The sequence below is a fragment of the Ylistrum balloti genome, unplaced genomic scaffold (assembly GCF_031769215.1).
Source record: "Ylistrum balloti isolate Yb309-2 unplaced genomic scaffold, AGI_CSIRO_Ybal_v1 Utg369756, whole genome shotgun sequence".
NCBI classification, from domain to species: domain Eukaryota; kingdom Metazoa; phylum Mollusca; class Bivalvia; order Pectinida; family Pectinidae; genus Ylistrum; species Ylistrum balloti.
In genome coordinates, this window is record NW_026781957.1 from 12,465 (window position 1) to 84,553 (window position 72,089).

The following is a 72,089-nucleotide window of genomic DNA, read 5'->3' on the forward strand; positions in this document are numbered from 1 at the left end:
ATTAATTCTGTTCACCTTAGTTAGCAGACTTCAAGAATCTGTTCAAAATTAATCCTGTTCATGTAAGTTAGCAGACTTCAAGAATCTGTTCAAAATTAATCCTGTTCACGTTAGTTAGCAGACTTCAAGAATCTGTTCAAAATTAATCCTGTTCATGTAAGTTAGCAGACTTCAATAATCTGTTCAAAATTAATCCTGTTCTTAGTTAGCAGACTTCAAGAATCTTTTCAAAATTAATCCTGTTCATGTAAGTTAGCAGACTTCAAGAATCTGTTCAAAATTAATCCTGTTCAGCATGCTTCAAGAATCTGTCAAGAATCTGTTCAAAAGCAGTAAGCAGACTTCAAGAATCTGTTCAAAATTAATCCTGTTCTGCTTCAAGAATCTGTTCAAAATTAAGTTAGCAGACTTCAAGAATCTGTTCAAAATTAATCCTGTTCATGTTAGTTAGCACTTCAAGAATCTGTTCAAAATTAATCTGTTCTGTTCAGAATCTGTTCAAAATTAATCCTGTTCACGTTAGTTAGCAGACTTCAAGAATCTGTTCAAAATTAATTCTGTTCACCTTAGTTAGCAGACTTCAAGAATCTGTTCAAAATTAATTCTGTTCATGTAAGTAAGCAGACTTCAAGAATCTGTTCAAAATTAATTCTGTTCATGTAAGTTAGCAGACTTCAAGAATCTGTTCAAAATTAATCCTGTTCATGTTAGTAAGCATGCTTCAAGAATCTGTTCAAAATCAATCCTGTTCATGTTAGCAGACTTCAATAATCTGTTCAAAATTAATTCTGTTCACGTTAGTAAGCATGCTTCAAGAATCTGTTCAAAATTAATTCTGTTCATGTTAGTTAGCAGACTTCAAGAATCTGTTCAAATTTAATTCTGTTCATGTTAGTTAGCAGGCTTCAAGAATCTGTTCGAAGTTGATCATGTTCATATTGGTTAGCAGGCTTCAAGAGTCTGCTTGAAGCTGATCTTGTTCTGATTTAGCCGCCTTCAAGAGTCTGCTCGAAGGTCATCATGTAGTAACAAAGATCGAAGAGATTGTCCGACATAAATATTCTTACATTCTCATGATACATCTATACATTTGTCCACGGTTGAATGATGCTTTATCTCATTCTCATGAATTTGAATACATTTGACACTATTCTAGGACATGCAATTTACTTCCTCTGGTTTTGCCTTGATTCCAATGTTATCTGAACAAGTTTTTTTTTAATTTTTTCATGTCGTTATTTGGTCAGTCTATGACTAACTATTTCATTTAAATCAATCATTCCATTAAAAGATTCAGTTTGTCCAAAATATTATCTATGTATATCGATGTACAGATAGACATATTCATGCTTCACAATATTTAGTCTATGTTAATGCATTTAATTGAACAAATATTTTACTGCGAAACAAAATGAGATGTATTATACCGATTTACATTAGCGAAACACTATTTCCCAAGAAAAGAACATGGTACACGTGAAATTGCTGTAGATATGTGTGATTGTAAGTGATACTGTTGTTTATCCAGGAGTGAACGTTTCGTTATGGTAACATGAACATCGGATAGGTAATGAATGTAAATGTTAACATTCCACACTACAATGTATATCTGTAAGTAAATAAAATATATCTATATGCTACAACTAATTTAGTGCGACTTTGTTTGTTGTTTTTTTTTTTTTTTTTTTTTGTAATCGTAGAATACATTCTTAAACTTTATTTTGACAGGAACTCAAATGTTTTCTAAAATGCTTAAAAAGAATCGTAAAACATAGCCCATTCATTGACTAAGTGGCCCAGAACCATCTATTTTGTCTGTAGCATTGACTATGTGGCCCAGAACCATCTATTTTGTCTGTAGCATTGACTAAGTGGCCCAGAACCATCTATTTTGTTTGTAGCAAGCTGGGATGAACGATTTCAAAGTTTCTTCAAATTACCTCGACCGACTTCCAAGGTCACAGACGCAATGTGTCAAACACCTGAATAAACGGGAAGAAAGAAGACATTTTTTATCGGCTTCAGGTGATAAAAATAATGTATGGGAAGCACACCAAACTTACCATGATTACAAACTGCAGGTAATTGATACAAGCTGGGACACACGGAGTGACGTCATGAGATCACTTGTGAATGAAGCGTGAAAATCAGATGTATGTGTAAATTAAAACAAGGATGGGCTTTTCATTCAACTAGATTAGACCAAATATGGTTAATCTTCATTTAACGAACCATTGGTACAGTACCATGTTGTCATGGTTAAGTGTCAGAAACGCTTGGTTCGGATTGAACTCTGTTCTTAATTCATCACTATGTAATTTGTAATCTTTTAGAATTCGATATATAAATGGCGTTTTTGAAGATGCCCGAAGTATGTCTAGTATCGATATTGAAAACAGCTTTATTATATATACCGTATTGCTTTATTTGTAATCGATTCCATGAAAGATAAAAATGTAAAAGTAATCACAGACAAAGTGCATGTATATGAATGAAAATTGTATATAGAAAAAAGAAGTCTTTATCGTCAAAGTTCAATGAGAAGTCATGGCACGATTTAAACATAAAAGCTTCTCATAAGACACGTTGCGCAATTTGTTGTCTAGAAAACCTATTCATGTCCAGGAGGAGACATCATCGGTTGATCCATAGACGAGCCAAACACTTCAGTGTAAAGCGTCCTCGCTTCTCGGTTTACAAGGTTGGTATCACTGAAATTATCTTTTCAAACAATAGGACCAGGCAAGATTTTGTCACATCGCTGATGTATGGTCAGACACGTTTAATGTTAACCTTGAAAGCACTGTGTCGTTTCTAACCTTCTCTTATAAAACAACGGAAGTGTTACTGACTTTCATAGAATTTTTTTTTTGGAAACAATGACTGAAGGGTCTTTTTCTTACCTTCATCTCTAGCAAGTAAGTGCTTGACTAGGGTCTTTGTTCGTTTGAAACGTTTACTTTATCTGTATCGGATACAGACAGCGATAGAACTATATTGTAAGTCACGCTGATTAAGGTCTTGTTTTCGTTCCAAATGTTGACTAGGACACAGATTTCGATAGATTGAAGTCCATGATTATGGTCTTCCGTTTGTTCAAAACGTTGACTTGATATTGATTTAACCGACATGTGAATAATGACCAACATAATGTGCTGGCATCATCGCAGTTAAAACGCAACCACGAATGATGATTATAGGAACCAATGCTACACTCCGGGGTAGGGAGGTGGTGAATCGTCTGTGAAATCTTTATTTTGTGTAAGCAAATATTGGACATTTGCATCATTGACAACTTCTTGTCCGGAATCTTGGCGCTCCGTACCCGATGTTGCAATACACTCTTCGTACGAAGGTGGTGGCGCCCTCATGTGGTCAGGTGACACAGGTGGTGCTGCTTCAGTAGAAAGTAATCGATAGTTAATTGCAACTTAAAAGAATACAAATTACGGGACATTTCATCTCTTACGTTTCTTCTGTTTTACGATCCTACTTTGCTACTCTTTCAAATGAAAAATTTACTTTCGTTTGATTTTGGATTTTACTACATATATGTACGTGTATTTCGTATATAGTATTCACGAATGACTCACATCGCGTGTTTTGTGACTCGAAATACACTGAGTAATGTAAATGTTTCAGAACTCACATATGTGGATATTTACCTTGATTGGTACCAGTCTGTGTGTATGAAGTCCCTCTCTGATTTCGGTTACGATTTGTTCGTCGGTGACTCCCGTTTGTAACAGTTGGCATCCTTTGGTCATTGTTCATAGTCGATAGTGCAGACGGTGAAGGTCGTCGACCATGACTACAACGGTCCCGCCTGGGAGCGCGGGAATCTGGACTAGTTGTTCGGTCTGAACGAACATGTCTGACTTTGTACCGATATTTGTAGTATCCCAGAGAAAGTAAACCGATCACGGAAACTGCAATTAGCAAGGTAACTGTAATCCAATTTCCGGTTGACATGATACGGTCGTCAGGAGGATACGCTGTGGGAGATGATTAAATGGAACTCAGTTAGAACAATGAACGTAGACAAACAGTATCATAAAACACAGGAACCGAACAAAAGGTTAGGGCCGGGGCTATTTCACGAGCACGTAGCGCGAGAGAAGTAAACTCCGCCCTTAGAGTGTTGTTATTGACATGTAGAGAGCCGACCGGGTTTCGATTCCCGGAACGGACGTGAAAAGGTAAGGGGGTCACCTGGCCGACCACGTGGGTTTTCCCCGGGTGCTCCGGTTTCCTCCCACAATAAGGCCCCTCGCGCGCTTACATCCGGGCCAACAAGAGTGTTAGTATAAGCACGGACTTATATACATATATGTGTATATAAGTCCGTGGTATAAGTTGTTTCGCAATTGTTGTAAAATATATAAGTTTATATTTATATTATATTATATATGTAGCGAGGACTATGATGTAACTGACTTGTCGCATAAAGTCACGTGACAATCATACGAGAAAAGTCGATCATCATCAAAAAACTTCACAACATGTCGGACTTCGTCTTAAACTCAAGTCAGATTTGGCATACAATGACTTTAACGACCTTTATGACCTTGACTAACAATTGATCATGACCCGGACTGGTCACAGGACAACTGTAGTTCGCGCTAACACGAGACAGTGTGCTGCACAGTTGTCGGAAGTGTGCAAAATACAGGACACTCCGAAAATAAAGAAGACAAAATTGAGAGCGCTAAAAGTGGAAATTATAGTTTTAATATTAAGCCTGCTAATGTGAATATTAACCTGCCTACATATTAATATGCCTACAGAAAATGGCATGGTTCCATTTGCTGATATTTCTAATAAGGCCAAAAAAGTGTTTCACCTGTAACCAGTTCGGGACAATATCGACTGTTCGGCAATTGTCACGTGACACATCATATGACAGGTAAGTTATATCATAGGCCTCGCGATATGTCAGTTATCTTACGAGAGGGGCTGGACTACTTCTCGAGCGCGTCACGTGTGGTTAAGTTCTGCCTCGTAACTGATACACTGCTCAGTTCCTATAAATATAACTAATACTTCCCATTACATACAAGGACAACATTATTTGCAAATAAAAAATCCAATACATCCATGATAAGAGACGGAAACGTATTTCTGTACCATTTACAAACTTCCGGACCGTCACTTACATGGTATTAAAACACTATACATGCGTGTAACTCGAAAACACTATCACAAAGACAGCGGCCATCTTATAAACTGATATCATGAGTATAAATACAACCAGGGTGACAGATATTTCAAGAAATACATTATTTCATAGTAAAAACCAAGATGACCACCTGTCAGTCATTTTGGTTTTCTTCTGATCAGTCTCAGAATCAAAAGGGCGACAACTAGGGAAGGGAGGGGGACTACATATTCAATTTAGAAAGATTCATCACATACTTTTGAGGAAATGGTGATAACAAGCTTCCATACTCAAAATTCGAGCTATTTTAGCTATTTTATTTTCTTCGACCGTCCCAATAACAAAACGGCTCCAACAAGGTCTAAGCGAAGCCTACAAATTTAACGTGAAAAAAATCCGTCTGGTATTTCTCAAGAAATAGCGATAACAATGCAATTATTTAATAAGAGGTGACAGACGGACCACGGACCCAAGGCGACTTAAACAGCCCAACATTTGATAATGGAAGCAATCTGTCTTCTTTACTGGACGAGCTTCCTGGAAATCATAATCATCAAAGTGATTTAAGGTGAAGTGCAAAGCGTTAACGTAACATAGATCCATATGGCGCTGAAATGACGTCATATTGAGTAAATGAGAGGCCAAAGCGTTTAATGTTAACATTACCGTCGTTGATAGCCGTACCATTTCTAGCTGTCACTTCTATCCGGATTCTTGTGGAGGGGTCACAATACAAATAATCCGAGCTCCCTATATTTACGTACACGGTTGTTTGCTTGAAGCATATTGCGGACGTTGCAGGAGGTTGCGGTTTGTAATAACGCTTAAAATACAAAAAATGATGATTATTATTCATTTTCATTATAAACATTAATTTTATTTCCTTAAACGGAGCAACATCATCAGCATTATGATAAAGATCATTTTCTTTTTATTCTAGCATTGAATATACAAAAATGTACATGCATTTTACTAGGCAGTTGTTTATGTAAGGGATTTTCGTTGCAGATACTGAAAGAAAACGTTAAACACTTACTATTTCCTTGTAACTGCCTTGTACGTTTAGGCCAATGCTGCAATTGTGAAATGTAAATTGCAGAAATTTGAAACACACGAGCACGTTATCCACATTTTCATCCGGGACAGGATCGGCGGTAAATGCCATGTAACAAAGCTGTGAGGTTTGGAAGCCATTATTTCCCGGAGCAATGTCGATAAGAAAAGGTTTCTGGTGTCGAGATGTAGGATGGAATCGGTTTGTGCAGGGTTCGGAAACTGGAAATAGACAAACATAAACTACATCATTAATATTGTATAGCATGTTTAATAATACTGACAAATAGAGGTAAAGTTTTGTACGGGTAAGACTTAAATCAAGAGTACGGGTTCTGACAATCTGCGAACCTAAAGGTATACAATTATCGTACATATCTGTTACAACTTAAAAACTATTATTTCTAGTCTAGGTTATCAATTTGAGCCGATAACCTCGCACCATAGACGTTCCCTGTTTATTTTTTAGGTTAGATTGTCATTTGCGATGATAACCTTTCGGGCAGGGATTCGCAAGTTACAGGTTTAATGTATTTCGTTAGAAAACATAAGAGAGATTTTCTGAGTCCTGTAACAATACTGGTTCTGACCATGTGTGAATTAGGCACGGTTAGCAGTTCTACTTCTGACGCTCAGCTTATGTCTTATCTACTACAAGACTTGTCCATATATTCTGTAACAAACAAACAAACAAACAATAATTGAATTTATCATAATATTTGTGTGTCCCGTAAAGCACGTTACACAGATTGCAGAGCAAAACATTTATAAACCGACGGATGGACACACATTACTCTGACGCCAGAGCAAGAGAACATTTAAATACGGACGGGTAGACACGAATCACACTGACGCTAGAGCGAGAGAATATTTGTATACGGACGGATGGACACACATTACACCGACGCTAGAGCGAGAGAACATTTAAATACGGACGGGTAGACACGGATTACACCGACGCTAGAGCGAGAGAATATTTATATACGGACGGATGGACACACATTACACCGACGCTAGAGCGAGAGAACATTTATATACGGACGGATAGACACGGATTACACCGACGCTAGAGCGAGAGAACATTTATATACGGACGGATGGACACACATTACACGAACGCTAGAGCGAGAGAACCTTTATATACGGACGGATATACACGGATTACACCGACGCTAGAGCGAGAGAACATTTATATACGGACGGATAGACACGGATTACACCGACGCTAGAGCGAGAGAACATTTATATACGGACGGATGGACACACATTACACGAACGCTAGAGCGAGAGAACCTTTATATACGGACGGATATACACGGATTACACCGACGCTAGAGCGAGAGAACATTTATATACGGACGGATGGACACACATTACACGGACGCTAGAGCGAGAGAACATTTATATACGGACGGATGGACACGCATTACACGAACGCTAGAGCGAGAGAACCTTTATATATGGACTAGAAGACAAAACAACGCTTGTTACAAAGGTTATATATATGTAAAAACACTTACAAATCCGAGAATAAATGTCCTCGTCCCTCTGTACAGCTGTATAGGCTGGTAGAACTATGAGGACGATTATACCCAGCCGTAATTGTATCTTCCGCATCCGGCACACTTACTCTGTTGTCATGGACGAAGATTGGACGGTTTCTTAGTCATCATCTGTTTCCACCCGGGTTGTCTCGTCACCAGACAGACGGACGGTTCACGACACACATATTGTTTGTGTACAAGCAGTCATACTATTTAAAATTCCATTTTCAGAATAAAATCATGTCTAGGATTCTGTGTCAATATCGATTTTCCCCGACTGTATATGTGTGACGATTCCAAAAAACCCTGTGATCCAGCTCACAATTGTTTGATTCTACGCCCACTGCTTGTTCATTTTGTTCCAATAAACTGTTGCTCATCCAAACTACACCCTGGCACAATTGTGTCACAATGAAACAATAACTTCAAGTGACGATTGGGTTTGTACCCTCACATGAATCATGCACATGTGATAGACGCAGAGGCTGTACAATACACACGTCCCTGCACGTGTATGTGTTTGTATAGTACAAAACGATATGAACGCAAGTAGATCACGAACACATCACGCATTTTTTTTTTTTTTTTAAACAGATCTACTCGTTTGTATACATGCCGCCTTCTTGAAAAGTGACGAGATACAAGTGTAGATATGTGATCCTGTTACTTCACAAGTATATATCTACTTCCCCTTTTGTTGTGTTTATATACGAATCGGTTGGGGGAAGGGAGGCAACTCGAATTGATTGGTATTAAATTACTGTTTGGTTGAGGTTAAAACTCTTCATATATAGAAGGGGGAGAAAAAGTGATGAAGAATAAAATTTTGGAAAGGAGATCACGCATCGTTTGATAATTTCCCTCTCACATGCAGATAACGCTAACACTTTTCACCTGGTCAGCCATTTTTGTATGGGTGGTTTTCTTTGGGGATATTTCAATGAGAAAATATCTTTAAAGAAAAAAAAGAGACATCTTACTTTGATTTGCTTCTATTTTATTTGGACATTCCTGAAAGTGTTCAAGACTCCATAGGAGCTATCGGACACTTTGTGTATCAAAAGTTACTATATCATGGATATTGATGGTGCCCTGGTGTTAATTCAAGAGGAGGATGCCAATATAGCAACAGCTAAGGACCGATAGTAACAGCTCAGGACCGATAGCAAATGCTCCAGACCGATAGCAACAGCTCCAGACCGATAGTAACAGCTGTAGACCGATAGTAACAGCTCCGGACCGATAGCAACAGCTCAGGACCGATAGAAACAGCTCCGGACCAATAGCAACCGCTCTGGAGCAATAGCAACAGTTCTGGACCGTTAGCAACAGCTCCGGACCGATAGAATCAGATCTAGACCGATAGAAACAGCTCCGGACCGATAGCAACAACTCTGGAGCGATAGCAACAGTTCTAGACCGATACCAACAGCTCTGAACCGATAGCAACAAATCTAGACCGATAGGAACAACACTGGATCGATAGCAACAGCTCTGGACCGATAACAAAAGTTCTAGACCGATAACAATAGCTCTAGACCGATAGAAACAGCTCCGGACCGATAACAACAGCTCTGGAGCAATAGCAACAAATCTAGACCGATATCAACAGCTCTGGACCGATCGCAACAAATCAAGACCGATTGCAAAAACTCTGGACACATAGCAACAGTTCTAGACCGATAGCAACAGCTCTGGACTAATAGCAACAGCTCTGGACCGATCGCAACAGCTCCGGGCCGATAGCAACAACTCCGGACCGATAGCAACAAATCTAGACCGATATCAACAGCTCTGGACCGATCGCAACAAATCAAGACCGATTGCAAAAACTCTGGACACATAGCAACAGTTCTAGACCGATAGCAACAGCTCTGGACTGATAGCAACAGCTCTGGACCGATAGCAACAGCTCTGGACCCATAGCAACAGTTTTAGACCGATAGCAACAGCTCTGGACCCATAGCAACAGTTCTAGACCGATAGCAACAGCTCTGGACCGATAGCAACAGCTCTGGAAAGATAGCAACAGCTCTAGACCGATAGCAATAGTTCTAGATCGTTAGCAACAGCTCTGGACCGATAGCAACAGCTCTGGAAAGATAGCAACAGCTCTAGACCGATAGCAACAGCTCTGGACCCATAGCAACAGTTCTAGACCGATAGCAACAGCTCTAGACCGATAGCAACAGTTCTAGACCGATAGCAACAGCTCTGGACCGATAGCAACAGCTCTGGAAAGATAGCAACAGCTCTAGACCGATAGCAATAGTTCTAGATCGTTAGCAACAGTTCTGGAAAGATAGCAACAGCTCTGGACCCATAGCAACAGTTCTAGACCGATAGCAACAGCTCTGGACCGATAGCAACAGCTCCAGACCGATAACAATAGTTCTAGATCGTTAGCAACAGCTCTGGACCGATAGCAACAGCTCTGGAAAGATAGCAACAGCTCTAGACCGATAGCAATAGTTCTAGATCGTTAGCAACAGCTCTGGACCGATAGCAACAGCTCTGGAAAGATAGCAACAGCTCTAGACCGATAGCAATAGTTCTAGACCGATCGCAACAGCTCTGGACCGATAGCAAAAGCTCTAGACCAGGCAAACATTTATCCATTGTTAGTCAAAAATCAGTCCGTGGAAATCAATAAAAGAATGTCAGTTAAAGATTTCATACAGCTGAGAGACCTAAGGGCAAATCGAACACGGCCCTAACGCCAAGATGCCCTCAGTATATGTACCATCACTTGAAAATTCCAAGTTGTAAAAGACCAGTCCCATATAAGTAACTTATTCTTTTTGAGGATGGGCAAACAATTTAGTGCATGTGCAAGGCGTACTAAACTTCAAAGAGGTGGGCTTTTTATGTTTTGTTCTAATAATGATTTCTTAAATCTTTATTAAAATAATCATGGACGATGTCGATGCATTTTTTCCTATATTCATTGTCAATGACTCGTTATTTTGACGCATTTTTTTTCAATAGAATAATTTTCTTCATACTGAATTATTCCTCAGATAAAAGAACAACAGCAGAGTCAAAAAGGCTGGATTTATATTTGATTTTAACTGCTCAACTGCATAAACAACCTAAAAATTAAAATTTTGACAAAAGTATGGAAATTCTATATTTTATAATTTTGTGATGTGAACTTAAGACAGTTTTTTACGTTAAAAAGAGGAGCTAAATACAATTTTTGCCCCAAAATACTCTCCTTTTAAAAAACAACCTGAAATCGCCCTGGCCTACAAATCAAGAAAGTTGATCATCGCATTGGACAGTAACTTATCTAATATCTTTCACCTTTTTATGATTATTTTTACATTTTTTGTTGAAAACTGTCGTAGACTAGTTAGCAAAGAAAATAAAATAAAATTACAGATGTTATCTATCAAACCAGGTCCCACTTGTATAAAATATCTCAATTTAAGATTTCCTCAAGCCCAGATATTTCTCAGCTAATATCTCCTTGAAAATATCTTGTATGAAAATTCCTCAAGGAATTTCAGGACATCCTAGCCGATGACTTCCTCCTGTTCCTTGAGAAAATTTTATACAAGCCGTTTTTGAGGAGATATCAGCTGAGGAAAATCTCGACTTGAGGGAATCTCAAAGTCAAAGCCCTGTTCATTAAGCGGTTAGAACGATTCGTTCAAACATGCATCTATGTACTGAAAGCATATGGCTTAACTGATGATGGTGACTATTTCAAATACAGATTTTGCATTTTATTGTAATTGTCCATTATATTCGATAACAAACCATTAGGCATGTTCAAATTTCATGAACCCGGGTTTAACACATAATCAAATGGGATTTAACGTGAGGCTACGTATACTGTACCCAAAAAGGAACGCTACCCAATATTTTATCTTGCAATACGGAGGGCCACAACGTTGTCCGACGGAAATAGGCCTACATTAAAAGTTAACTGCAGTTTGCTCTTGGTGTGGGTATAACTAACATATTTAAATGAAGATGTGATTTTGTGTCCGAGTATCTCTCACGGTGTAAAGTTACACCAGAGACATCTCTGCTTACGCTTTCATTGAATATGGTGTTAAGTAATCACTCCTTACGGTGGTAGGTAACACTTTTAAGTGAAAATTTGGTGTAACGTCGCTCCACACGGTGTAAGGTGACACTTTTAGGTGAGATTCTGGTGTAAAATCACTCTCTTACGGTGTAAAGTAACACTATTAGGTGAGAATCTGGTGTAAAGTCACTCTCTTACGGTGTAAAGTAACACTATTAGGTGAGATTCTGGTGTAAAGTCACCCCTTACGGTGTAAAATAACACTTTTAGGTGAGATTCTGGTGTAAAGTCACCCCTTACGGTGTAAAGTAACACTTTTAGGTGAGAATCTGGTGTAAAGTCACTCTCTTACGGTGTAAGGTGACACTTTTAGGCGAGATTCTGGTGTAAAGTCACTCTCTTACGGTGTAAAGTAACACTATTAGGTGAGATTCTGGTGTAAAGTCACCCCTTACGGTGTAAAATAACACTTTTAGGTGAGATTCTGGTGTAAAGTCACCCCTTACGGTGTAAAGTAACACTTTTAGGTGAGATTCTGGTGTAAAGTCACCCCTTACGGTGTAAAATAACACTTTTAGGTGGGAATCTGGTGTAAAGTCACCCCTTACGATGTAAAGTAACACTTTTAGGTGAGAATCTGGTGTAAAGTCACTCTCTTACGGTGTAAGGTGACACTTTTAGGCGAGATTCTGGTGTAAAGTCACTCTCTTACGGTGTAAAGTAACACTATTAGGTGAGAATATGGTGTAAAGTCACTCTCTTACGGTGTAAAATAACACTTTTAGGTGAGAATCTGGTGTAAAGTCACTCTCTTACGGTGTAAAGTAACACTATTAGGTGAGAATCTGGTGTAAAGTCACTCTCTTACGGTGTAAAATAACACTATTAGGTGAGAAACTGGTGTAAAGTCACCCCTTACGGTGTAAATTAACACTTTTAGGTGAGAATCTGGTGTAAAGTCACTCTCTTATGGTGTGAAGTAACACTTTTAGGTGAGAATCTGGTGTAAAGTCACCCCTTACGGTGTGAAGTAACACTTTTAGGTGAGAATCTGGTGTAAAGTCACTCTCTTACGGTGTAAGGTAACACTTTTACACCGATTTAGGACTGAAGTAACACCAAATGTCGGTACATTATACACTTTTCTTTGTTGTGATTAACTTTACATCAGAAATGGTGTAACCATAAATTTTACACCAAAATAGGAGTGAAAAACGTTAAAAACACCATATATTGATGACCGTAACACTAAAAGTTTACAGTGTTCACAAGTAGGTTGTCCTGACTTTACATGTAAATAACTCGATGCTACCCAAATTAGAACACTTTTTGATGAATATTGTAAAAAAATTCTACTGAGTGTTTGAATATGTTGGTTATTTGTCAGCAGCGCACGTTACTTTAAACAGCACGCAGCAAGGAATGCCTTGTCCATCAATGCATTTTACCAGGAGCACATTATACATCAATGCCGTTTATAGAAATAACCGATATAATCTCAAGTATTTTCTCTTCGTTTTTTAGAATACAATCTCTTTAATTAAAACATCCGTATTGTCGGATGGCATCCTTCCCATTTTATTCAGTTTTTAAATAGAGACGATAAGCAATAAGACACAGGTAGATAAAAATGCTACATATTAAAAGCTACTTACTAACACTTCAGTTTAGAATAGCAAGGATCCAATGTCAAGTCACGTTAAAACAAACCAGCCTTAAAGTACTTTTAAGTGGTTAATTTTCATCGACTTTGTTAGCATAACTTTTTTTCTGGATTGCTGATCCAGGAGCGTGCATTGCGATTTGTTGAGAGTGGTTTTATCTGATCTTTTATCCATCTTTTAAAAACAACAAATACTACTCTTTTACATGCCAAGAGGCTTAAAGATATGGGCTGTGAAGTTTTTAAAATGCAAGCTGTCCACTAAGTACATACAAGACAAAGTGATTATTTTTAATCTGCTGATGATTTCAGGAGAGACTACAGTCATCATTACATGCGTGAAATCTGCAGGGTGTGGTCAGAAATCATTCTCTTGTGAGGCTGCCCGGGTGTAGAACAGCCTCCCAAATGAATAGCAGAGACGTGAACATTTTCCAGAATTCCGGAGGCTGATCCTGGGATGGCTCCATATGTAACTTTTACCAAAACTAATGTCTGACTGAATTAGTTTTCATGTGATTATAATTTAGTAATTTTATTGAGCTATATTTATGTTGTGTTATAAACACATTTCTATCTTGATGCCCTGCCTGATACATTATGCATGTTCTGTTATTTCACTATTCCTTCTGTGATATTGTTCTTTGTGTTATATTTTTTATATCTGTCATAATAATAACTCTTCTGAGCTAATGTTACATGTTTTATTGTATCCGAAAGAAAATAAAATTTATTGTATCTTGATTGCTGAAATCGTAAGAAAGGTACATAAGGGAGTGGCTTATATTTACAAAAACACAAATGAGATGTTCTAGATTTTAATACATTATATAAATGATCATTCTATTTCATCACTACAGATATCTGTAGGGGTTTCAGTATTAATCAGTTTACAGGTCAGCCTTGCTGACGCGGATGTTGCTGAAGAGGTTGCCGAAGGACTCCCAGAGAGGGTCACACACACATTTGATAAGGGTGGAGTAGATTCCACGGGTCGACATCATACACACGTGGTACGCCTTTACGCATGGCGTCACACACCAAATCGTACCAAAGCTGAGGAAGGCGAACTTCAGTCCACACAGGACGGAGATCGGGATACCACATAGTGTTGTGAGGATGAGGTAGCACAGATCCTTGCTGAAGTTGAAGGAGCGGGCCGACTTGTCCCACACTCCGTCCAGAGATAGAAGACTGGGCGGTTCGCCTATCAGATCATCGAAATCGATCTGGATGTAGATAAATAATTATAACCTGTCAATCATTTAGATTATAGATAGGATACACATTTACATATCAAACGATTCATTTATCCCATATATAGCTTATCAATTATTTAGATACAGTATGTCATCCAAAAGTAAAAATGGTGTTGTTCCGAGTACACTTTTTGACATGCATGCAGTGTTGTAAATGTCGTGTACAAGAATCATTCTTAAAAGTGCAAATTATGAAATGTCACAAGAGTTCAGATGTACAGTTGATCTCAGTTTGAGAGAGAACCAGTGGAAGTCCATGTTGTCAGATAGTGGCAGACTACCAATGTAATTGTGAAACGAGAAAACTAACACTTACCAAGGTATGAGGGTTCAATTTCTTGGGATCCCGAGGAAAGATATCGTCCAGCTCCTGGGCCGCCATTGGAACCTACAAAAGTGTTTTAGATGTATGTGATATGTCGTAGAGTATGCATCGCCCAACGTCTCCCTATGTTTTTTTGTTGTTATATATAACATATATTTGTCTCGGCACTTATACATTTTTTAATAAACGTTGAGCTACACTTGTAGAAGAAATGCTGATGTTCCTTAAAGAGACAAGTGAATGCCAGTTCGCATTATAGACAATGTTGTAAACGGGCAGAACACACTACACAGAACGCGTAATACAAATACAAACAACAGCACACACGACGCCGAATACGGCGACAAATACAAACAACTTTAACAGAAAACACTACACAGAACGCCTAATACAAATACAAACAACGGCACACAAAACGCCGAATACTGACGACAAATACAAACAACTTTAACAGAACACACTACACATAAAGCGTAATACAAATACAAACAACAGCACACACGACATCGAATGCTGACGACAAATACAAACAACTTTAACTGATACACTACACATAAATAACGCTTAATACAAATACAAACAACGGCACAAAAAAAACGCCGAATACTGACGACAAATACAAACAACTTTAACAGAACACACTACACAGAACGCATAATACAAATACAAACAACGGCACACACAACACCGAATACTGACGACAAATACAAACAACTTTAACAGAAACCACTACACAGAACGCGTAATACAAATACAAACAACGGCACACAAAACGCCGAATACTGACGACAAATACAAACAACTTAAACAGAACACACTACACAGAACGCATAATACAAATACAAACAACGGCACACACAACACCGAATACTGACGACAAATACAAACAACTTTAACAGAAACCACTACACAGAACGCGTAATACAAATACAAACAACGGCACACAAAACGCCGAATACTGACGACAAATACAAACAACTTAAACAGAACACACTACACAGAACGCATAATACAAATACAAACAACGGCACACACAACGCCGGATACTGACGACAAATACAAACAACTTTAACAGATACACTACATATAACGCTTAATACAAATACAAACAACGGCACATAGTACTGACGACAAACAAAAACGACTTGAACTCAACACAGAATACTAAATACACAAAACGGCATGAGAATGAAATCCAAGCAAAAGATTCGGATTAATATTGACCTAAAGACTTGTTTCAGGACGGTTTTTGTCGTCCCAAATATAGTTTTGAATAAATATACACATATGATATACATATGTATAATAAATTAACAACAGTACACACATAACACCAAACGTAACAAATGGTCTTACAATGCACAGTGAAATGCAAAACTGTAAAAACAAGCCAAACACAACGTATCACTCATAGAGACATGCTTACAGCAAACACGTAACTAGGGACATGAACAAATCAAAACTTCAATCAAACTCTCTTCCACAATTATTATTTCTATACAAATCATATTTTTATGGAATACTTTTCGAGATAACGGAAGCAATTCTCGATAAAAAAAAAAAAAACCCGATGTACAAAAGAAAAATATATCAGAATAATTGCTGAAAATGTTATCGGTAAAAGTCATAGTTACTCTCTATAAAAAGACTAGATGAAATAAAGGAGGAAACATGGAAATGAATTCTTATATTCACTGACTGGACAGTTCGCTCACGTCTATAGCGTTTTTCGAAGACTTGCGTGATGTCAATTTAACACTTACCACACACGAGCAGTTCACCTGACAAGGCAGTTGCGAGCGGCTGCTTTCGAACTGACACCCGGCCTAAACAATACGCGATGACGTCATAATATTAACGTCAGTATTGATGACGTCGCTAGTAATTAACATGTTACGCGCCAAATTTTATACCAGATAAACGAATCTAGTAAGAATACGTCTTAATATGATTTAAAGGTTTATACAGCTGACTTTAATGAATTCATTTCAGGACAGAAGCAAAGAAAAATTACTTAATAATATGCAAATATCTGAAATAAGAAAAGTGGACTTATGTATTATCAAAATTATCAAAATTTTACTTAATGATTTGATATACACTTTTTTTGTATGTAGAATTAAAACGGTTGGTGAACATTTTCGCTAAGTTGAAAAAAAAAACAGAAACCGGCTTATATTCGAACATCATTGCTCAAATATTGAATTTTTCAAATATACGAAGATCTACCTATTGCAGGTCAAAGGTTGCGATATCATTTAGTACATGTATGTCACATGCTAATGTGACGTGTGTCGGGCAACAGACTTCTGATCAGTTACGTGTGTGTAATGATGTCTGGATTATCGTGCTACCTCGTGCTATTTCTTGTGCTAACAGTTGCTCATTCCAACGGTAATGTATACATTCAATATTTGTTCTCCTTTTCCGTTCACTTTAAGTATCATAATATCGTTATCAAAACTATATACAGTTTATACCTAATCAGAGCCCAGATGTTTCATTCCCAGCATTGTTGACCAGGTTAAAAACCCAACAAGTTTTCTTCGAACTACTCTTCTCCTGACAATAACAATTTCACTACAATTCAGAGAAGGACTCCTTTTTGGCAACCACCAAAATGCCATATCCTGTTAAAAACGCTTAAATAAAGAATATATCCGTTTTATGTTTGGTGAAAATGTCTTTCATTTGCATATTTTGAAATATATTGTATGGGTTGGGCATATTCACAATAGTTACAGCAGTGTGCGACTTAATTTTACACAAGCGCCCTTCATTTCTCTCTCTCTCTCTCTTCAGAGAGTTGAGGACATCCAAGTCTCACCTGAAAATACGATGGAAACCATAAACATTCGAAATCTGAGAAAAGAAACACTTGAAGCAAGTATACAATAATGATAATGTATTTTGTTTTCAGTATCGGTGTCTGCGGATTGCCCAGATGGTTGGATAAAAAACCAACAATGTTATTTATTCAGTCACGACAAACTGTCCTGGACCGGTGCTATTGTGAGTCAAAGCATCAAAATCAATGTGCACCATGCGGACATGTTTAAATGGAATATGTTTATTATATTATCATTATTATTAACTTTAATTTTCGAGGGGAGGTGGTTCGAGATATGAAATATACTTTGGATTGTAAATTTCTTTCTTGTTTTCCCTTCGTGTCGTGTCATGCCTTTTACTTGAACGACTTTGAAATAACCGAAGTGTATATACATGCTAAACCAAGATTCTGAATTAATTGATTATTTCTGTAACCACTCTTTACAGGTGATGTGTAAATTACTTGGAGGATATCTGGCCGAAGTACAGACCGAAGCAGAGAAAACATTCCTCGATACCACAGTCCATCAGATGAACGGTAGACGTTTAGTTCCATTGCAATGTTAAATGTTGTCATAATGCAGTTTCTCCTAGGTTTAAAAATGACAATGAGATTACTTTTTACCTGTGCTATACGGGAGTCTCGATAGCTTGGTATCGTTTCCTGCCCGTGGCGGTTGGTGTTTCTAACTTGAAGCTGTCGGGGATAGAGGGTAGAAGGTAGGGGCTAGAGGTAGAGGGGAGAACGTTATAAATATGGACGGTGACTTTAGTCAACAGGCGATAAATAATAAAGTTGATAAATTTTCTAAAGAACTTACTAATCTTATGGGTCCTTTATTTCGTCTTGTTAAAAATAGTAATCCAATTTGGAGAACTCGGATAAGGTCTTCATCCTTCCTATACATGAAGTCCGAATTTTATTGGCTACAACGAAGTTATCTACAATATAAAAAAAAAACTTCAATTGGCAATATTAGCCAGAAAATGTAAAATGTTGATTGTGTTTAGACACTCCCCCTCCTTGATTTACACTTTTAGAAACCCCTCTGTCCACATGAAATAACGAAGATGAATAATCATTGTTCTGATATTCTACAGACGAAGGACTCAAAATTCATGATTAGGTGTGTTCTACATGCAAGTCATATCCAACATTGGATTGTAACGATGCATTTCTTGGAAAAGTGAGAAAAGCGAGTTTTAAAAGTGGAATATGAAAATTTGTTCTGACTGGCCAATCTTTGTCGAGCACTCTGGATTAACCATACAGAATTCAACCTCAATTATGGGGCTTAAAATACCCCAGCTATCACTGCGGTCCGTGCGCGATAAGAAAAATACAAACTTGTCCTATTCGGCACGACACAAAGTCCGTTTCCTATCTGGTCTCGTCTTTACACTCTTCGATTTGTACACCCCTGTGGAGAACCCTGGGCGATTGGACACGATGTAATTGCTCTAACCAGAACGCGACGCCGCTTCCATGTGTTGTTCAGTGAAGTCACCACCGGCTACTACAAGAGACCCCACCTCAAACTGACCCTGGTTGTTCGCAGGACGATCAAGCATAAAACCAGCTTGCTTGACACAGGATTTTATATACATGTCTGCTATGATAGTTTCTACAAAATGAACTTGGGTCAAAATATCAATAACAAGCCCCATTGACTGTTTGGTTTCCACGACATTCAATGATTTGGCTCTGCTAACTAGCCAGACTTTTAGATATAGTCTAACTTATGTTTCTACTGCCAGATAGGAAAGACAAATGACCCAATAAAAAGGAACTCACAGCTCACTTTTCCCTTACGTTTATATCAGATTGAAATGGTCGAATATTGAAAACAATTCATAGCCGCCATCTTTGTTCTGAGTTTGATATAAAAAAATAAGAAAGTGTCATAACTATGCAAACATGTCAAATATACAACAAATTGAGAAATCAGTGACCATAAACTGATAAAATCATTTGTAGTACTATTTTCAATAGGCTGATACGATCCAAATTCTACTGTTTTCTGCTCTGATTTGATAAAGAATTGATGTCAGAACTCACGGTTACTTCTATAGGTACTCTATGTACTTGAATGAATTTATGTATATGGTAAAGAGGAGGTAATGAGTGTATGTATATGGTAATGAATTTATGTATATGGTAATGAGGAGGTAATGAGTTTATGTATATGGTAATGAGTTAATGTATATGGTCATGAGGAGGTAATGAATTTATGTATATGGTAATGAGTTTATGTATATGGTAATGAGTTTATGTATATGGTAATGAGGAGGTAATGAGTTTATGTATATGTTAATGAGTTTATGTATATGGTAATGAGGAGGTTATAAGTTTATGTATATGGTAATGAGTTTATGTATATGATAATGAGGAGGTGATGAGCTTATGTATATGGTAATGAGGAGGTAATGTATCAAGCTTACAAATGACACCTCATCAAAAATTGCACTTACTTTGGAAGTCATGCGTCACTTTATGTTCGAATTGGTAAGTTATAATAATATATTAGTGTTCGTAATCTTTCGAATGTCTGACCCGTTCGGTTTATATATCGTAATACATCTGGTCTCCCAGAGTTATCTCCCTTCGTTTCACTCTTAGTTCGGATAGTTTAAGCTCGACAACAGACGATAGCGACCGATAATGTTCATAATATTCATGGTGTAATTAAAATGCCTCGTTTCTATGTGAACTTTTTTCCTTTAAACAATATTGTTTTTAAACGTCATGTAGCCATATATTAATCATTTTCTCATTTACAGAGCTGATAAAATACTGGCTTATGGAAATCATTTTCTGCTTTATACTTTTTTTATAATTATTATTCAGGACATGCGAAAACATTAACTCTCATTAATTATGTTTTAGACGATTACTGGATTGGGGCCCATGATTCAGTTCAGGAAGGTTTGTTTGTTTGGGCGACTTCACGAGAACAAATGTCAGTACAACATTTCTCTAAATCGCCCGACAACTACCATAACAACGAGGGATGTGTCGAGATTTGGAGCAGCGGAAACTGGAATGACCAGAATTGTATGACCGAACTGCATTATATCTGTGAACGCTCGTAAGTACCTTGTATGCTCCACTGAAATTTTCGGAACGCCCGACTTTTTGTAGACGCCTTACAAAACATACAGGTATATATACATATTCAATTTTTTCAATGGTTAACACTCGAATTCGATGCTTTTCACAATGGGGCTAAAGTTTGTCTTGTCACCCATTATTTCATAATGGTGATATGCATTTTCTAATAACTGAAAAGAAGGTTAAACTACAGAACGTGCCGTTTACTGGTTAATTGTATGATGAAGTCGTGATAATGCTCGAATGGAGTTTTGAGAGAAACGAGGACATCACAGTGTACCAACAGACAGCCTCAGACTACAATACTGATAGTAATTCCAAAGCCCTTGTAAAGATGTGACATGATTTACATGTATACTGTTCTTCCCTATAATGGACATAAATCTAACTCACAAAATGACAAAACTGACGACTGTGTTGTTTAATTTCAGAGCATCAGGCGAGGAGTTGATTGGCTGATTAGAGAGAACTGACCAGTGGTATCATCATTATTGTCGATAAAAGAAACTTGTTTGCCAGCTGGAGTTAGTATATGCAATAAAGTGTTACTAAAATGTGAATAGTTACACAGAGCTCGGTTTTTTTTAACACATACGCAGGCAACAATTTTGGTATATTAGATATTATTTATAAAAACAAAACAATTTAGGGAATCATAGCCCCCCTCCCACCCCACCCCCACCCCCACAACCGACACGCACACTGCTGAACCCCTAGCCCAGAGCATAAACCTTCATTGTCTAGTAGAGAGAAGGTGATAGGGCCAAGACGAACTTTGATGTTGGTGAGAGCTCAAAATATAGGTCAGCAACCTAATGTTTAAATACATGACCCACCACCTCACTATGATAAACTCAAATCTAAATTACCAAGTTCCAGCGACAAGTAGTAACTTGTAGGAGTTACAACCAAAATGCTTTCTTTGATGTAGGTCAAATATAAAATAAAATAGGTCAAAGTGACCTAACTTTAAAACAGGACACACTGCCACTCAATGGTGAACCGACACCCTCAGTTTGGAGATCCAGGGACTAAAAGTGTAGGAGAGGAAATAAAACCCTGACAGGCTTTTCTCTGATGTAGGTCAAAGTCGGGCATAAATAGTTGTACAGTAAAAGTTGACAGAGAACAGACGATGGACACCGCTGTACTCCCATAGGTCATTTGGTCCTTTGGGCCAGGTGAGCTAAAAAATATCGTTCAAGGATTCCTATGTACAGACTTTGATCAATACTTGTGGATATTTACATGTGATATTTACGTCTCTAGATGAAGCTCGGTAACCTCCATGATTATATATTTTAATATTCATGGGGATTATGCTTGTGCTGGGTATACACTTTAGCAGAGATGTAGATGTGATATATATACGTCTCTGACTTTAGTCAGTACTTATACCGGTTTTTTACAGTGTGATGTTTGCCTTCATCCCTAATGTTTTACAAATATGGTTTAATGGTGAATAGACATATAAAACATCTGGATGTAATGTTACATATGTATGTATTCGTAAAAAATAATAAAAACATCAATGCAATCATTTGTTAGAGCTATTTTATTGCTGTTCATGTTGTGAATGAGGCCCATGTGGCTCCACCTACTCCTTCCTATAAAATATGGCTGTTCTAATGAACTTGCCATTATTCAACTGATATATGTTTTTATGAAAATATTTTGTTATCAAATGAAAATATATCAATTTTTTTTGTGCCTGCATCAAAGTACCCCCAGGTAGAGCCACTGTGAAACGTTTCATCTTCCAGTTCCCTATGCTCCAGACTAAACATTGTATAACAGGGAAGTTGGCAACATTACCTAGACTTTCCTTCTTATAGCTGCAGTGTATTAAAGTATTGATCATAGCAAACTGGTACTAATCATATACATGCATACATACTTCATAAGAATATAATTTTTACAAGACATGTCTGTATATTGCACTTCCAATTAAAATTGCAATTAACATACATAATTATACAGAAATTTTTAACAAACATTAATCATTTAAATGATGCATAATATTTACAATATTCATAGCAAAAATAATAACAAGGTGAGATTTTGATTGACTTTTCTCCCTGCTCCAATTTTAGCACTCTATAAGTTTTAGATATCATAAAAGCTTAGACCTCACCCTCAAAATTGTTCCCTCATCATAAAAGCTTAGACCTCACCCTCAAAATTGTTCTCTCATCATAAAAGCTTAGACCTCACCCTCAAATTTGTTCTCTCGTCATAAAAGCTTAGACCTCACCCTCAAATTTCTTCTCTCGTCATAAAAGCTTAGATCTCACCCTCAAATTTGTTCTCTCATCATATAAGCTTAGACCTCACCCTCAAATTTGTTCTCTCGTCATAAAAGCTTAGATCTCACCCTCAAAATTGTTCTCTCATCATATAAGCTTAGACCTCATCCTCAAATTTGTTCGCTCATCATAAAAGCTTAGACCTCATCATAAAAGCTTAGACCTCACCCTCAAAATTGTTCTCTCATCATAAAAGCTTAGACCTCACCCTCAAATTTGTTCACTCATCATAAAAGCTTAGACCTCACCCTCAAATTTGTTCACTCATCATATAAGCTTAGACCTCACCCTCAAAATTGTTCTCTCATCATATAAGCTTAGACCTCACCCTCAAATTTGTTCTCTCATCATAAAAGCTTAGACCTCACCCTCAAAATTGTTCACTCATCATAAAAGCTTGACCTCACCCTCAAATTTGTTCGCTCATCATAAAAGCTTAGACCTCACCCTCAAAATTGTTCTCTCATCATAAAAGCTTAGATCTCACCCTCAAAATTGTTCTCTCATCATATAAGCTTAGACCTCATCCTCAAATTTGTTCGCTCATCATAAAAGCTTAGACCTCACCCTCAAAATTGTTCTCTCCTCATAAAAGCTTAGACCTCACCCTCAAATTTGTTCACTCATCATAAAAGCTTAGACCTCACCCTCAAATTTGTTCACTCATCATATAAGCTTAGACCTCACCCTCAAAATTGTTCTCTCATCATATAAGCTTAGACCTCACCCTCAAATTTGTTCTCTCATCATAAAAGCTTAGACCTCACCCTCAAATTTGTTCTCTCATCATAAAAGCTTAGACCTCACCCTCAAATTTGTTCACTCATCATAAAAGCTTAGACCTCACCCTCAAATTTGTTCACTCATCATATAAGCTTAGACCTCACCCTCAAATTTGTTCTCTCATCATACAAGCTTAGACCTCACCCTTAAAATTGTTCACCCATCATATAAGCTTAGACCTCACCCTTAAAATTGTTCCCTAATCATATAAGCTTAGACCTCATCCTCAAATTTGTTCGCTCATCATAAAAGCTTAGACCTCACCCTCAAAATTGTTCTCTCATCATAAAAGCTTAGACCTCACCCTCAAATTTGTTCACTCATCATAAAAGCTTAGACCTCACCCTCAAATTTGTTCACTCATCATATAAGCTTAGACCTCACCCTCAAAATTGTTCTCTCATCATAAAAACGTAGACCTCACCCTCAAATTTGTTCTCTCATCATATAAGCTTAGACCTCACCCTCAAATTTGTTCTCTAATCATAAAAGCTTAGACCTCACCCTCAAAATTGTTCACCCATCATATAAGCTTAGACCTCACCCTCAAAATTGTTCCCTAATCATATAAGCTTAGACCTCACCCTCAAATTTGTTCTCTCATCATAAAAGCTTAGACCTCACCCTCAAAATTGTTCACTCATCATATAAGCTTAGACCTCACCCTTAAAATTGTTCCCTAATCATATAAGCTTAGACCTCATCCTCAAATTCGTTCGCTCATCATAAAAGCTTAGACCTCACCCTCAAAATTGTTCTCTCATCATAAAAACGTAGACCTCACCCTCAAATTTGTTCTCTCATCATAAAAGCTTAGACCTCACCCTCAAATTTTTTCTCTCATCATATAAGCTTAGACCTCACCCTCAAATTTGTTCTCTCATCATATAAGCTTACCATGAAGACTTTGTCTTCCTACCCTGTGAGGTCCCTGTTTACTATTGCATAGCTTTCATTGACCATTACAAAAACAATAATAAATTATGAGTTTCAGATCCATAAATATACAAACCATTAAAAGACACCACAATGTAGTACAATAGGTATAAAAATAAAGTTCACATTTAACAAGAATATCGTGGGACAGAACAACATACACTTGTCCCACGTCAAAGACAAATTCAGAATTTATTATGTCAAAATGAGTATAAATATAGAAATGGTAGTAACTCGTCAAAATGTCAAGAGGGAAAATAGCATTATATGTTCTGATGATAAATCAAAGCATACCGAGTTTTAAAGTGATGGCTAGAAAACTGAAAGAAAGGAACATTACTCTGAAAACATGAGACCACATAGAAAACCTACTATATATTAAATCCCATTGCTTCTTGCATCACAATATCAAAGTTCAATGAAAATAACAGGAAATTAATAAAGGTTTTACTATTTCTAAATAATACAAATATTTGCCGAAAAGAAGGGCTATAACTCTGCAAAAAATAACCATAATATTCTGTAACAATGACTTGTTCAAACTATGTAAGTATGGAATATCAGTAGCAAGTTTAATTCAACTCAGTGTGTAAATAAAGGTAAGAGAACACTAAAAAGAAAAAGTTAATGGACACACTGACAAATGAACGGAGAGATAGACAACACATACCACAATACAACCCTCGGTGGATTGGCATATAAAAATTGCCTAGGCTTACATGCATGTAAATCTAACAACAGTATCTCCCTACTTAAGACTACATCCCATTAGTGTTCAGCAGATGTTGGTCTAAATGATCAGATAGAATATATAAGTCCCGAGAACAACCCAGTGGCTGGCATAGTCGAGGTTGGCCCACTTCTCTAGTGTGTGTTTCATTGTGTAACCCTGAATAAAAGAATGTTATACACATAAGTACTGTTAAGTCATCATAATGGCGTTAAATGAAGGTTTGCTATACAAACAATACAAAACAAATATAACATTTTAATGTCAATGTTTCCTAAACAATGTAAAAAGGTATGTGCTATCATACTCAAAACCTACTTTTTATTCATCATCAAAACCAACCTGATAGTCTATATAAAAGGTATTAAAGAGAAGGAAACCATGGGTAGACAAACCAAAAGATGACACAAACCCGAGGCAGACAAACCAACAGCAGACACAAACCCGAGGCAGACAAACCAACAGTAGACACAAACCCGAGGCAGACAAACCAACAGCAGACACAAACCCGAGGCAGACAAACCAACAGTAGACACAAACCCGAGGCAGACAAACCAACATTAGACACAAACCCGAGGCAGACAAACCAACAGTAGACACAAACCAGAGGCACACAAACCAACAGTAGACACAAACCCGAGGCAGACAAACCAACAGCAGACACAAACCCGAGGCAGACAAACCAACATTAGATACAAACAAGAGGCACACAAACCAACAGTAGACACAAACCCGAGGCAGACAAACCAACAGCAGACACAAACCCGAGGCAGACAAACCAACATTAGATACAAACCAGAGGCAGACAAACCAACAGTAGATACAAACAAGAGGCAGACAAACCAACAGTAGACACAAACCCGAGGCAGACAAACCAACAGTAGACACAAACCCGAGGCAGACAAACCAACATTAGATACAAACCAGAGGCAGACAAACCAACAGTAGATACAAACAAGAGGCACACAAACCAACAGTAGATACAAACCCGAGGCAGACAAACCAACATTAGATACAAACCAGAGGTAGACAAACCAACAGTAGACACAAACCCGAGGCAGACAAACCAACATTAGATACAAACCCGAGGCAGACAAACCAACATTAGATACAAACCAGAGGCAGACAAACCAACATTAGATACAAACCAGAGGCAGACAAACCAACAGTAGACACAAACCCGAGGCAGACAAACCAACAGTAGATACAAACAAGAGGCAGATAAACCAACAGTAGACACAAACCAGAGGCAGATAAACCAACAGTAGATACAAACCAGAAACAGACAAACCAACAGTAGATACAAACCAGAGGCAGACAAACCAACAGTAGATACAAACCAGAGGCAGACAAACCAACAGTAGACACAAACCAGAGGCAGATAAACCAACAGTAGACACAAACCAGAAACAGACAAACCAACATTAGATACAAACCAGAGGCAGACAAACCAACAGTAGATACAAACCAGAGGCAGACAAACCAACAGTAGATACAAACAAGAGGCACACAAACCAACAGTAGATACAAACCCGAGGCAGACAAACCAACATTAGATACAAACCAGAGGTAGAAAAACCAACAGTAGACACAAACCCGAGGCAGACAAACCAACATTAGATACAAACCCGAGGCAGACAAACCAACATTAGATACAAACCAGAGGCAGACAAACCAACATTAGATACAAACCAGAGGCAGACAAACCAACAGTAGACACAAACCCGAGGCAGACAAACCAACAGTAGATACAAACAAGAGGCACACAAACCAACAGTAGATACAAACCAGAGGCAGACAAACCAACAGTAGACACAAACCAGAGGCAGATAAACCAACAGTAGACACAAACCAGAGGCAGATAAACCAACAGTAGATACAAACCAGAAACAGACAAACCAACAGTAGATACAAACCAGAGGCAGACAAACCAACAGTAGATACAAACCAGAGGCAGACAAACCAACAGTAGACACAAACCAGAGGCAGATAAACCAACAGTAGACACAAACCAGAAACAGACAAACCAACAGTAGATACAAACAAGAGGCACACAAACCAACAGTAGATACAAACCAGAGGCAGACAAACCAACAGTAGACACAAACCAGAGGCAGATAAACCAACAGTAGACACAAACCAGAAACAGACAAACCAACAGTAGACACAAACCAGAGGCAGACAAACCAACAGTAGACACAAACCAGAGGAAGACAAACCAACAGTAGACACAAACCAACAGTAGACACAAACCAGAGGCAGACAAACCAACAGCAGACACAAACCAAAGGCAGACAAACCAACATTAGACACAAACCAGAGACAGACAAACCAACAGTAGACACAAACCAGAGGCAGACAAACCAACAGTAGACACAAACCAATAGTAGACACAAACCAGAGGCAGCAAACCAACAGTAGACACATACCAACAGTAGACACATACCAACAGTAGACACAAACCAACAGTAGACACAAACTTAAGGCAAACAGACCAACAGTAGACACATACCAACAGTAGACACAAACCAGAGGCAAACAGACCAACAGTAGACCAGTAGACACATACCAACAGTAGACACAAACCAGAGGCAAACAGACCAACAGTAGACACATACCAACAGTAGACACCAACCAGAGACAGACAAACCAACAGTAGACACAAACCAACAGTAGACACAAACCAGAGACAGACAAACCAACAGTAGACACAAACCAGAGGCAGACAAACCAACAGTAGACACAAAACAGAGGCAGATAAACCACCAGTAGACACAAACCAGAGACAGACAAACCAACAGTAGACACAAACCAGAGGCAGACAAACCAACAGTAGACACAAACCAACAGTAGACACAAAACAGAGACAAAGAAACTAACAGTAGACACAAACCAACAGTAGACACAAACCAGAGACAGACAAACCAACAGTAGACACAAACCAGAGGCAAACAAACCAACAGTAGACACAAACCAGAGACAGACAAACCAACAGTAGACACAAACCAACAGTAGAAACAAACCAGAGGCAGACAAACCAGCTGTAGACACAAACCAGAGGCAGACAAATCAACATAAGACACATACCAGAGGCTGACAAACCAAGTGTAGACACAAACCAGAGACAGACAAACCAACAGTAGACACAAATCAGAGACAGACAAACCAACATTAGACACAAACCAACAGTAGACACAAACTAGAGGCAGACAAACAATTAGCAGACACAAACCAGAGACAGACAAACAAACAGTAGACACAAGACACAAACCAACAGTAGACACAAACTAGAGGCAGACAAACAAATAGCAGACACAAACCAGAGATAGATAATTCAAAAGCAGAAAAACCAAGGGTAAACAAACTAAGGGTAGACAAACCAAGGGTAGAGAAACTAAGGGTAGACAAACCAAGGGTAGACAAATCAAGGGTAGACAAACTAAGGGTAGACAAACTAAAGGTAGACAAACCAAGGGTAGACAAACTAAGGGTAGACAAATCAAGGGTAGACAAACTAAGGGTAGACAAATCAAGGGTAGGGTAGACAAACTAATGGTAGACAAACTAAAAGTAGACAAACTAAAGGTAGACAAACTAAGGGTAGACAAATCAAGGGTAGACAAACCAAGGGTAGACAAACTAAGGGTAGACAAATCAAGGGTAGGGTAAACAAACTAATGGTAGACAAACTAAGGGTAGACAAATCAAGGGTAGACAAACCAAGGGTAGACAAACTAAAGGTAAACAAACTAAGGGTAGACAAACTAAGGGTAGACAAACTAAAGGTAAACAAACTAAAGGTAAACAAACTAAGGGTAGACAAATCAAGGGTAGACAAACCAAGGGTAGACAAATCAAGGGTAGACAAACTAAGGGTAGACAAACTAAAGGTAAACAAACTAAAGGTAAACAAACTAAGGGTAGACAAATCAAGGGTAGACAAACCAAGGGTAGACAAACCAAGGGTAGACAAATCAAGGGTAGGGTAGACAAACTAAAGGTAGACAAACCAAGGGTAGACAAACTAAGGGTAGACAAATCAAGGGTAGGGTAGACAAACTAAGGGTAGACAAATCAAGGGTAGACAAACCAAGGGTAGACAAATCAAGGGTAGACAAACTAAGGGTAGACAAATCAAGGGTAGGGTAGACAAACTAAAGGTAGACAAATTAAGGGTAGACAAATCAAGGGTAGACAAATCAAGGGTAGACAAACCAAGGGTAGACAAATCAAGGGTAGACAAATCAAGGGTAGACAAATCAAGGGTAGACAAGTCAGAGATTGATAAAATATTGCCCTCTCTGCTATTAAGGAGTCACTCACCTTGTCTTGTTCTCTACTGCTGTCAAACATGAGACCAAGGTATGCCAGATGAAATAGAGCCAACAATCCAAAACACACATTTGTCAGGAGTACTAAGGGATGATACTGTAGAGGAAGAAATCAGTGATTACAAATAAAATAGCATGTATATTTACCATCAGCTCTAAATCCTTGATTATCCACTGTGATAAAATGATTTTGTTATTTATCCGACTTAAGAATATTCGTTATTCCAAGCACGATACTGTGATTATAGTCATATCAACATACTAAAATCTGGGATACTTTTGACACCATTCAATATGGCCAATACAGTGAATATTATAAGTTTATAGTTTAAATTATGTTTTTTTTACTCCCTCCCCCTCCCCACTTCAAATATTTGGGAAAATTTAACATGCACAAAAATGATAAGTTGTAAGCATGGATGATGCTGTGTACAGTCCACTGTATAACATCTGATAGTATAGATACCAGAAACTTCCATTTGAAACCTTTTTAAGCCAAGCATTGGCAACAAGAATTACATGTATATTGTACACATAAATAGTATGTAAGGCATATGTATTAGAATGAACTAACATACCAACAAATAAATAACAACTTACCGACTTATAATCATGACCACAGTCATCAGGGCACCTCTTGGCTTGGATACAGGCACTGAATATTCTGGACAACTTATTCCTAAAAACTGTCAATTCAAAATACATCAAGAAAAGAGAATTTCTCAGAGTGACTTTAAAATACTTCAAACAAAACTAGCAGAAATGATGCATGGACTTCAGCTGAACTGAATTTTCAAGAAGTACTTAAGACAATTGTAGCTTGTAAAAAGTAACATAAACATATAAGAATACAAGTAATTGAGCCAACGCCGTACGTTCTGGTTGGGTGGTTTGTAGGGTCCTTCACGCCTCAGCTGGATACCACATGGTATGTAGTGATTGGGCAATAGAGGAAATCAGGTAAATAGTACCAACCACAACAGTCTGTGGAGTGGATTTTTTTAGATTTATTAGGTATTTGTCGACTGGTTTTGCCCCTCTGAAAAATCAAGACCAATAATGGAGCAGGCCATAGACCAGCTGAAGGAGGACCTCGCCCTCGGCAAAACCGGTCGACGAATACCTAAATAATCTCAAAACCATCTACTCCACAGACTTGTGATTGATACTATTTACCTAAGTAACATAAACCATTTTTTGTTACTCTATCAGGTGTTGTTTTAGGAAAACAACGGACAATTTCACAACACTGCAAGATCGTTCTTAATGTAACATTTGAAAATAAAGCAAGTTCATGAATTAGAATTCTTGAATCTAGAATTAGATGACTTGTATTGTAATAATTTGTACAACAGCACAATTTAAGTTGAAAAATTTTCTGTGAAAGTATGCTAATCCCAAAATAATTTCCAATTAACACAATGTTGCAGACAGCCTGAGAACTGATTTCACTTATAGAGAGGCATATACCAGAAAGAATTGTCCAAATCAAAACGTATCTAATAACAAGAGTGCCGTGGACACAATATACACTGCCACAAAATATCAAGATCAAGAAAAACCGTAAAAATCGCCACTTCTGGCTCATCTACCCATTGTAGTAGTGACATTGAGCAAGTTTTATGAAAATCTGATCATTAGTTTAGGAGGAGTTGCGTCCACAAGGCTCCACTATGAGCAAGTTACAGGTACAAAGTTGAAAATGGCATAAATCTTACAAAAATCAACGAACCAAAAAATCGCCCCTTCATGCACATCTACCCATTGTAGTAGTGACATTGGGCAAGTTTCATGAAAATCTGATGATTAGTTTAGGAGGAGTTGCATTCACAAGAAATGGACGTACGTACGGACGGACGGACAGACGGAGAAGATAACGCCAATATGCGACTGCCTCCGGCGGCGTATAAAAACACGACATATAAATGTATATACAAGTATCATGGTATTTTTACATTAAATTTGCTGGATTCATTTTCGATTATTAGTTGCTCTACATAAACTCACCAAATTCAACATACGAATAAAATCCTAACGAAAAAAGAACGGCAGCTAGCTGGAAATTTAAACCCTGAAAAAAGGAACAAAGCTCAAGTAGCACGTTTGGCCTGTTAATATGATCTCTGAAGAAATTAATTATCATTGATCAATTAAAAGAAAATGAAAATAGAATTTGACTGCAGACAAAACATCAATAATTATAGTGAATAGTAACAGACAGCATTACATTACAACTTAATTAATAAAAAGTAGTATACAAGAAACATCATTTTCAAATTGTAAAATAAAAGAATAGATAAGATTTTAGTAAAAAGGGAGTGTGTTGGTTTAATCTGTCCACACTTACATGTAGTAAAGAGCTAGCAGCATATGTCAGAATAACTGCCACAAATGTTCCAAATATCCGGGACGGTTTAAACACATCTGAAAATACATTAGCTTGGCTTTAGAAAAAATCACCTCTGCAAGTAATTTTGAAGAAAGTTCATGTGAGAATGTTATCACATTGATCTCAATAACATGAGATTTCAGACAATGTATCTATAGGTAACACAAAATAGGACAACTTGTTTGTTAACTGGGTTTACCCACTAAGCAATAACAAGGGGTATATTGAGGATGGGTCCACATGTAGAACATTGTAGCTGGAACATGTGACTAGCTCACTGAACAACATACAGGAGGCCCACCACATTTTATTGAAAGCTATCTGCGTAAATTATCTTGCCCTAGACACAATCATGTTAGTAATGGACAATCTGTGTTCTTACTGTCCTGAAAAACACAAACCATCCCTAGTAGGGTAGTTTGGAACATTTTCTTCAGGTTGGTAATGTCAATAGAATAAGAAGGTCATATAACACAACCAGTAGAAAACTGAAGTGTGACGTTTCCATGACTACACAGTCACCTTCATCTTATAACACAACCAGTAGAAGATTAGAGTGTGACGTTTCCAAGACTACATGGTCACCTTCATCCTATAACACAACCAGTAGAAGATTAGAGTGTGACGTTTCCACGACTACACGGTCACCTTCATCTTATAACACAACCAGTAGAAGATTAGAGTGTGACGGTTCAATGACTATACGGTCACCTTCATCTTATAACACAACCAGTAGAAGATTAGAGTGTGACGTTTCCACGACTACACAGTCACCTTCATCTTATAACACAACCAGTAGAAGAGTAGAGTGTGACATTTCGATGACTACATGGTCACCTTCATCTTATAACACAACCAGTAGAAGATTAGAGTGTGACGTTTTGATGACTACACAGTCGCCTTCATCTTACAACACAACCAGTAGAAGATTAGAGTGTGACGGTTCAATGACTACACGGTCACCTTCATCTTATAACACAACCAGTAGAAGATTAGAGTGTGACGTTTCCCTGACTACACAGTCACCTTCATCTTATAACACAACCAGTGGAAGATTAGAATGTGACGTTTCGATGACTACATGGTCACCTTCATCTTATAAAACAACCAGTAGAAGATTAGAGTGTGACGTTTCCACGACTACACAGTCACCTTCATCTTATAACACAACCAGTGGAAGATTAGAATGTGTTGTTTCGATGACTACATGGTCACCTTCATCTTATAACACAACCAGTAGAAGATTAGAGTGTGATATTTCGATGACTACATAGTCACCTTCATCTTATAACACAACCAGTAGAAGATTAGAGTGTGACGTTTCGATGACTACACGGTCACCTTCATCTTATAACACAACCAGTAGAAGATTAGAGTGTGACGTTTCCACGACTACACGGTCGCCTTCATCTTATAAAACAACCAGTAGAAGATTAGAGTGTGACGTTTCGACGACTACACGGTCACCTTCATCTTATAACACAACCAGTAGAAGCTTAGAGTGTGACGTTTCCACAACTACACAGTCACCTTCATCTTATAACACAACCAGTAGAAGATTAGAGTGTGACAATTTGATGACCACATGGTCACCTTTATCAGACAAATGACTAGTGTTGAGCATACTAGCACTGATGCACATAGTGTTTCAGACGGTATGGAATCAACTGTTTTTTTTTTTTAACTAAGGTGAAAAATAGTGTGACGAGATGGTGAACAGATTTTAGACTAAGTAATACACCAGGTGGTAACAATGTAACAAACAGTTAACAATAAATTTAATGCAAACAAAAAGACAAAGAGACAAAACATCATAAAAGAGAACAAAACGAAAGGACAATTTGTCATTGGAGTTAGAGACCATTCAGAGGAAATACCATGGTCATGGCATCGCAGCAGACATGAAACCTCACAAGACACTCCGACATATCCTAGTCTGTCCTAAGGATAAAACACCCAAAGAAAACATTCTGACATCATCCTTTGGGGAAACAGGCAGGAAGTTTTGGGTCTGGCTCAATGAACATTAGAAAGACACAGAATCCCAAGAAGGCAGAAAATTCACTAGATCAGAATGAAAACATTCACAGTCCCTGATAAAAACTGCAATTACAGATCATTCCTCAAAGCAAAATCGTTACGCTGACTGAAAAAATTCCGAAACAGTCAACAGGAAAAACAATCATTTCAGACAGCTGGTTAAGGAAGCCATCTGGATATGACGAAGCTGGCCATTATTTAATAGAGACAAAGGGGGCCAGAGTGTTTCTACTGGTTGTGTTATCAGAACTTCTAATTCCATCCCTAGTTAAACCATACATATTTGATATTTGCCAGAGGTTGAAATGTTTTACTCACTGAGGAACTGAAGCCCCCATTTTGGCAGCTAAACAACTTGATATTTAGGGTTCAGTAAAACCTGTATCATACCTACAGTATGAACCTTGCTAGTAACCTTGGGAATGACATAACACTGACTTGAGATGGACATTTGGGGTTATTCAAGTGAAAACTCGAGATAATAAATGACTTTGACCATACCTGAGATAGATCTTAAGGGGGGGTAACTCAGAAATTAATGACCATAAATATTTTAGATGGACTTTTTATTTAAACAAGAGACCCCAGAGAGATCTTGACACCCATCATTGTGCGATCTTTATTTGCTCTTTGAAAGTTGAATCTTTTCCCTTTCTTTTCCCTGTTTTTTCTCTTAATGATAAGAAATTTGAATATTCCTTTGCAGAAATAACAATGATAATCTTTACCTGCCAAGAAAGCCTAAAAGCCATTTTGTCTTTTCTGATCAATCCCAAATTGAAACAGACACAAGCAGAAACCACAGGGAACCTGTGTTTGAAATTTGAGAGAAATCCATTCAGGACTTCTTAAGGAAAAGGAATAACAATCTTTACTCGGTGAAATACAAGATGGCTGCCTGTCCAACTTTTTGTTTTTCTGATCAGTCCAAACTAAAAAATACTCAAAACTAGGGACCAAGAGGAATCTATACATAAAATTTGAGAAATATCTAAGAGGTATTTCTCAAGAAGCAATGATTACTTATCAAAATCAAAATCCAAAATGGCTACCAGTTGGCCATTTTCTTTTTCTGGTCAGAACCAAAACCTAACAGGTACATCTAGGGATCCATAGAAACATATACCAGAAATTTGATACAAAAATCTATGATCTAGTTCTCAAGAAATAGCGATAACACACCTTCAAAGTAAAAATCAAAGATGGCCACCAGTCAGTCATTTTGTTTTTCTGATTAGTCCCAAAATCAAATGGGCACAATAAAGACAAAGGAAAACCTGTATATGAAAAAGATCTATTGAGTACTTCTCAAGAAATAGCAATAACAAACTTTACTTTGTAAAATACAAGATGGGCGCCTGTTGGCCATTTTATTTGTCAGATCAGTCCCAAAGTCAAGTGGGCATAACTACGGACCAAGGTGAACCTATATATGGAATTTGATAAAGATTCATCCAGTACTTCTCAAGAAATAGCAATGACGAAAACTGTTTACGGAAGGCAGATCATGGATGTAAGACAATTTGAATGGCCCACCCTCTGATGATTGGTGGCTAAAAAGTCTACTAATGACTCATTTCTTACCTAAAATCAATATTCTTTTGATTCCCAGCCTTAAGACCCAGAGTTCATAGTTTATAACTCTGGGCTATCAGACAATACTTACATGTTTTGAGCCAGTAGTGCATTGGAAGATTCCAGTAAGTGACCACTTCCACCAAGGATCTCGGTACCTCTATGTGTTGGGGTTTGGTCACTGACCTACAACATAACGGTACATAATGATAGTTCTGTGTACATGTATAACAAAGAGTTCTGTGTACATGTATAACTGTGTACATGTATAACAAAGAGTTCTGTGTACATGTATAACAAAGAGTTCTGTGTACATGTATAACTGTGTACATGTATAACAAAGAGTTCTGTGTACATGTATAACTATGTACATGTATAACAAAGAGTTCTGTGTACATGTATAACTGTGTACATGTATAACAAAGAGTTCTGTGTACATGTATAACTGTGTACATGTATAACTGTGTACATATATAACAAAGAGTTCTGTGTACATGTATAACAAAGAGTTCTGTGTACATGTATAACAAAGAGTTGTGTGTACATGTATAACTGTGTACATGTATAACAAAGAGTTCTGTGTACATGTATAACTGTGTACATGTATAACAAAGAGTTCTGTGTACATGTATAACAAAGAGTTCTGTGTACATGTATAACAAAGAGTTCTGTGTACATGTATAACTGTGTACATGTATAACAAAGAGTTCTGTGTACATGTATAACTATGTACATGTATAACAAAGAGTTCTGTGTACATGTATAACTGTGTACATGTATAACAAAGAGTTCTGTGTACATGTATAACTGTGTACATGTATAACAAAGAGTTCTGTGTACATGTATAACAAAGAGTTCTGTGTACATGTATAACTGTGTACATGTATAACTGTGTACATGTATAACAAAGAGTTCTGTGTACATGTATAACTGTGTATGTATAACAAAGAGTTCTGTGTACATGTATAACTGTGTACATGTATAACAAAGAGTTCTGTGTACATGTATAACTGTGTACATGTATAACAAAGAGTTCTGTGTACATGTATAACTGTGTACATGTATAACAAAGAGTTCTGTGTACATGTATAACTGTGTACATGTATAACAAAGAGTTCTGTGTACATGTATAACTGTGTACATGTATAACAAAGAGTTCTGTGTACATGTATAACTGTGTACATGTATAACAAAGAGTTCTGTGTACATGTATAACAAAGAGTTCTGTGTACATGTATAACTGTGTACATGTATAACTGTGTACATGTATAACAAAGAGTTCTGTGTACATGTATAACTGTGTACATGTATAACAAAGAGTTCTGTGTACATGTATAACAAAGAGTTCTGTGTACATGTATAACTGTGTACATGTATAACAAAGAGTTCTGTGTACATGTATAACAAAGAGTTCTGTGTACATGTATAACTGTGTACATGTATAACAAAGAGTTCTGTGTACATGTATAACTGTGTACATGTATAACAAAGAGTTCTGTGTACATGTATAACTGTGTACATGTATAACAAAGAGTTCTGTGTACATGTATAACAAAGAGTTCTGTGTACATGTATAACTGTGTACATGTATAACAAAGAGTTCTGTGTACATGTATAACAAAGAGTTCTGTGTACATGTATAACTGTGTACATATATAACAAAGAGTTCTGTGTACATGTATAACAAAGAGTTCTGTGTACATGTATAACTGTGTACATGTATAACTGTGTACATGTATAACAAAGAGTTCTGTGTACATGTATAACTGTGTACATGTATAACAAAGAGTTCTGTGTACATGTATAACTGTGTACATGTATAACAAAGAGTTCTGTGTACATGTATAACTGTGTACATGTATAACAAAGAGTTCTGTGTACATGTATAACTGTGTACATGTATAACAAAGAGTTCTGTGTACATGTATAACTGTGTACATGTATAACAAAGAGTTCTGTGTACATGTATAACTGTGTACATGTATAACAAAGAGTTCTGTGTACATGTATAACTGTGTACATGTATAACAAAGAGTTCTGTGTACATGTATAACTGTGTACATGTATAACAAAGAGTTCTGTGTACATGTATAACTATGTACATGTATAACAAAGAGTTCTGTGTACATGTATAACAAAGAGTTCTGTGTACATGTATAACTGTGTGTACTGTGTACATGTATAACAAAGAGTTCTGTGTACATGTATAACAAAGAGTTCTGTGTACATGTATAACAAAGAGTTCTGTGTACATGTATAACTGTGTACATGTATAACAAAGAGTTCTGTGTACATGTATAACAAAGAGTTCTGTGTACATGTATAACTGTGTACATGTATAACAAAGAGTTCTGTGTACATGTATAACTGTGTACATGTATAACAAAGAGTTCTGTGTACATGTATAACTGTGTACATGTATAACAAAGAGTTCTGTGTACATGTATAACAAAGAGTTCTGTGTACATGTATAACTGTGTACATGTATAACAAAGAGTTCTGTGTACATGTATAACTGTGTACATGTATAACTGTGTACATGTATAACAAAGAGTTCTGTGTACATGTATAACTGTGTACATGTATAACAAAGAGTTCTGTGTACATGTATAACTGTGTACATGTATAACAAAGAGTTCTGTGTACATGTATAACAAAGAGTTCTGTGTACATGTATAACTGTGTACATGTATAACAAAGAGTTCTGTGTACATGTATAACTGTGTACATGTATAACAAAGAGTTCTGTGTACATGTATAACTGTGTACATATATAACAAAGAGTTCTGTGTACATGTATAACAAAGAGTTCTGTGTACATGTATAACAAAGAGTTCTGTGTACATGTATAACTGTGTACATGTATAACAAAGAGTTCTGTGTACATGTATAACTATGTACATGTATAACTGTGTACATGTATAACAAAGAGTTCTGTGTACATGTATAACAAAGAGTTCTGTGTACATGTATAACTGTGTACATGTATAACTGTGTACATGTATAACTGTGTACATGTATAACTGTGTACATGTATAACAAAGAGTTCTGTGTACATGTATAACTGTGTACATGTATAACTGTGTACATGTATAACAAAGAGTTCTGTGTACATGTATAACTGTGTACATGTATAACAAAGAGTTCTGTGTACATGTATAACAAAGAGTTCTGTGTACATGTATAACTGTGTACATGTATAACAAAGAGTTCTGTGTACATGTATAACAAAGAGTTCTGTGTACATGTATAACTGTGTACATGTATAACAAAGAGTTCTGTGTACATGTATAACAAAGAGTTCTGTGTACATGTATAACTGTGTACATGTATAACAAAGAGTTCTGTGTACATGTATAACAAAGAGTTCTGTGTACATGTATAACAAAGAGTTCTGTGTACAACAAATATTTTTTTCGTATTCTTTGACAATTGCATGAGACTAACAGGAACAAAACCATTCAGTGAAATACAGTCTACTATTGACATACCACCTCACCAAGAGGTACCCATACCACAAATATGAAGTTCTGTTAACGTATTTACTGAGTAGGTTTTAAGTCCACTATTACAGCCTTTTGGCTTTTTGCTTATATGCTCTGAATACTATAAATGCTATTTTTAAAAGATCTCTCAAGGCAACTTGGACATTGCTTAAAGACTGTGTGAACAAAGTAATAAAACAATTCAAATTTAACCTTGACCTTTGGCCTGATGATCTTGACCTGTAGCCTAATGGCTTCTCACTTGATTTTATTCAATCATACTTTATCATGTCAATATTTACAAGTAACATTCAAATTTATTAAACATAATATCAACCCTTAAGCAATCCAACAATACAAGTTTGTACCTGAAAAATAGAAATGAGTGACTTTCTGTGACATCATATTAGCATTCTGAGTGGATATAACAATCCAGCAGTACCAGTTCACACCCAAATATAGTAACAAGGGACTTTCCATGACATCATATTAGAATTCTGAGTGTATAGAACAATCCAGCAATACCAGTTCACACCCAAATATAGTAACAAGGGACTTTCCATGACATCATATTAGCATTCTGAGTGTATATAACAATCCAACAACACCAGTTCACACACAAATATAGTAACAAGGGACTTTCCATGACATCATATTAGCATTCTGAGTGTATATAACAATCCAGCAACACCAGTTCACACCCAAATATAGTAACAAGGGACTTTTCGTGACATCATATTAGAATTCTGAGTGTATATAACAATCCAGCAACACCAGTTCACACACAAATATAGTAACAAGGGACTTTCCGTGACATCATATTAGAATTCTGAGTGTATATAACAATCCAGCAACACCAGTTCACACACAAATATAGTAACAAGGGACTTTTCGTGACATCATATTAGAATTCTGAGTGTATATAACAATCCAGCAACACCAGTTCACACCCAAATATAGTAACAAGGGACTTTCCATGACATCATATTAGCATTCTGAGTGGATATAACAATCCAGCAGTACCAGTTCACACCCAAATATAGTAACAAGGGACTTTTCGTGACATCATATTAGAATTCTGAGTGTATATAACAATCCAGCAACACCAGTTCACACCCAAATATAGTAACAAGGGACTTTCCATGACATCATATTAGCATTCTGAGTGGATATAACAATCCAGCAGTACCAGTTCACACCCAAATATAGTAACAAGGGACTTTTCATGATGTCAGAACAGCATATGCTGATGACACTTGTTGACAAGATGGCAGACGATATTTATCATGATCAATGTGAAATAATTTTTGATTAATTGGAAGAAAAAGATCAACAACAACACCAGAAAGGCAACAGATATAGATTTTTCTGTTTATATCTATTGGAAAATATTAAGCCAGCCGATTGCAAAAGTGCTGAATGGATAGATTGTTGTTGAAGTTTTAAGCTGAGGTAAAAAAACAGTAAATGTAGTAGTATAGTACATCATGCATATTTAATTATATTTTTTCTGATGTAGTGGGGACTTTGATACAAAATATTTTATATGTCCCCACTCTAAAATGACAGGAAATGATACTTTTGTAAAGTGAAAATAAGACACTTTTTTGCAAGAAATCAAGAACAGGACCTGAAATTTTACTGATTTATTCAATAGCTTGTTAAAATCGCAATTAAACAAAATAAGGCTGAATGTTATTTTATGAAAGTTACCATTTCTATTGGCTATTCAATGAAGGTACAAATCAGTTAATAATGCATGTGTCCACCTTGGACATTGATACAGGCTGTACAACGTCGTCTTATTTAATTGCTGAGAGTCTTGAAGAATGCTTGGGACAAATTGCTCCATTCCTGGAGGAGTCTCTGTTCCAGCTGTGCCAACGCCAACAGAGCTCCATAAGCAGCAATTCTTCTCCCAATTTCATCCTAAACATCTATCAGTGTCATATCCAATGAAAGAGACAGCCATCCTTGGTCTCCCCGTCTAGAGATGATCAAAAACAGAACCTGTATGTTGGCAGCATCCAGAAATCCTGATGATAGTGCTAACATGACATCCCAAGCTTCTTCTGACTACAATAGTGCTGGAGGTATTTGCCTGCAAACTTCCAAGAACCATTACTCTCTGCAATTGTGCAAAACATGGCATCTTGTTTCATGAGCATTTTTTGTGTTACCTTCACTGAATAAATGTTTTTGGGACGGACCTGTCTCGGTGAAAACTCACCTGTATTGGCAACACCCGTGATTGCACATGCAGAATTCAAGATTTTACGCGCGTGTCTGTGTGAAGTGTCGGGGGTGAACATAAAGAACGCTATTTGACCATTTGCATTCACAACTTTATATCATATATATTAACAGTAGTATACAAAAGGTCATAAATAAGCATTTTCACAGGAAAATGTACGTTTTTATGGGTCTAGTATATGTTATGTTTAGTCACAGTAAAATCACTGACTATGTTTCCCTCTACTATCGTAAACAAAGAAAGAGTTTGATTCAGTGCAACATCATCTTATTGTTAATTTAGAGTTTCAATTACATTTGTATATTTTTCATAAAATGATCAAAACAATAACTACGTGTACAAAGTATGATATTGGCATAACAAATTACAGGGGAGATTATATAATAACTACGTGTACAAAGTATGATATTGGCATAACAAATTACAGGGGAGATTATATAATAACTACGTGTACAAAGTATGATATTGGCATAACAAATTACAGTGGAGATTATATAATAACTACGTGTACAAAGTATGATATTGGCATAACAAATTACAGGGGAGATTATATAATAACTACGTGTACAAAGTATGATATTGGCATTACAAATTACAGGGGAGATTATATAATAACTACGTGTACAAAGTATGATATTGGCATAACAAATTACAGGGGAGATTATATAATAACTACGTGTACAAAGTATGATATTGGCATAACAAATTACAGGGGAGATTATATAATAACTACGTGTACAAAGTATGATATTGGCATTACAAATTACAGTGGAGATTATATAATAACTACGTGTACAAAGTACGATATTGGCATAACAAATTACAGGGGAGATTATATAATAACTACGTGTACAAAGTATGATATTGGCATTACAAATTACAGGGGAGATTATATAATAACTACGTGTACAAAGTATGATATTGGCATTACAAATTACAGTGGAGATTATATAATAACTACGTGTACAAAGTATGATATTGGCATTACAAATTACAGGGGAGATTATATAATAACTACGTGTACAAAGTATGATATTGGCATTACAAATTACAGGGGAGATTATATAATAACTACGTGTACAAAGTATGATATTGGCATTACAAATTACAGGGGAGATTATATAATAACTATGTGTACAAAGTATGATATTGGCATAACAAATTACAGGGGAGATTATATAATAATCTTGTGGCGTTTATTATCATTTTCCTGCAGACATTCCCGTAGACTTGACAATGGTTATAACGTATACAACAACTTGTAGTAACAATAGACACTGTATTTAAATACCAGATAATTACCATGGTTGACTGCACCCCTACAAAAACTTTCAATCGATCTACAATCCAGTGGTACCTACAGACAGTGTTTTGAATTCCACATAAGCTATCACGGGGAACACTGACTGAAGGACGTATAGGTAAATTTAAACAGCTATTACACTGGTCTTCATTGTCGTTCTATATATAAGATCCTACAGGTAAGGACATGATTAGTGTTTACATTGTAAATAAATCAATGTTGTGACTGTACAGGGGGATCTTCGGAGCTTATACGGGGGATCTTCTGAACTGTGTATACATGTTGAAAAGGGACACTGTGTGGACTAAATCCAATCTTATTAAGAGTAGCAAATACGAATCTGTGTAGTTCATCCACCTGGAAACTTTGTCCGTGTCAAAGAGTAGCAAATACGATTCTGTGTAGTTCATCCACCTGGAAACTTTGTCCGTGTCAAAGAGTAGCAAATACGATTCTGTGTAGTTCATCCACCTGGAAACTTTGTCCGTGTCAAATAGCAGTAAATACCATTCTGTGAGTGCAGTTCATCAACCAGGAAAATCTGCGTCATTATCAACATTGTGGAACTAAAGTGAGCCTTATAACCCACCTGTCATCTCGCTCATAAACAGATTCATTTTCAAACCAGTGACAGGAAAGGTTAATTTGGTAAACTAGATTGAAATGTTATCAACATTAATAAGATTGGAAAGAAATTTTCTTTTAAGGGAATCATGTATCTATTGTAAAATTGAGTGAGCTTCACAATTTAAACCTCCTTGCAGAGTATAACAGATTAGAATTGTACAATGGCTTCTATGTTGGTACAAGGAGGTAGTGAGATCAGACAACTGATTGATAAGCTGGAGGATTTACAACTCACTCTGAAGAAGTATATAAAAACCGCTGGAGAAAGACTTCAGGTAACTACCATCAGGTTTAAGGATCTTAAAGATGAAGTGAAAAGGAAAGGGGAACAGTGTAAGGAAGACATTGATATGATAGTTACTGAGTATGTCAGTCTTTGTGATAAATTAGAGAGAGAAAGTGAAGATCTATTGACTGGTCACATCTCAAGCCTGGAGGAGAGGTATGGAACATCAGTGGAGATCATTCTTGACTGTAATCAGGCACTCAAGTCGGGACAGTCTGTCCAGCTGTCCGGTCAACCACTGGACATACCACTAGAAATGCCACAACTGCCTAGTATACAGTTTGAATCTTGTCTGGATAGTACTGACCGTCTCAAGGAAGCTTTAGGGACGCTGACTACAGACAATACTACAAACAAGAATTCAACTCAACAAGATCAAGCAAAACCTAAAGCAGGGTTTTTAGCAGATAAAACAGACGTCAGTTCAAATTCCATTGACCAACTTCTTGATGAACCATGTATTCTGACCGAATTTAAGTGTCCTGGCCGTGTGTCTTCTATCTGTCCAAGTCCTGGGGGACAAGCCTGGACACGGCATGCCCAGACTCTCTCTCTTATAGACAAAGTTGGACAGGTAAAACACAAGGTAGAGTGTTCTGACTGTGTGACAGACATCAGCCTATCTCCCACCACACATAAACTGTGGCTGTGTACCTGGGGCCGGAAGGTCATGACATGTGACCCCAGCTCACTGACAGAAATGTTTACAACGGACAGTGTTCCATGGTGTCTGTGTGTGACAAACACTAATCACATTGTTGTTGGAATGAAACACAAGGTGACAATGTTCAACAGTCAAGGTCAAATAGTACATACAACGAGTACCAAAGAAACAGGAATTGTCCGACCGGAACGCATTTCCCAGTGTCCCATGACAGGAAACATCGCCTTGGTTGATACTGACAACAAAAGCAACAGTCTTATTTTGGACAAAAGACTCAAAGTTATACATAACCATATTGGTGGAGGTGCGACAGCCTCTTCTATTCGTCCAGTCGACCTCGTTTATGACAGCTGTGGAAATCTGGTTCTGGCTGATGCTGACAACAAGAGCTTGGAGCTTGTCACTGGAGAAGGAGATTATTTACAAACTATCCACGTACTGACCGGGCCGGTCAAGGCTCTGGGTGTTAACAATGAAAATGTTCTGTGGGTCGCAGTGTACAACAAGCAGAAGGACTGTTACCAAGTCCAAGTGCTACGGTACTATAACAATTCAAAGTGACCTGATTTGACTTAACCTGCGATCTTAAATTAAGTAATCCAGAACCCTGGGAATTTCTCTTTTGTCTTCCTAGGTTTGAGAGTTCATAATTGGTCCACATTTAAATTAAAATTATCTGACCTGTCTGCATATCTCACTAGAGTTTAAAACCAAAAATTTGCCAGCGAACTCTGCAAATTTTTTCTCAATAAGAGACAACAGGATGAGACTGAGCATAGACAAAATCTGGGACATCAGTGTTTTGCTCGAACTGTTTGTGGGTGTGAAGTGATTTGATGGAACTGTTTGTGTGAACTAATTTGATGTAATTTTATCAGATGACTGGGTAGAAGACACATATATATATCCTGGATACTAAATGCTATTATTTTGTGTATATGCTGTTCTTATACTAGTACATAGTATCAAGTGGTCTAATAGGCCTGCATCACTCACCTTATATTGACTGCTTTTCATATACACATGCCCACTTAATTTTACATCCCATGTCACTAACATTCAAAACTGATGTACATTGCATTAATTCCTATAATAAACTAATTAAGAAAACTTGTTTAAGATATAACAAATTATGGATTCTTTTCTTGAAAACCAATTAATATAATGCTTGGGTCAAGGTCATCTGAGGAACCTACAGTACTATATACTGCAGCTAGCTAACTATTATAACTCTATGCCAAATGGTTCTTAAGAAGAAGTTGTTTGCATATGTACACCTTAATATTACCTCTCCCCCATGAGAACACGTTTTAATAATTGACAGTTTTGTTGCTTTTAATTTGAACCAGTCATTATTTTTAATAACAACCATTTCTGAGAACAATTAACAGCTGCATGGGAAACATTTGATCTGTTATTTTGTTTTTACAGCTTGGAGGAAAAAATAATTTCCTCATTTATGTGTGACCTGGAAAAAGCTGCACTGATCTCTGTTCTATAAAGTTACCACATTGTAAACCCAAATTTGTCATAGTGCTTTGTGCTAGATTTAATACATATTAGTTAAGAGAACATGTCTTCTATCTTTGTTTTGCATGACCAACTTTGTACTGAATTCAGTGCTAAACTAATGCTACATGTACAAGTATTTTTATACTGTTTGTGAATAGACACTAATTTGATATATAATTTCTAAATGAATTAAACTGCCATAAAACAAAGTACGGTGTAGAATCCCATTTTCCGTGTACTGGTACATGTATCTACATTCATTCCCACATTTGGCAATGTTATTGGATGACCTCAAAAAATGATTGTTTTACATTTCCTGTAACATCTAACAAACAACAAAATACACAGAATTATTTTTTTTATTTGTTAAATATATATATAGGGTCACTGCAATTCCAATAGGACTCCGTCAAATCTCTGTCTAGCAATTAGACCTTATCATGACAAAGGGATAAAGTCTGAAGAGCCAGGGTGTTATTTGGTTGTAACACATGTGTGTGCATGCATGTTTCTTGTTAGCATCAGAAGATCTTTATATCCCCTCAAAGACCAAGAAGTTCCTTATATCTCCTCATAGACTGGAAAGATATTTATTTCTCCCATCATTCACAGGCTTGTCACCCATTTTACTTGTTCAAGATTTCTCTGTCAACCTCTAGGGTATGATTTCTCTGTCAACCCGTAGGGTATGATTTCTCTGTCAACCCCGAGAGTAAGATTTCTCTGTCAACCCCGAGGGTATGATTTCTCTGTCAACCCCGAGGGTATGATTTCTCCGTCAACCCCTAGGGTATGATTTCTCCGTCAACCCCTAGGGTATGATTTCTCTGTGAACCCCGAGGGTATGATTTCTCTGTCAACTCCTAGGGTATGATTTCTCTGTGAAACCCCGAGGGTATGATTTCTCTGTCAACCCCGTTGGTATGATTTCTCTGTCAACCCCAAGGGTATGATTTCTCTGTCAACCCCTTTCTCTGTCAACCCTTAGTATGATTTCTCTGTCAACCCCGAGGGTATAATTTCTCTGTCAACCCTTATGGTATGATTTCTCTGTCAACCCCGAGGGTATGATTTCTCTGTCAACCCCGAGGTATGATTTCTCTGTCAACCTCGAGGGTATGATTTCTCTGTCAACCCTTAGGGTATGATTTCTCTGTCAACCCTTAGGGTATGATTTCTCTGTCAACCCCGAGGGTATGATTTCTCTGTCAACCCCTAAGGTATGATTTCTCTGTCAACCCCGAGGGTATGATTTCTCTGTCAACCCTGAGGGTATGATTTCTCTGTCAACCCCTAGGGTATGATTTCTCTGTCAACCCCGAGGATATGATTTCTCTGTCAACCCCGAGGGTATGATTTCTCTGTCAACCCCTAAGGTATGATTTCTCTGTCAACCCCTAGGGTATGATTTCTCTGTCAACCCCGAGGATATGATTTCTCTGTCAACCTCGAGGGTATGATTTCTCTGTAAACCCCTAAGGTATGATTTCTCTGTCAACCCCTAGGGTATGATTTCTCTATCAACCCCTAAGGTATGATTTCTCTGTCAACCCCGAGGGTATGATTTCTCTGTCAACCCCTAAGGTATGATTTCTCTGTCAACCCCGAGGGTATGATTTCTCTGTCAACCCTGAGGGTATGATTTCTCTGTCAACCCCTAGGGTATGATTTCTCTGTCAACCCCGAGGATATGATTTCTCTGTCAACCCCGAGGGTATGATTTCTCTGTCAACCCCTAAGGTATGATTTCTCTGTCAACCCCTAGGGTATGATTTCTCTGTCAACCCCGAGGATATGATTTCTCTGTCAACCTCGAGGGTATGATTTCTCTGTAAACCCCTATGGTATGATTTCTCTGTCAACCCCTAGGGTATGATTTCTCTATCAACCCCTAAGGTATGATTTCTCTGTCAACCCTTCGGGTATGATTTCTCTGTCAACCCCGGGGGTATGATTTATCTGTCAACCCTTAGGGTATGATTTCTCTGTCAACCCCTTGGGTATGATTTCTCTGTCAACCCCGAGGGTATGATTTCTCTGTCAACCCCTAGGGTATGATTTCTCTGTCAACCCCGAGGGTATGATTTCTCTGTCAACCCCGAGGTATGATTTCTCTGTCAACCCCTAGGGTATGATTTCTCTGTCAACCCTTAGGGTATGATTTCTCTGTCAACCCCGAGGGTATGATTTCTCTGTCAACCTCGAGGATATGATTTCTCTGTCAACCTCCAGGGTCAACCCCGAGGGTATGATTTCTCTGTCAACCCCTAGGGTATGACAGATAGTGTGTGCACCGGAAGTGAACCGGAACTACTTCTACACAAGTCATCTGCTACATGTATGTAAACAAATACATATGTACGAATTTACCAATAGCTCAAAACCATGTTTGAAATAGGAGACACTGTTAGCAAAGGATCTGAAGGTAGGAAGGGCAAGATTATTGACAGCTTTCACCCTATAGGAACTTATATGATGTATAAAGTCCACATGACTGACACTGGCTAAATAGCAAAGCCTGAACTTGTGAAGGGAATGCTCGATGAGGAGTTCAAATTTTAGAAAAAGTGTGATGGGAGTAAAATAATCATCCCCTACCTTGAGGGTGTAACAGAGAAATCTCCAACCCTCGGGGTGATATCCTTGGTTGTCTAACCATAGCCTCGGGTTAGACAACCAAGAATATCAACCCTCAGGTTGGAGATTTCTCTGTCACACCCTCAAGGTAGGGGAAGATTATATTAATCCCCTGGAAGACTAGTTATATTCTCTCAAGGACTGGGAATATCCTACTAGGAAGGTCTATCACGTGGAATACCAGGAAAGATCTTTTGTGACTTCTTTATATACCAAGAGGATTGGGAGGATCTTTTATCAACAAGAATTTCCTTGAAGAATGAACTATCCTTAAGTGGACTTACCAACAAGACCCGTTCTCCTTGTAGAATGAACTACCCTAAAGTGGACTTACCAACAGGACTCGTTCTCCTTGTAGAATGAACTACCTTAAAGTGGACTTACCAACAAGACTCGTTCTCCTTGTAGAATGAACTACCCTAGAGTGGACTTACCAACAAGACCCGTTCTCCTTGTAGAATGAACTACCCTAGAGTGGACTTACCAACAGGACTCGTTCTCCTTGTAAAATGAACTACCCTAGAGTGGACTTACCAACGAGACTCGTTCTCCTTGTAGAATGAACTACCCTAGAGTGGACTTACCAACAAGACCCGTTCTCCTTGTAGAATGAACTACCCTAGAGTGGACTTACCAACAGGACTCGTTCTCCTTGTAGAATGAACTACCCTAGAGTGGACTTACCAACGAGACTCGTTTTCCTTGTAAAATGAACCTCTAAGTCCACAAAGTAATGCAGAAGTCTCGGATGCAAAGCTGACAAAGTAATGACTAAAGCGGAAAGACTGGGCATCTCGGTAAGCTAGTATCCACCTGAAATGATATCAGCAGCTACAGAAATCCTTAGTGAAACAATTTCATTCTCAGGACAGAAGGACATGCTTAATCATCAAATGTCAATACATGAAAGAACTCTTTATTCACAAATCACCATGGTAACCATAATCTTTGTTAATAAAAAATACACAAGCTTTATATATGTTCTGCTTTCTGTAATATTGAAATATTTACCTAACATACAGAGTAGATAAATCAGTTGACAGACTTATGTGTTGTCTGTAACTTACTTGTAAATAGAACTAGTGACAAGCCAGTTTGTGAGGAGACAAGTGGAGTAGATAAATCAGTGTACAGACAGACTGGTGTGTTTTATGTAACTTACTTGTAACTAGAACTAGGGACAAGCCAGTTTGTGAGGAGACAGGTGGAGTAGACCATGCATGCCAAGCTCACAGCAGCACTTTTTGCAACACAAAACAGCCACCCCATATTCTGTAATGATAAATCATACCTTGCTGGAATGATCCTACAGTAAACATCATAAAACAATTTTATCAAATAAAACACAAATTCTTTAATGATAGATCAAAGCTTTCACACTAACACAAAGTTGTATGGAATATTTAAAACATAAAGACTTATTGCCAAAGTCCAAGGTAAGATATTTATGTGTTTAAACTGTTGCTAATCTAGACAGCGTGAAATAACATCCAAATCCGACTTTTCATGTCCCAGCACAGATTTCAGTAAGAATGGTATTCCTTCAGTTACCAGAGATAACTATTTGACAGATTTGATTTATTTGTAACAATGCCACCCACCATAGATTTATGATCTTGAGACAGCATGTTTTTGTAATCTTGGAAGCTGATCCAGGGACCAAATATTACAGTGCCAACACACAACACATAGCCAAGGTACTCTGACATGGACGGCATCTGTTCTGCTCCGCTCGCAACATCAAAGGCTAAACCGATAACTTTCATGGCCATGATTATCTGAGCACCTGGTGAGGATAAAACAGGAGGAGGTTTTAGAGTTATAAAGCTTTATGGTAATTATTTAGAAACATTGTGTCTAATTCTAAATTCATTTCTTTTGAATCAATCATACTAGGTGCTGACTTTGGGCTCATAAATCTATTAGTAAGTAGACCTGTACTGCCCAGTTATTGGGCTTTTTCAGATCAACTTTCTAAACACAACTATCAACACATAACCAGTTTCAAGAAGTAAGGAACTTTCCATGCTGATTCATTACTGGACTATAATATTAATACTTTTATGTTTAATCGTAAAAACAGTACAGAGGCTAGAGTTATGTCCCTTTACAGTAGGGTGACACAATGAAACAGTTAGACAATTTCATTTTGTGTATTTTAGGTTCTAAAGAATGCTAATAAAGAGAGTGAAACTTGTCACCTTACTAAAAAACTTATGACTCAGCGTTTGTTGCAACACTTCAGTTCCTATGAATTGCCCTGCATTACCTTGACAAGAAAATGGGTCCAAAAACTTAATTTGTGTATAAAAAGGTGCTAATCACTGGTGTGTCTTTTGTACAATCTACCTTTCACAATGACTTTGATTTTAGATTTAAAGAGTGTTCAATACTCTACTCACCAGGTGAGACATACAGTGGGCCAATAACTCACCACATACAAATGTCACCAGGTGAGACATACCGTGAGTCAATAAATCACCACATACAAGTGTCACCAGGTGAGACATACAGTGAGTCAATAAATCACCACATACAAGTGTCACCAGGTGAGACATACAGTGAGTCAATAAATCACCACATAGAAATGTCACAAGGTGAGACATACAGTGAGTCAATACATCACCACATACAAATGTCACCAGGTGAGACATACAGTGAGTCAATAAATCACCACATACAAGTGTCACCAGGTGAGACATACAGTGAGTCAATAAATCACCACATACAAGTGTCACCAGGTGAGACATACAGTGAGTCAATAAATCACCACATACAAATGTCACCAGGTGAGAAATACATTGAGTCAATAAATCACCACATACAAGTGCCACCAGGTGAGACATACAGTGAGTCAATAAATCACCACATACAAACGTCACCAGGTGAGAAATACATTGAGTCAATAACTCACCACATACAAGTGTCACCAGGTGAGACATACAGTGAGTCAATAAATCACCACATACAAATGTCACCAGGTGAGAAATACATTGAGTCAATAAATCACCACATACAAGTGTCACCAGGTGAGACATACAGTGAGTCAATAACTCACCACATACAAGTGTCACCAGGTGAGACATACAGTGAGTCAATAACTCACCACATACAAGTGTCACCAGGTGAGACATACAGTGAGTCAATAAATCACCACATACAAATGTCACCAGGTGAGAAATACATTGAGTCAATAACTCACCACATACAAGTGTCACCAGGTGAGACATCCAGTGAGTCAATAAATCACCACATACAAGTGTCACCAGGTAAGACATACAGTGAGTCAATAAATCACCACATACAAGTGTCACCAGGTAAGACATACAGTGAGTCAATAAATCACCACATACAAGTGTCACCAGGTGAGACATACAGTGAGTCAATAAATCACCACATACAAGTGTCACCAGGTGAGACATACAGTGAGTCAATAAATCACCACATACAAGTGTCACCAGGTGAGACATACAGTGAGTCAATAACTCACCACATACAAGTGTCACCAGGTGAGACATACAGTGAGTCAATAACTCACCACATACAAGTGTCACCAGGTGAGACATACAGTGAGTCAATAAATCACCACATACAAATGTCACCAGGTGAGACATCCAGTGAGTCAATAAATCACCACATACAAGTGTCACCAGGTAAGACATACAGTGAGTCAATAAATCACCACATACAAGTGTCACCAGGTAAGACATACAGTGAGTCAATAAATCACCACATACAAGTGTCACCAGGTGAGACATACAGTGAGCCAATAAATCACCACATACAAGTGTCACCAGGTGAGACATACAGTGAGTCAATAAATCACCACATACAAGTGTCACCAGGTGAGACATACAGTGAGTCAATAAATCACCACATACAAGTGTCACCAGGTGAGACATACAGTGAGTCAATAAATCACCACATACAAGTGTCACCAGGTGAGACATACAGTGGGCCAATAAATCACTACATACAAATGTTTTAAACCATAAAAACAAAGATTTCCCTACCTCGAACTTTATGCCATGTTGTCTCCTCCACTAGGTAGAGCTCACTGAAACAAATCAAAGTCAACTTTCCTTCACACCATCTAAATTAATATGTTCTCATTGACAACTTCTAGTGTGACAGCTAGCTAATTACCAAAAAGAGAATGCACTTAATTTGTGAATTTTCAAATCTTTCATCTGCTGTTGTGGCCTATGTAAATTCAGCCTTCAGCAGTGAGTATTTATAGATATATAAGTATGATTTTTCAGTACAAATATTAAAAATTTAATCTATTACATATTTTTCCCCCTTTGGAATTCTAAAATTGTTTGAGATAATATAAAAGAAAGAAGCATTGCTATCCAAAATGAACCTGAATAGTATTTAACAACAACCAAGTTTTCACACCATAAATGTCAAAATACATGTACAAATGCCACATCCAGTTACATAAACTTTTCTGTTGTTTTTGAAAAACAATACAATTATATAAATGTATTTACAGCTGTGAATTGTCTTAATATCAATTATAATTAAAAGAGTATAACTCCAAACAAAAGCAAAAACAAACAAAAAATCAAATGATGATAAACATTTCAAGTATCACAAAAGAAAAGTCGAGTTTTCCAAGTAAGGTAATATGAAACAAAATCAATTTCAAATATGGAGAGAAAGCTACTTAAAGGAATTCCTAAGCAGTGCATGAGATTGATTTGAGTCTATTTGCCTGATGTTGGGATAGAACATCCTTTGTCACACAGGACTGAGATGTATGAAGACACTTGTCTATTACAATCATTAAATTATGATGGAGCACGTTTAGTTGGATGGAATGTAAACATACCACACTATAATATACACAACAACAATGGTAGAGACAGCAATTCCACAGTACTGTCGATGTAGGACATGGACGGCAAGCAATGTAAGGTAGATCAGACAACAGCAGTACAACACATACACCAAGTCACGCGAAAATACCAGGTGCAGAGCCAATACCCCAAAAAGGGCACTTGTCAAGTGTAGGAATGAGCGGGGAATTCCAGTGTCTCCACCATCTACAAAAATAAAACAGAAAAATTGTGATCATATCACTGATGATCCTTATTATATCAAGGTTAATGAATTGTATCTAGGTGTATGTATTGTATCTAGGTGTATGTATTGTATCTAGGTTTATGTATTGTATCTAGGTGTATGTATTGTATCTAGGTGTATGTATTGTATCTAGGTGTATGTATTGTATCTAGGTTTATGTATTGTATCTAGGTGTATGTATTGTACCTAGGTGTATCTAAGTGTGTCTAGGTGTATGTATTGTATCTAGGTGTATCTATTGTATCTAGGTGTATCTAGGTGTATATATTGTATCTATGTGTATGTATTGTATCTAGGTGTATGTATTGTATCTAGGTGTATATATTGTATCTATGTGTATGTATTGTATCTAGGTGTATGTTTTGTATCTAGGTGTATCTAGGTTTATGTATTGTATCTAGGTGTTTCTATTGTATCTAGGTGTATCTAGGTGTATATATTGTATCTAGGTGTCAGTATTGTATCTAGGTGTATGTATTGTATCTAGGGGTATCTATGTGTATGTATTGTATCTAGGTGTATGTTTTGTATCTAGGTGTATCTAGGTTTATGTATTGTATCTAGGTGTATGTATTGTATCTAGCTGTATGTATTGTATCTAGCTGTAGGTATTGTATCTAGGTGTATCTAGGTGTATATATTGTATCTATGTGTATGTATTGCATCTAGGTGTATGTTTTGTATCTAGGTGTATCTAGGTTTATGTATTGTATCTAGGTGTATGTATTGTATCTAGGTGTATCTAGGTCTATGTATTGTATCTAGGTGTATGTATTGTATCTAGCTGTAGGTATTGTATCTAGGTGTATCTATGTGTATATATTGTATCTAGGTATATGTGTTGTATCTAGGTGTATGTATTGTATCTAGCTGTATTTTTTGTACCTAGGTGTATCTAGGTGTATGTATTGTATCTAGGTGCATCTAGGTGTATGTATTGTATCTAGGTGTATGTATTGTATCTAGGTGTATGTATTGTATCTATGTGTATGTATTGTATCTATGTGTATCTATGTGTATGTATTGTATCTATGTGTATGTATTGTTTCCAGGTGTATGTATTGTATCTAGGTGTATATATTGTATCTATGTGTATGTATTGTATCTAGGTGTATCTAGGTTATGTATTGTATCTAGGTGTATATATTGTGTCTATGTGTATGTATTGTATCTAGTTGTATCTAGGTTTATGTATTGTATCTAGGTGTATCTAGGTTTATGTATTGTATCAAGGTGTATGTATTGTATCTAGGTGTATGTATTGTATCTAGGTGTATCTAGGTGTTGTCTAGGTGTATGTATTGTATCTAGGTGTATGTGTTGTATCTAGGTGTATGTAGGTGTATGTATTGTATCTAGGTGTATGTATTGTATCTAGGTGTATGTATTTTATCTAGGTGTATGTATTGTATCTAGGCAACAGTTACCTGGTACAGATACTTTAAAGCACATTTCAGTCTTTCACACTTATATATACATATATTTGAATTCTAAAGAATCCTGTTTGCAGAGTACAAATATAATGTTAAATATGGATAACAGTTGTAAATATGACTCTATAAAGACTGATTACAGAGATCACAGAGATACCCCTAGTAGCTACCATACAAATCATATTGAGATTAAAATGTTTTTTCCCCTTTGAAGGGCCTTCAGTTTCCATCAGCCAAAGGGATTATCAAGACACTACCAATCTCATTATAGTTTTGTCTTTGCTTTATGTTCAATGTATGTGATACAAACTTTTGTAATGTTTTTTATCGTGATAAAGGGACAGCTTTCCTCACAAATTTGACAATTCAGTGTTGTCTATGTATGTGATGTAACTTTTGTAATGTTTTTTATCGTGATAAAGGGACAGCTTTCCTCACAAATTTGACAATTCAGTGTTGTCTATGTATGTGATGTAACTTTTGTAATGTTTTTTATCGTGATAAAGGGACAGCTTTCCTCACAAATTTGACAATTCAGTGTTGTCTATGTATGTGATGTAACTTTTGTAATGGTTTTTATCATGATAAAGGGACATATTTCCCCACAAATTTGACAATTCACTTGTCGTCTATGTATGTGATATAACTTTTGTAATGTTTTTATCATAATAAAGGGACAGATTTCCTCACAAATTTGACAATTCACTTGTCTGTACTGTCTTTACTTCGTCATTACTCATACATCTATTCCAGTAATATGCATCCAAAGAACATTTGTTAGGATCCAGTACCAGTATTGGACCACACCATCGGTATTACTAGATTCTATATAAACTCATATACATGTATGTCAATATGCTTGCTTAAAATTTGAAATGACAAGAGAAATGACAGGAAGTAAAAAAAACATACTAAAATTGCTGAATATCATTCATTAACAATGCAATCAGTCAGATCATTATGCTATACCTGGCTTCCACAGATTTGATACAAGTTTGAATAAAAAGGATAAGGCCAACAGGGGAAGCAGGACCTTTAAGGCCCCTGTCAGCACTGGAAGCATACAGCTTTCTCCGAGCTCCAAAAGCGATAGACTGGCCACCTCTTCATACTCTTGATCGTAGTCTTTCTGGTATGAGGCGAGAAAAGCCTCCAGCTCTGGGTCCATGGTCTCTCCATTGAGATAGGCTTGTATAAGCTCCTCATCAATTTCATCATAATAAGTATTGAAATCATCCATACTGTACATGTATTAAGTGTCACTTATTGACCTGGAAAAAAAAATGTAAAGGAAAAAAATCAACAGATATACAATAGAATGATAACTTACTAATTCTTATATTCAAATGTCACCCTTAGCTATCCACAATAAACAATCATCATCAAATAGGTATTATTATAATCATTGGCGAAAGACCATGAGACTCAGCTCCTGTTGTTTGTGTCAGCTATAAGACTGCGGTGGGTTTCTGACAATACTTATAGTCTGTATCTGTCTATTGTGGCGATATTGACCGCTGCATGTACATGAACTCTACAGCTAATTAATATAGACGATATTGGAAGGGTTATTCCATCATAAAGTAGACCACGTCAGACACAAACAGTAAAGAAATACATCAACACATTGTTGTCCTCTTTAATATGCGCTCATGCAACACAGTTGTTGGAACAAAGTTCTCAGAAAGCTTGGATATAACACATTAAAAAAGTTGTCTCCCATATATTACTACTTTGAACGCCATCACAGTTCTAGATCTAATGCTTCAGTCTTTTTTTATCTTTTAAACATATTTGTAACTAATTCTTGAATTTGCTAGAATGCACTTTAAGTCCAACACATTCTTTCATTACAAAGGATTAAGATCCTGTGAACTCAGACAACATGGTTTACGGGTAAGTCATAATGTGCTTTTTGAAAATAAACATATCAAATGGAATATTTATAGGTAGAGTGAACCTATTTTTAGAATGCATAAACCTGTTTTTTTTCTGACAATGGGTTTTATTGTCCGTTTTCATTAAAAGGACTGAATGGTGGTTTGGTTTATCAATTTGTATGAAAAGTAAACAGCACATTTTTGTTCAAATTTCGTTTATCAGATAAATATCTCAACTTGTGAATAAGAATGGGTAACACACCCAATGCCAAAACTGTTGAATAATTAACAGGTTTTCCGTCTCTGTGACTCCTCCCATGTCCATGTATCATCTCATCGACGAGCGTGTGTTCTGGCACCGTGCCAAGACTGTTCACATTCTATGTTTTACTACGGGTATAGATATAACTCATTCTAATTATATGTATGATGTGTCTATATTATATGTACAGATATAAATACCCCACTTTTATCATTTTACTTACAGTAATAAACCTGCCCATTCCACACAAGATATTTTCTTTATATTTACATGTATACCCCATATTATTTTACTTGTAATAAACCAAAACAAGACTTGCATGTACTAACGGCTGAAATTTTATTAATTTCTCACAAACATTATAAAATAATTCTACATCAACAGGTATATCACAAACAATGCAGGGAATAAATTCAATAATGATTCCATTAATGACTTAAAAAAAGAAATACAGTTTTTATTTCATATTTATTTTTACAACATTTGTAATCAAACAAAAAGCAAAACAGGGAAAAAATGCAAATATATGACATATGTGCAACCCTTTGTACTTCAGTGTATTGGAAGTAACTACTAAATTTTAATTACTAAAATTACTATATCAAATATATATCTAACATCTATCAAAGCTTACAAGGTACAAGAAATTTTATTCCTTGTCATATACAATAAATCATGTAACATTAGCTCAGAAGACAAACATATAAAAAATATAACACAAAGAACAAAATCACAGATGGAAATAAAATTTAACAAAACATGAATAATGAAATAGGCACAACAATAATAACAACATAATAGTTATCACAGTGACTTAATAGTACATAATACAACTAGAATTTTTTTTAAAAGAATAAATTTTAAAAAATGTAAAGCGTAATGAAATTACAAAACTAAATTATGCTCACAGAACTTATTCATTTAAAGACTGATTTTTGGCAAAAATCAGGAAATAATAAAGAACTTATTTTGGTAGTAAAAAGAATAAGTATAAAGCAAGAGAGATACAATGGCAAAAACATCCCGATAAACAACAATATTACTGAAGGTGAAAGAACAGGTGGTTGGGCCAGTCCCTACCAGCCAAATTCTTTGACCAGACTAAAATAAAAGCAAATGTAATGTATAACAACTAAAACAAATCAGTCAATTCATCTTTGCACAGATAGAGCAAGTACAAATGGGGCCATCCCAAGTGTTGATCAGTCTCCGGAATTATGGAAAGTATTCACACCTGCACAATTCGTTGGGCAGTCTCATAAGACAAAGATTTCTGTCCATGTCTTGGAAGATTTTACACATGGAATGCTGACTGTGTATTCTCTCCTGAAATCATAAGCAGATCTTTTTATTTATTTTTTTTTTACAAAATCTTGTATATATTAAGGGAATAGCATGTGTAGTATTTTAACTTTCAGTCTCTCGGGCATATAGAAGAGTACTAATTGTAGTTTAATATGTTTTATCAAATATGTATCTAACATCTATCAAAAATTACTTTATCAAATAAATATCTAATATCTATCAAAATTAAAGTATTTTGTCAAATTTACAACATTTATGAAAATTTTTAATTAATATCAAATAAATATGTCCGATGCGTATCAAACTTCAGCTTACCAGTGTTGCACGTCTGATGGTTCCATCTGTAACAGGTATTGCAGGCAACAGCATGCTGTTTCCCGTGGATGATTTCCCCACATGTTGCACCCGACACGGTTGAATATTAAAAATGTTGCTTTCTGGAGTAACCATCACTTATACCTCTGTTTAAACGTATTTAAAACACCAAAACTCTTAGTTCCACAAGCCTTTCATCTTTTTTTGGTGTGAAAACAACCGATCAGATGTTGCATGTGCTGCAGGCAGTGTGCTTGTGCCATATGTCAACAGCGTTAAAGGTAATATTTCTTCATCAAAACAATGGTATAAGAAAAAATAACATGGTTTTTGCACTTTCAATAAAAGTCAGCAAAAAAAAAAAAAAAAAAACCAGGTGCCTCCCGAGAAAAGGTGGCTTCCCATCAACCTTTACAAACACCATTTGATTCTTCAAAGGTAATACCGACCAAGGCAGTAAATAGGTAAACCTGTACATTTCAAAAATCTAAAATTATATCAAGTCACAAAAACATTCTTTTAATTTATGCTTTTCATAGATCAATTTGGGACAAATATGTATTTTTTTTCTATTCAATTGATACCAGTATTTTGGGGGCGAAACGTCATTTCTGAATTTTACAATTTGGTGCAAACCATCTGATGTGGGTGCGAAACAACTTCGGGGCCAAACGTCTGCTATTCTAAGAAAGTACCATTTTGTCCGGCTACTTCCAAAAAGAAATTTGAGACCTAAATGTACAACAATATGTCTGAATTCAGAGGGAAATAATTCGCTGTAATGACAGGATGTGTTGGACTTCCAATGCATCATCATAAATCCAAGGGTGTTCGAATTTCCCAACCTGTTACCATAGTTAACTGGCTGAAGTCTGCAATAGCATGGAGTGCCAAACGCCAGCTGTGGTTAATAATATGTTGTATGCAAGTCGGTCGACAGATTAAATACTCACATTATTTAAATGCGCCAATAAGCATTGATAACAAACAAATAAGTCTGATTGTCATCACATAAATATCAAAACATTTCGCCGCTAAACCAACGTGCGACACGACACCGGAATAACTGCACTGGTTCTAAGTACCGGAAACGAAAAGCGGGACCGAAATTCCCGACCAGGAGCAAGTTCGGAGCGTAATCATACAAGTCGAGCAGCTTTGTTTATCGAGGAGAGCCTTAAGTTTAAATCGATTTAATAAATATTGCACCCATTAATAGCCACAGTGAATGTTATCAGAACATTATCCTGACCGAGATATATACGTGATTAAATTTCTGTTTACTCAAAAACCGCTACTATGAGAGTAGACGAGGGAAGGAGTGAGAAAGAGATGGAGCCGATTGTTGTTACTATGCAGGGTTTGAATTAGGATTCTGTTGAAATGTCTTGTTCTAAATTTTCTTACTGAGCATAACACAGCCATTGGTGTTCTGAATAGGTTTCAGTAAGACATACCGTGACACGCCCCAGGTTTCAATAAGTTGCAGTAAGTCATACCGTGACACGCCCCAGATGTTCAAATAAGTTTTATTAAGTCATACCATGACAAGCCCCAGGTTTCAATAAGTTTCTTTAAGTCATACCGCGACACGCCCCAGGTGTTCCAATAAGTTACAGTAAGTCTCAATGGAACATTACCTAGCTCTATGTGTTCATTCGGAGACCTCTCCTTCACCGTGATGTTCTCAATACTGCATGTTGCACTGCTTCAGAATAGGACACCACATCGCGCACCGTGATGTTCTCAATACTGCATGTTGCACTGCTTCAGAATAGGACACCACACCGGACACCGCGATGTACTCAATACTGCATGCCGCACTGCTTCAGAATAGGTCAACACACTGGACACCGTGATGTTCTCATGCCGCACTGCTTCAGAATATGACACCACATCGGGTACCGTGATGTTCTCAATACTGCATGGTGCACTGCTTCAGACACCACACTGGATACCGCGATGTTCTCAATATTGCATGTTGCACTGCTACAGAATAGGACACCACACTGTACACCGTGATGTTCTCAATACTGCATGTAGCACTGCTTCAGAATAGGACAACACACCGGACATCGCGATGTTCTCAATACTGCATGTTGCACTGCTTCAGAATAGGACACCACACTGTACACCTTGATGTTCTCAATACTGTATGTAGCACTGCTTCAGAATAGGACACCACACTGTACACCGTGATGTACTCAATACTGCATGTTGCACTGCTTCTGAATAGGACACTACACCGGACATCGCGATGTTCCCGATACTGCATGCCGCACTGCTTCAGAATGGGACACCACACCGGACACCGCGATGTTCTCAATACTGCATGTAGCACTGCTTCAGACACCACACTGGATACCGCGATGTTCTCAATACTGCATGTTGCACTGCTACAGAATAGGACACCACACTGAACACCGTGATATTCTCAATACTGCATGTAGCACTGCTTCAGAATAGGACACCACACTATACACCGTGATGTTCTCAATACTGCATGTTGCACTGCTTCAGAATATGACACCACATCGGGTACCGTGATGTTCTCAACACTACATGTTGCACTGCTTCTGAATAGGACACCACACTGGACACCGCGATGTTCTCAATACTGCATGCCGCACTGCTACAGAATAGGACACCACACTGTACACCGTGATGTTCTCAATACTGCATGTTGCACTGCTTCAGACACCACACTGGATACCGCGATGTTCTCAATACTGCATGTCGCACTGCTTCAGAATAGGACAACACACCGGACACCGCGATGTTCTCAATACTGCATGCCGCACTGCTTCAGACACCACACTGGATACCGCGATGTTCTCAATACTGCATGTTGCACTGCTTCAGAATAGGACACCACACCGGACACCGCGATGTTCTCAATACTGCATGCCGCACTGCTTCAGAATAGGACATCACACCGGACACCGCGATGTTCTCAATACTGCATGTTGTACTGCTTCAGAATAGGACACCACACCGGACACCGCGATGTTCTCAATACTGCATGCCGGTCTGCTTCAGAATAGGACACCACACCGGACACCGCGATGTTCTCAATACTGCATGTCGGTCTGCTTCAGAATAGGACACCACACCGGACAACGCGATGTTCTCAATACTGCATGCCGGTCTGCTTCAGAATAGGACACCACACCGGACACCGCGATGTTCTCAATACTGCATGCCGGTCTGCTTCAGAATAGGACACCACACCGGACACCGCGATGTTCTCAATACTGCATGCCGGTCTGCTTCAGAATAGGACACCACACCGGACACCGCGATGTTCTCAATACTGCATGCCGGTCTGCTTCAGAATAGGACACCACACCGGACACCGCGATGTTCTCAATACTGCATGTCGCACCGACCAATACCTATAAATGATTGATAATCGAAATCCTACATTTTTTACATGTAAATCTACAGTGCTCCTTGTGTTGAATTCCTTATTTTTACAAACAGTAAACTTGTTCTTGTTCATTTACCATGGTAAATTTTAGTTGTACCTAATGCGACAAACATAGTTACATTTTTTGTGTTACTGCTGAAAATGCTGGTGTGCAGTACATCAGTTACGTTTTTGTCTCTTACTACGTGTACGGTAGTTTGCATGCATTCCTAGTCAATATTTACACTCGGTTATTTTTGTCTCTGTGGATGTACATATATTGTACATGCACGTGCAAGTACATATATTAGTATCACGTTCGGTACTTTACATATATTGAACGTGTACGCGTACATATTTCAGCATGCATGTGGCGTGGTAAAGCCATTGTCGTGAGCATGCTTGAGGCGTGGTAAAGCCATTGTCGCGAGCTACTTGAGGCGTGATACAGGCATTTTCGCATACATGCATGTGGCGTCGCACAGGCTTTGTTGCGAGCTTGCATGTGGCGTGGTGAAAGCATTGTCGCGATCAAGCATGTGGCGTGGCACAGGCGTTGTCGCGAGCATGCATGTGGCGTGGTGCAGGCTTGGTCACGAGCATGCATGTGGTGTCGTACAGGCATTGTTGCTAGCATGCATGTTGCGTCGTGCAGGCGTTGTCGCGAGCTTACAAGTGGCGTCGTACAGGCATTGTTGCTAGCATGCATGTGGCGTCGTATAGGCATTGTCGCGAGCATACATGTGGTGTAGTACATTCATTGTCGCGAGCATACATGTGGCGTGGCCAGGTATTGTCGCGAGCATGCATGTGGCGTCGCACAGGCTTTGTCGCGAGCATACATGTGGTGTAGTACATTCATTGTCGCGAGCATGCATGTGGCGTGGCCAGGTATTGTCGCGAGCATGCATGTGGCGTCGCACAGGCGTTGTCGCGAGCATGCATGTGGCGTCGCACAGGCTTTGTCGCGAGCATGCATGTGGCGTCGTAAGGCATTGTCGCGAACTTGAATGTGGCGTGGTAAAAGCATTGTTGCGATCAAGCATGTGACGTGGCACAGGCGTTGTCGCGAGCATGCATGTGGCGTGGTGCAGGCTTGGTCACGAGCATGCATGTGGCGTCGTACAGGCATTGTTGCTAGCATGCATGTTGCGTCGTGCAGGCAGTGTCGCGAGCTTACAAGTGGCGTCGTGCAGGCATTGTTGCTAGCATGCATGTTGCGTCGTGCAGGCGTTGTCGCGAGCTTACAAGTGGCGTCGTACAAGCATTGTTGCTAGCATGCATGTGGCGTCGTATAGGCATTGTCGCGAGCATACATGTGGTGTCGTGCATGCATTGTCGCGAGCATGCATGTGGCGTGGTGCTTGCATTGTCGCGATCATGCATGTGGCGTCGCACAGACATTGTCGCGAGCATGCATGTGGCGTGGTGCAGGCTTAGTCGCAAGCATGCATGTGGCGTGTTGCACACTTTGTCGCAAGCATGCATGTGGTGTCGTGCATGCACTGTCGCGAGCATGCATATGGCGTGGTGCATGCATTGTCGCGATCATGCATGTGGCGTCGCACAGACATTGTCGCGAGCATGCATGTGGCGTGGTGCAGTCTTCGTCGCAAGCATGCATGTGGCGTGGTGCATACTTTGTCGCAAGCATGCATGTGGTGTCGTGCATGCATTGTCACGAGCATGCATGTGGCGTCGTGCAGGCAACTCTCGCGAGAATGCATGTGGCGTCGAACAGGCTTTGTCGCGAGCATGCATGTGGCGTCGTGCAGGCTTTGTCGCGAGCTTACAAGTGGCGTCGTACAGGCATTGTTGCTAGCATGCATGTTGCGTCGTGCCGGCATTGTTGTGAGCTTGCATGTGACACCGTGCATGCATTGTCACGAACATACATATGGCGTGATGCAGGATGACATGCACGTAGTGTAAAAAAAGGAATGGGATAGAGACGGTGTTTTAGATAGTGAGAAAAATGGAGTCGACTGATCTGGTGTTGTAGATAGTGGGAGAGAAGGAGGATGGGTAGACACGAAGTCGACTGTTCTGGTGTTGTATATAGTGGGAGAGAAGGAGGATGAGTTGACACGGAGTCGACTGTTCTGATGTTATAGATAGTGGGAGAGAAGGAGGATGGGTAGACACGAAGTCGACTGTTCTGGTGTTGTAGATAGTGGGAAAGAAGGAGGATGGGTAGAAACGGAGTCGTCTGTTCCTGGTGTTGTAGATAGTGGGAGAGAAGGAGGATGGGTAGACACGGCGTCGACTGTTCTGGTGTTGTAGATAGTGGGAGAGAAGGAGGATGGGTAGACACGGAGTCGTCTGTTCCTGGTGTTGTAGATAGTGGGAGAGAAGGAGGATGGGTAGAGATGGAGTCGACAATTCTGATGTTGTAGATAGTGGGAGAGAAGGTGGATGGGTAGACACGAAGTCGACTATTCCTGGTGTTGTAGATAGTAGGAGAGAAGGAGGATGGGTAGACACGGAGTCGTCTGTTCCTGGTGTTGTAAATAGTAGGAGAGAAGGAGGATGGGTAGACACGAAGTCGACTGTTCTGGTGTTGTAGATAGTGGGAAAGAAGGAGGATGGGTAGAAACGGAGTCGTCTGTTCCTGGTGTTGTAGATGGTGGGAGAGAAGGAGGATGGGTAGACACGGAGTCGACTGTTCTGGTGTTGTAGATAGTGGGAGAGAAGGAGGATGGGTAGACACGGAGTCGACTGTTCTGATGTTGTAGATAGTGGGAGAGAAGGAGGATGGGTAGACATGGAGTCGACTGTTCTGATGTTGTAGATAGTGGGAGTGAAGGTGGATGAGTAGACACTGAGTCGACTGTTCTGATGTTTTAGATAGTGGGAGAGAAGGAGGATGAGTAGACACTGAGTCGACTGTTCTGATGTTGTAGATAGTGGGAGAGAAGGAGGATGGGTAGACACGGAGTCGTCTGTTCCTGGTGTTGTAGATAGTGGGAGAGAAGGAGGATGGGTAGACACGGAGTCGACTGTTCTGATGTTGTAGATAGTGGGAGAGAAGGAGGATGAGTAGACACTGAGTCGTCTGTTCTGATGTTGTAGATAGTGGGAGAGAAGGAGGATGGGTAGACACGGAGTCGTCTGTTCCTGGTGTTGTTGATAGTGGGAGAAGGATAACAGAATACTTAATACAGTATTTCAAGTTAGACGTCTTTGTATCCTGATATTGTCTATTTTAAGCCCGACCAGTGGGCACTTGACATATTTGTAATGTGTTACACACAAGCAATACCTCGTGCTTGATGGAGTGTAAGGACACGCAGGTCGCCTAAGTCTGTTTCTGAGAATACCAGGTTCGGTAATGTCAGCATTCTTACAGTACTATGGGTACGAGATACGACTGTCCTCCCCGTGACGTGTCTCCAGATACACTGGCTGACTCCTACATGTACGTACACCATTAACGTGCTTTTGATTCCTGTAAGAAAGACTGGACATAAGCTAGAGATGAGAAGCGTTCCCCCATCCCCCCACCCCCAATCCCTACCAAGATTTTATGATTTTACATTGTACAACGAAAATAAAGTAAAGGACAGACTGTACAGAACTAGTAACTACAAAATGAAACGTCCTTCAGATGAAGTTTTGGAAGGAAAGCAGTTGGTCTTTCTGCCCGCTACCGGTGCCAAGAGGTTACATAGAGAACATTCTCTCTAGCTGGTGTTCACCTATTTAATACATACACAAGTAAATGTTGATGTGTATTGTTTTACTTGTAGATTAATTATACATTACTATCTTATAAAATCAGTACGAAATTCAACACGGACCAAAAACATTCAGGCCACAATTTCTATCTAGAAACACGTCGTATACGATTACGTCGTTAACTTGAATGGATGAATAAATTGGCAGAGGTTGAATAATAAACACTAGTGGGCGTGTTCGTTCTTTTTGTCTGTGTAAATTATTCACACATTTTCTACCACTCCAGAGAACTTATTCTCTATGTAACTGTAGAAAATTTGAACCAATTTGAACCAAGACAAAAGATTTAACGACAATTTGCCTACCACGATAAAGACTATAAAAACTGTTTGTAGATGTTGGAAGGACAGCTGTAGAATTCAAGATTATTTTATAATTTAGCTCTACTGTACCTTATTCTAAATTTATATTATAAAACAGGTTCCTTATGCGAACATGATATAGCCTATAACACATGTGTCGCAACTGTGCGTGTGCATCTTTTATCTTAAGTTACATCGTCTAGACCCCTACAGGGCCGTTAGTAATGACAGGGAAGTACCAAAGAACCTTCACCTTTTGTCCTACTTTCTACAAATTACTTTGTTTTCTATGAACAATGTGATAATGAATTCTCACTAATAGATGTTCTTTCTTTCCTTTTCTTTCTCTCTTTCCTTCTTTCTTTCTTTTCCTGTACATATATTTGATAGACGTGGAGAATACTTGGTCAGTATCTTAAAATATAAGCTGAATTTTGGATAGGGTGGAAAAAGCCTCTGACAAGCTACTTTGGTCTTTCTGTCCCGAGCATACATACCATCCCTTAGACTACCTTGTACGTGGATAGATATAACAAGAATATCAATGTTGATTCATATATTTATCCAAATTTATGACGTTTAAACAGAAATTACAAGTTAAATAGACGAAGACGTAAGTCAGCGAAATGTCATTGCATTTTATAAATGTTTAAAAGATTATCGTCAAAAAAATCATAGCCATACCACAATCTTTCTTTCTTAATAGATAGTACCAGGAAAATGATAATGATTAAATAAAAGCACATCTATCATAAAACTACTGTGATCGATGTAGTAACAGCCATTACGTGGATATCCTTAGGCACACGTGACCTATCGGAGCTGTGATTAGATTCCATGTTTCCACTCTGATGTCATATATTGACTAATACTGTCATATTTATCATTTTTCTTAATTTTATCTCACGAAATGCTCGGTTAAAAAAGTCTGAAATCCATTTCATAAATTTCATATAAACTGAATATAATGTAAGATCCTGTATACTATAAATTGTAAGTATGTATATGTTTATAGTCATGAAAAAAAACCACGTGACATGTATTACTCAGAGCCATATAACAATCAATATCCAATTACTAGCAGTGATTCGATTGGTCACCATGGTTCCTACTGCTTCAGACTTCCTCCTTCTGTACATTAAGGGATACAGATTTTATACTTCAATGTAAGTGTTTATTGTTCTTTACAATATGACCTTTGTCTGACCGTTTCAATCAGGAGCCTCGTTTAATTGTTCTTAAACCTCAAGTTTGTCTTCCTTTAACAAAAAACTTCAAAATCCAAACTAATACTTTTATGTATAATGTTTGTTTGTCAGTGAATAATATCTATTGCTGCTATCATGTATTTTTAACCTACGAGAGCATACCTAGAGAACATACGGGGCCCATACCGGGACAAACCTAGAGAACATACGGGGCCCATACCGGGACAAACCTAGAGAACATACGGGGCCCATACCGGGACAAACCTAGAGAACATACGGGGCCCATACCGGGACAAACCTAGAGAACATACGGGGCCCATACCGGGACAAACCTAGAGAACATACGGGGCCCATACCGGGACAAACCTAGAGAACATACGGGGGCCCATACCGGGACAAACCTAGAGAACATACGTGGCCCATACCGGGACAAACCTAGAGAACATACGGGGCCCATACCGGGACAAACCTAGAGAACATACGGGGCCCATACCGGGACAAACCTAGAGAACATACGGGGCCCATACCGGGACAAACCTAGAGAACATACGGGGCCCATACCGGGACAAACCTAGAGAACATACGGGGGCCCATACCGGGACAAACCTAGAGAACATACGGGGCCCATACCGGGACAAACCTAGAGAACATACGGGGGCCCATACCGGGACAAACCTAGAGAACATACGGGGCCCATACCGGGACAAACCTAGAGAACATACGGGGGCCCATACCGGGACAAACCTAGAGAACATACGGGGCCCATACCGGGACAAACCTAGAGAACATACGGGGGCCCATACCGGGACAAACCTAGAGAACATACGGGGCCCATACCGGGACAAACCTAGAGAACATACGGGGGCCCATACGGGAACAAACCTAGTGAACATACGGAGGCATACCTAGTGAACATACTGGGACATACTTAGTGAACATATGGGGACATACCTAGTGAACATACTGGGACATACCTAGTGAACATACTGGGACAGACCAAGGGAACATACTGGGACATACTTAGTGAACATATGGGGACATACCTAGTGAACTTACGGGGACATACCTAGTGAACTTACGGGGACATACCTAGTGAACATACGGGGGCATACCTAGAGAACATACAGAGGCATACCTAGTGAACATACGGGGGCATACCTAGTGAACATACGGAGGCATACCTAGAGAACATACGGGGGCATACCTAGAGAACATACGGGGGCATACCTAGAGAACATATGGGGGCATACCTAGAGAACATATGGGGACATACCTAGTGAACATACTGGGGCATACCTAGATAACATAAGGGGGCATACCTAGAGAATATACAGGGGTCTTTACAGGGGCATACCTAGAGAACATACTGGGGCATACCTAGTGAACATACGGGGGCATACCTAGTGAACATACGGGGACATACTTAGTGAACATACGGGGACATACCTAGTGAACTTACGGAGGCATACCTAGTGAGTGTACGGGGACATACCTAGTGAACATACGGGGACATACCTAGTGAACATACGGGGGCATACCTAGAGAACATACTGGGGCATACCTAGAGAACATACGGGGGCATACCTAGAGAACATATGGGGACATACCTAGAGAACATATGGGGACATACTTAGTGAACATACGGGGACATACCTAGTGAACTTACGGAGGCATACCTAGTGAGTGTACGGGGACATACCTAGTGAACATACCCCGTTTCTAAAAAACATCACTTTTGGGTTTTTTCTGTATTTACAGTTAACCCCATTCATTGGTATATATCAACAAAACACCTAGCATTTTTCTGTAAACCCTCAGTTGTTTCATCTCACCGAACCGTGGTGTCTGCACACATCAGCAAGAATTAATTTATTGTTTGTGATTCAATAGGAGAAATTTCATTTGTTAAAAACATTAATTTCACAGTCATTCATATACAAAGAAAACATTCTCAGGGATAAACTTTCCCCCCGGAACATTTCTACAATTAAAGAAATCAGATAAACTATTATTATAACACAACATTTTACATCATTGTACAAAGACTAAAAATTGTCGACATTTTCCTGTCATGCCCTCTTTGATAAGTCATGAATAATTCTAAAGTTCATAGGTCAAAATAGGTACTTATACTTTGATCAGAAAGCAATACACTTTGTTACAACAATACACTTTGTAATAACAATACAATTTGTAATAACAATACACTTTGTAATAACAATACCATTTGTAATAACAACACCATTTGTTACAACAATACACTTTGTAATAACAATACAATTTGTAATAACAACACACTTTGTAATAACAATACAATTTGTAATAACAACACACTTTGTAATTACAATACTATTTGTAATAACAATACAATTTGTAATAACAATACAATTTGTAATAATACTATTTATTTTCAACAACAATAATATTTGTAATAATACTATTTTATTGTAATAACCATACTACTGACTATAACAACACAATTTGTTATAACAATACAATTTGTATTAACAATATTGCTGGTAATAATAGTACTGTTTGTGATATCAATACGGTTAGTACAGGCATTCAAAAATTAAATTCCATATTTTGTGTTCATTCTGCAGATAGAACGATAAAAGCTCTCCTTTATATATGTGTAGACAATATATCCGCAACTGAATTCAAATCTATAACTTAACATTAAAAAAGTTCCTTGATGCTATTTTCAATAAAAATTTAAATGGCAAGAGTTAAGCTTCTTTCTTATGCAAATTTAACAGAAAAATAGAATTTTAAAATTTTATGTAAAGACAACTTTATTATTACGAATAGTGTGGTGACAAGACTTCGACAAACTCGTGGTGTATGGGTTATTTTATTCGACACCTACATATAACTGGCAAAATTAGACAATCATGTCGTGAAATAATTGTCCTTAGCGTGAGTTATCGCCCCTGTTCTAAATCATGTGACTTAATAGAAAAAAGAAGATGGAGTTACTGGCGGGGTTGCGACGAGATCCTAAAATTTGCACAAAAGACGGCCGACAGGTCAGTAATTACAAGTAAGTTTCGTTTTTATTGTAATCAATGATGTTATTATTTAACAGTTTATCCCTCCCACTGGACTCGGTTGTTAATTCAGCTCCATTCGATTGAAAGTTTACCTTTTTACTCCGATTGGTGCAGTGACTGCCAGTTACATACCCCAGGAAATACTGCCCGGCCTGAAGGAGCGGTTTCCCGTAATAGGTATTGTTTGCGGAACGTCTCTTCTGTGGGACTACTGAGTCCTGACAAGGAAAGATTACCTCAGGCCGACACCCCCACCCCAATGGCCACCCCTAAAAATATATTGAAAATCCTACCTTTACCTGGGTCCAGGGATCTGACATGGGGATCCACGCCCATGTTGCAGTAATTATATATAATACATCTTGTAGAGCACTTTAGACCTAGCCTCGCCTTTCAATACACACATATCTACATGTGGTCGACGCTGGGGTTAGATATTCATTTTTAATTATAATTCATAATAGGCCTACATGTTACATGCCACGGTGTGGGCTAGGGTGTGTGTGTGGAGGGGGATATATATTAAGTATTAGATCTTTCAGATCAGTAGATCAATTAAAAGTTAATAAGTAGTTAACTTCGCTTGATAACAAGCATCAGATCTTGACAGATGTTTAAATTTTAACTCCATGGAAAATTCAATGTGTTAGGTAAATAGTACTGTAGTGAAACTGGACTGGGCAGATCAATTGTGACCAGTTAGCTCAATAAGTTGAGCAATCGGTTTGTAGTTTGGAAGGTCCTGGGTTTGAGCCCGCGGGTCTGGCGGCCCATTTTTTCTGCTCCTGTGTTACAGAACAATACCCCATCCTTTAATATTATAAGATAGCTATTGTTTTAACATGTGTATTCATGTAAGTGATTAAAATAAAGGTGTTACTGATTTCATTTTTTTCCTTAAGTGAACTTGGTAAAGGTGAGAAGGCAACAAGTTCAAGATCTGGAACATCTGGAATAAAGACAAAGTCCAGTGATATCTACTATCCAGTGACGATATTACAGCAAAATGACCAACGAAGTAGAGTCCACTATATAGGTAATCATAATGACATAAATCTGAAACAATTTTGAACTAGTGCTCTAGTAACAGAGTAAAAGTGTCCTTCCATGTGTATATTTGTTATCAGAAAAATAATTTATATAAATATATTTATAAATCAGGATTTGATTATTTCTGTAATTTTATTTGGAATAGATACTTCAATTTTACACATAGATTGTCCAGTGGTAGTCTCTCTCATAGTACTTGA

General features: G+C 38.0%; 4 protein-coding genes across 5 annotated transcripts in view; 1 reads left to right on the forward strand and 3 right to left on the reverse strand.

The window, feature by feature from the left end:
* Positions 1-2,419: 2,419 nt before the first annotated feature.
* On the reverse strand, positions 2,420-8,217 carry LOC132543464 (uncharacterized). 2 transcript variants are annotated; one of them, XM_060206966.1, is made up of 5 exons: positions 7,732-8,217; positions 6,195-6,433; positions 5,843-5,981; positions 3,666-3,995; positions 2,420-3,394 (listed from the first exon to the last, which is right to left on the reverse strand). In XM_060206966.1, the coding sequence occupies exons 1-5, from the start codon at positions 7,826-7,828 to the stop codon at positions 3,210-3,212; spliced, it is 990 nt and encodes a 329-aa protein (XP_060062949.1). In that variant the 5' UTR covers positions 7,829-8,217; the 3' UTR covers positions 2,420-3,209. The 2 variants fall into 2 exon arrangements, with proteins under 2 accessions (XP_060062949.1, XP_060062947.1); XM_060206964.1 differs by having other exon boundaries at positions 2,420-3,397.
* A 6,126-nt stretch (positions 8,218-14,343) lies between these two features.
* LOC132543483 (caveolin-1-like) lies at positions 14,344-18,529 on the reverse strand. Its single transcript, XM_060206990.1, has 3 exons — positions 18,499-18,529; positions 15,033-15,104; positions 14,344-14,686 (listed from the first exon to the last, which is right to left on the reverse strand). The coding sequence occupies exons 2-3, from the start codon at positions 15,096-15,098 to the stop codon at positions 14,348-14,350; spliced, it is 405 nt and encodes a 134-aa protein (XP_060062973.1). The 5' UTR covers positions 15,099-15,104; positions 18,499-18,529; the 3' UTR covers positions 14,344-14,347.
* Positions 18,530-23,355: 4,826 nt separating this feature from the next.
* On the reverse strand, positions 23,356-60,148 carry LOC132543459 (protein-serine O-palmitoleoyltransferase porcupine-like). The gene is made up of 14 exons (XM_060206960.1): positions 60,083-60,148; positions 56,337-56,638; positions 53,681-53,894; positions 52,857-52,900; positions 50,445-50,629; positions 50,006-50,115; positions 49,528-49,656; positions 36,167-36,261; positions 32,419-32,495; positions 32,079-32,142; positions 30,672-30,757; positions 30,064-30,168; positions 23,435-25,899; positions 23,356-23,374 (listed from the first exon to the last, which is right to left on the reverse strand). The coding sequence occupies exons 2-13, from the start codon at positions 56,614-56,616 to the stop codon at positions 25,801-25,803; spliced, it is 1,488 nt and encodes a 495-aa protein (XP_060062943.1). The 5' UTR covers positions 56,617-56,638; positions 60,083-60,148; the 3' UTR covers positions 23,356-23,374; positions 23,435-25,800.
* A 10,607-nt stretch (positions 60,149-70,755) lies between these two features.
* The window catches only part of LOC132543427 (uncharacterized), a 2,449-nt gene continuing 1,115 nt past the window's right edge, over positions 70,756-72,089 (forward strand). Inside the window, exons 1-2 of the mRNA XM_060206929.1 lie at positions 70,756-70,829; positions 71,742-71,875. Of these exons, the coding sequence (XP_060062912.1) occupies positions 70,756-70,829; positions 71,742-71,875 (208 nt within the window). The remainder of the gene's footprint in view (positions 70,830-71,741; positions 71,876-72,089) is intronic.

What these genes read in the sequence shown, in the direction of transcription:
- LOC132543464 (XM_060206964.1), bottom strand. Translation starts at nt 7,828, where the DNA reads ATGCGGAAGATACAATTACGGCTGGGTATAATCGTCCTCATAGTTCTA. An exon ending in AGAAGTGACAGCTAGAAATG is followed by an intron (nt 3,996 to 5,842) that starts GTACGGCTATCA and finishes CATCTCCCACAG; the next exon opens with CGTATCCTCCTGACGACCGT. An exon ending in ACAGACTGGTACCAATCAAG is followed by an intron (nt 3,398 to 3,665) that starts GTAAATATCCAC and finishes TTTCTACTGAAG; the next exon opens with CAGCACCACCTGTGTCACCT.
- LOC132543483 (XM_060206990.1), bottom strand. Translation starts at nt 15,098, where the DNA reads ATGGCGGCCCAGGAGCTGGACGATATCTTTCCTCGGGATCCCAAGAAA. An exon ending in AATTGAACCCTCATACCTTG is followed by an intron (nt 14,687 to 15,032) that starts GTAAGTGTTAGT and finishes ATCTACATCCAG; the next exon opens with ATCGATTTCGATGATCTGAT.
- LOC132543459 (XM_060206960.1), bottom strand. Translation starts at nt 56,616, where the DNA reads ATGTACAGTATGGATGATTTCAATACTTATTATGATGAAATTGATGAG. An exon ending in CTCAAGATCATAAATCTATG is followed by an intron (nt 50,116 to 50,444) that starts GTGGGTGGCATT and finishes TTATCATTACAG; the next exon opens with AATATGGGGTGGCTGTTTTG. An exon ending in TTATTCGTATGTTGAATTTG is followed by an intron (nt 30,758 to 32,078) that starts GTGAGTTTATGT and finishes TTGAATTGACAG; the next exon opens with TTTTTAGGAATAAGTTGTCC.